General features: G+C 43.8%; 2 protein-coding genes and 1 non-coding gene across 3 annotated transcripts in view; 1 reads left to right on the top strand and 2 right to left on the bottom strand.

Moving 5' to 3' along the window:
* Positions 1-259: 259 nt before the first annotated feature.
* LOC102153289 (kinesin-like protein KIF28P) lies at positions 260-52924 on the top strand. Its single transcript, XM_038542787.1, has 23 exons — positions 260-326; positions 426-620; positions 10117-10320; positions 11914-11949; positions 18315-18539; positions 26194-26348; positions 30053-30164; positions 31677-31744; positions 33600-33709; positions 35154-35275; positions 36564-36654; positions 37606-37660; positions 38933-39056; positions 40116-40260; positions 43025-43143; positions 43600-43707; positions 47344-47618; positions 48774-48908; positions 49606-49772; positions 50014-50120; positions 50374-50521; positions 51005-51198; positions 52761-52924. The coding sequence occupies exons 1-23, from the start codon at positions 324-326 to the stop codon at positions 52812-52814; spliced, it is 2952 nt and encodes a 983-aa protein (XP_038398715.1). The 5' UTR covers positions 260-323; the 3' UTR covers positions 52815-52924.
* A 3921-nt stretch (positions 52925-56845) lies between these two features.
* On the bottom strand, positions 56846-56986 carry MIR8881 (microRNA mir-8881). The gene has a single exon (NR_128838.1). It is a non-coding gene; the product is annotated as a microRNA mir-8881 (primary transcript).
* Positions 56987-58910: 1924 nt separating this feature from the next.
* Positions 58911-60948, bottom strand: part of SCCPDH (saccharopine dehydrogenase (putative)) — a 37614-nt gene continuing 35576 nt past the window's right edge. The window contains exons 10-11 of the mRNA XM_038542786.1: positions 60506-60667; positions 58911-58983 (exon numbers count right to left, since the gene is read on the bottom strand). Of these exons, the coding sequence (XP_038398714.1) occupies positions 60536-60667 (132 nt within the window). The 3' untranslated portion in view covers positions 58911-58983; positions 60506-60535. The remainder of the gene's footprint in view (positions 58984-60505; positions 60668-60948) is intronic.

Raw genomic sequence — 60948 nt, 5'->3', positions numbered from 1 at the left:
GATGCAACTTTCTTAATAATTGTGGTATGTTTCCTTGAATAGATATTTTGTCATCGGTTGTCTGCCCTGAGGACCATTTCCAGTGTCTTGAAATGGCTGCTTTTCCATATCTTTTTTTCATGAATAATTGTCACCAGTTTCACTGGGGATAAAAAGGGGAAGCTCTTGGTTGCTATAGTTATTATTATTAGCATAGCTGGGTGTTAGGCTATTTTCAGAAAATTATTATCACTAGAGACAAGCCTTTCAGAAATTCTGAGGAAGTTTAAGAGCTGCTGCTTATCATAATAGCTGCTAAGAATAACAGAGAATAAAATGAATAAATGGTGAGTGCCTGGCTCAATTTCTTATGTATAAAGACTTGCAAAAACAATTCGAATGACAAAACTACAATGACTGACTGTGAATTTATAATTTGACTATAGAGAGAGAAGAATTCTGGGAGCAAATGTGTGATTTCCATGCATTCCAGGACTACCACCACCATACAAGACCCTAAGAATCCAGAACACAGGAAGACATTTACTTTTGACCTGGCATATTGGTCTCACGATGGATTTCAGAAGGATAAAGATGGCGTGTTTATTTCAGTTGATCCTAGCAGTCAATTTGCAAGCCAGGTAAATTGCTTTAAAGCACAACTTCAAAGGAAGGTGGTTGGGTTTTTTTGTTTTTTAATGAAATGTAACAGTAGAACAGTGTAATTTTTTTAATGCAAGCATGCTATGATATATAGTTCCATTTGAGAGTTTGATTTTAAATTTATTCCTTTTTCATGTTAAACATGAGGTCCAAAAGGACAGCTATTGTGTAAATAATTTTTAGAAACTCAAATCAATTGATTTCCCAATGTATTGACATAGTTTGAAAAAGAAGCGTCAGTTTAGTCAATTATATTTTGCCTGTTTGAAATAAGCAAAATTTGTGATGTGCTCAGCATTTGAGAAGTCTTGTTTTATTAAGTATTTATCATGTGCCATGTATTATTCCATCTTAAAGTTGCCCACAAATTGGTACAGAGTGACAGGCAAATAAGTTCATTCAGAAATGTTACATGTTCTGGGATAAGAATATGGGATACAATGGGGTACAAATGGAGAGGAGGTCATTTCAATCTGGACAAAGCTCACTGAGTTTCTTGGATCTGGGTGTGTGTATAGTTTTGATCAAATTTGAAAAAATTTCAACTATCATTTTTTTCAAACATCTTCCCTCACCACCAATCAATTGTGGGGAAATAATAATGTTTTATAGTGGATAGCTTTTGCATGTATTTTGTTAGATTTATTCTTAAAGTATTTCATTTTTTGGGGGGGTGGGCAAACAGATAACAAACTCCACACACTGAGTACAGAGCCCAATGTGAGGCTCTTTCCCACAACCCTGAGATCATGACTCAAGCCAAAATCAAGAGTCAGAGACTCAACTGACCGAGCCACCCAGGTGCCCTGATAGCCAAAATTATTTTGAAAGACCCTGAAACCTGAAGAACTTAAAACCCACTAGAGAGCTTCAGTAGTCAAGACAGAGTGGTATTGGCTAAAAGACAGAAATATAGATCAATGGAATAGAATAAAGTATTCAGAAATAGATCCTCATATATTGTCATTCTTTTTGTGATGGTGCTGTAATGGGTTGAATAGTGTTTCCCCAAAATCTGTATCTACTCAATACCTTAGAATGTAACCTTAAGTGGAAATAAGATATTGGCAGAAGTGATTAGGTAAGAATTAGGCCATACTAGATTAGAGTGGGCTCAAAATCTAATTTTGGGGGGCAGCCCGGGTGGCTCAGCAGTTTAGCACCTGCCTTCAACCCAGGGCCTGATCCTGGAGACCCAGGATCAAGTCCCGCATTGGGATCCCTGCATGGAGCCTGCTTCTCCCTCTGCCTCTCCCTGTGTCTCTCATGAATAAATAAATAAAATCTTTTTTAAAAAATCTAATTTTTGTAAGATGAGGGAAATCTGGACATACACACAGAGAGAATGCCATGTGATTATGAAGGTAGAGATTGGAATTATATGGTAATGAGCCAAGGAATGCCAAGGAATGCTGGGAGTCACCAGAAGCTGGGAATAGTTAAGGAAGGATTCTTCCCTAGATCCTTCAGACAGCATGGCCTTGCCAGCACCTTGATTTCGGACTTTCAGGCTTCGGAATCAAGAAAATAATTTTCTTTTGTTTTTAGTCACCCATTTTGTGGCAATTTGCTATGGCAACCCTAGCAAACTAATAGAGGTGACATTGTTCTTCAAAATTAAAGCCTTTCAACAAATGATATTAGACATCCATGTGGAAAAGTATGACCTTTCATCTTTTCCTCATACCATATAAAAATGGACTCAGAATGAAACATAGACCTAATAGAGCTAAAATTATAAAACCTCTAAAAGAAAGGAGAAAATTTCTGTGGTATCAGATTTGAAAGATATCTTAGGTAGGACACAAACCTTAAAAAAATATTTATGTTTTAAGTTCAATTGTAATAAAAGAAAATAATAAATTAGACTGGTGAAAAAACAAACTTTTGCTCTTTACAGCATCCCAACAATAGCATGAAAAGGCTAGCCACAAAGAAAGAAAATATTTATAAAACAGATAAATTACCAAAATATTTAATGAATTCTTACAACTTAATATTAAAAAAGAAAAACAAGTCAGGGGCACCTGGGTGGCTCAGTGGTTGAGTGTCTGTCTTAGGCTCAGGGTGTGATCCTGGGGTCCTAGATGGAGTCCCACATTGGGCTCCCCCCACAGGGAGCCTGCTTCTCCCTCTGTGTTTCTGCCTCTATCTCTCTATGTCTCTCACTAATAAATACTTTAAAAAAAAAAAAAAAAGAAAAGTGAATTTTTTTAAGGGAAAAGATTTGATCAGAGACTTCATTAAAGTATATGTGAGGGATCCCTGGGTGGCGCAGCGGTTTGGCGCCTGCCTTTGGCCCAGGGCGCGATCCTGGAGACCCGGGATCGAATCCCACGTCAGGCTCCCGGTGCATGGAGCTTGCTTCTCCCTCTGCCTGTGTCTCTGCCTCTCTCTCTCTCTCTCTGTGTGACTGTCATAAATAAATAAAAAAAATATTAAAAATAAAAAAAACACACATAAAGTATATGTGAAAAAACAATGAAAAAGTATCAGACTTTTTCAGTTAGGGAAATGCAAGTTAACACCAAAATGAAATACTACTACACGTCAATAAGGATGACAAAAATTAAAAATTGACAATATGAAGTATTACTATACACGTGGACCAATTGGAACTCTAATATAGTACTTAGGACATTGTAAAAATGTTGAGTTATCTTGGAAAATAAGCATGTTCTTCAAAAGTTATGCATACACTTAACCATATAATCCAGCAATTCTGAGAGAAACAAACATATGCCCTAACAAACAACCATCTGCAAGTGTCTTTCGCAACTTTATATATAATAGTCCCAAACTAGAAACTCACACTGAGAAAGAGGGGCAGAGGCACATTGGGGAAACAAGCCTCGGGTACAGAAACCCTCAGATAAGAAGGATATCACAGGTACAGAAGTTCTCCCCAATGATTGAAAGGATGGAGTTCCACAGTGGGCATCCCTAGCCCTGGAGACCTGAATGGCAAGAATGAGCCCCCATAACACCTGGCTTTGAAAATCAGCAGGCCTTAACTCTGGGAGAGCCTGAGGGTTATAAGAAACTGAGGCTCCCCTCTTAAAGATCCAGCACACCATAGAACACAATTTGAGACCCTGCACAGAAGCAGTAGTTTGAAAAGCACTATATGTGAAGGTTTATTGACTAGTTTTAGATGATGTGTTAGAGGGTCAGGGATCTGTAGGAATGTTATCCAACAGCCATCCCTAGACCACCTGGTTCTGCCAACCACGGGAGATTGTGCTACTGGGCCCTGCAGGACATCCTATACATAAAGCCACTATTTTCAAGACCAGGTGACATAACTGACTACGTAATAAACAAAAAGGAACACAAAGGGTAAGACAAATGGGGACATACATATATATGTTTCAAATGAAAGAATGAGATAAAACCTCAGGAAAAAACTGAAATACACCTGATAAAGAGCTCAACGTATTGTTCCTCAGATGCTCACCAAACTCAGGAGAATGGATGAACACAGGGAGAATGTCAAAAAAGAGAAAATATCTTTTAAAACCAATTATAGCTGAAGAGAAGAATACAATAGCAAATGAAAAAGATACTGGGAGGGATCAACAGCAGATCAGAGGATGCAGAAGATCCTTTCCACCACCCAGTTGAACAGCAATTATGAAAAAGAAAAAGAATTTTAAATATGAGCATAGGTTGTGAGACCTCTGGGACAACATTCAGCATACTAACATTTGCATTATTGGGATCCCAGAAAAAGAAGAGAGAGAGGAAGGGGCAAAAAAGTTATTTGAAGAAATAATAGCTAAAAACTTCCCTAACCCCTGGGAAGAAAACAGACATCCAGGTCTAGGAAGCATAGAGAGCCCCAAACAAGATGAACCCAAGGAGGCTCATACCAAGGCATTTAATAATTAAAATATAAAAAATTAATGATAATCTAAAGAAGAGCAAGAAGAAAGCAAAATGTTTTATACAAAGGAAACCCCAAAATGCTATCAGTTTATTTTTCAGCAGAAACTGCAAGCCAGAAGTGAGTGGCATGATGATGCCAGAAAGGAAAAACCCTACAACCAAGAATTTTATACCTGGCAAGATTATTATTTAGAACTGGAGAGAGAGTTTTCCAGACAAAAATTAAAAATGAAAAAGTTGATCAGCACTTAACCAGCCTTATAAGAAATGTTAAAAGGATTCTTTAAGTGGAAAAGAAAACACCATAAATAGAAGACATTAATAAAGGGAAAATTTTCACTGGCAAAGGCAAATATATAATAAATGTAGTAGATCAATTACTTATAATAAAACCAGTATAAAAGTTAAAAAATAAAAATAGGGCACCTGGTGGCTCAGTTGGTTAAGCACCTGCTTTCAGCTCAGGTCACAATTCCAGGGTCTTGGGATCAAGTCCTGTGTTGAGCTCCCTGCTCTGTGGAGGGGTCTGCTGCTACCTCTCCCTCTACCCCTCCCCCTGATTGTACTCTCTCTCTCTCTCTCTCTCAGATAAATAAATAAATAATCAATCTTTAAAAAGGTAAAAAAAAAACGTAGTAAAGTAATTTATATTTTAAGAAATGAGTTAAGGGAAACACAAAACTTAAAAAATGTGAAATATGGGGATGCCTGGGTGGCTCAGTGGTTGAGCGTCTACCTTTGGCTCAGGGCGTAAGTCCCCAAGTCCCATGATCAAATCCCACAACGGGCTTCCTGCATGGAGCCTACTTCTCCCTCTGCCTATGTCTCTGCCATTCTCTCTCTCTCTCTCTCTCTCTCTGTCTCTCTCTCTGTGTCTTTCATGAATAAATAAATAAAACTTTTTAAAAATATGAAATAGGATGTCATGTACATAAAACATGGAGAGGGAGTAAAATTGAGAGCTTTCAGAATGTGCTTAAACATAAGCAATCATCTCTTTAATATAGACTGCTATATACATCAAATATTACATGTCATTCTCATGTAACCACAAACCCAAATCCTATGATAGATACACAAAAAATAAAGAGAAAGGAATCCAAGCACAATGCTAAAGGAAGTTATCAAATCACAAGAAAAGAAGAACAAGAAAGGAACAGAGAATTAGAAAACAATGTCTGAATAACAAGAAGTACATACCAATCAATAATTAGTTTAAATGTAAATGGACTAAATACTCCAATCAAAAGACACATGGTGTAACTAGATGGGTGAAAAAAACAAGACCCATGTATATGCTGCCTACAAGGGACTCCACTGTAGATCCAAAGACACCTATAGATGGAAAGCACAAAGATGGAAAAAATATTCTAAGTGAATGGAAGTGGGGGGGAAATAAAGCTAGAGTAACAGTAGTTCTATCAAACAAAATAGACTTTATTTTTTCTTAAGATTTATTTATTTGAGAGAGAGAGAGAACATGCAAGCAGGGAAGGAGCAGAGGGAGAGAGAAAATCCTCAAGCAGACTCCCCACTGAGCACAGAGCCCTACTTGGTGTTCCATCCCAGCACTCTGAGATTATGACCTGAGCTGAAATCAAGAGTCAGATGCTCAACTGACTGAGCCACCCAGGCACCCCAGACAAAATAAACTTTAAAACAAATACTGTAAGAAGAGACAAAGAAGGCACTATATAATGATAAAGCAAACAGTCCAACAAGAGGATATAACAATTGTAAATCTCTATGCACCCAATATAGGAGCATCTAACTATATAAAGCCAATATTAAGAGACATAAAGGGAGAAACTGAAAGTAATGCAATTATAGAAGGGGACGTTAACACCCCAATTATGTCAGTAGACAGATCATTCAGACAGAAAATCAACAAGGAAAGTGTGGCTTTGAATGACACATAACAAGAGGGACTTAACAGCTATATTCAGAACATTTCATCCTAAAGAAGCAGAATACGCATTCTTCTCAAGCATACATGGGACCTTCTCCAGGATAGATTTCATGTTAGCCCACAAAACAAACCTCAAGAAACTTAAGAAATTTGAAATCATATCAAGCATCTTTTCTGACCACAATGGTATGAAACCAGAAATCAATTACAAGAATAAAACTGGAAAAAACATAAACAGGTGGATGCTAAACAACATGTTACTAAACAGCCAATGGACTAACATCAGAGAGGAAATAAAAAAATACATGGAGACAAATGAAAATGGAAACACAAAGGCTCAAAATCTTTGGGATGCGGCAAAAGCAGTTCTAAGAGGGAATATTATAGTGACACAGGCCTAAGTCAAGGAACAAGAAAAATATTAAATAAACAACCTAACCTTACTTCTAAAGGAACTAGAAAAAGAACAAAAGCCAAATTTAGTAGAAGGAAGGAAATAATAAAGGTCAGAGGCAAAATAAATGAAATAAAGACTTAAAAAATAAGTCTGCAACTAAGAGCTGGTTCTTTGAAAAGATAGACAAATTAATAGATCTTTAGCCAGACTCATCAGGAGGGAGAGAGCTCAAATATGTAAAATCAGAAAGACGGAAGTTACAACAGACATCAGAGAAATACAAAGAATTACAGGAGACTAGTACGAGAAATTGCAAGCCAACAAATTGGACAACCTATAAGAAATGAATATATCTGTAGAAACACAACCTTCCAGACTGAATCAGAAAGAAAAAATCGGAACAGACTGACCACTGGTAACAAAAGTGAATTGGTAATTAAAGAACTCCCAACAAGGAAAAGTACACAACCAAATGGCTTCCCAGGTGAATTCTACCAAATATTTAAAGAAGTGTTAATATCCATTCTTCTCAAATTATAAATACACAAAGATCAAAAGCACAGAGTATAGAGCCGGAAATAAACCCACGCTTAAATGGTCAGTTCATCTATGACAAAGGAGGCAAGACTATACAATAGGGGAAAACACAATCTCTTCAGTAAATGGCACTGAGAAACTGATAATTACATGAAAAAGAATGAAAGTGAACCATTTTCTTACACTATACAGAAAAATTAAGTTGAAATGGGTTACAGACCTAAAAGTGATAACTGAATCTATAGAAATCCTAAAAGAAAACATAGGCAGTAAACTCTGAGATAATGGTCTTAGCAATATTTTTATGGATTTGTGGCCTCAGACAAGGGAAACCAAGGCAAAAACAATTAGAACTACATCAAACTAAAAAGCTTTTGCATAGCAAAGGAAATAATCAAGAACATAGAAAGGCAACCTGCCTAGATCAGTGGAACAGAATAGGGAGCCCAGAAATAAACCTATGTGTATATGGTCAATAATCTATGACAAAGGAGCCACAAATAGGCAATGGGGAAAGGATCATGTTTTCAGTAAATGGTGTTGGGGAAACTGAACAACCACATGAAATGTGACAAATGAAACTGGACCCCAACCTCAACCACTCACAAAAATTAACGTGAAATGTATTAAAAACCTGAACATAATGGCTGAAACCATAGAAGTTCTAGAAACAAACAAAGGTGGTAAGCTTCCACATATCGGTCTCAATAATGATGTTTTGGATTTGACACCAAAACCAAAAGTAAATAAGTAGGACTACATAAAAACAAAAAACTTCTGCACATAAAGGAAATCATCAACAAAATGAAATGGAAACATATGAAATAGAGAATGTTTGCACATCATGTATCTCGTAAGGGGTTAATATCTAAAATAGATGAAGAACTCATACAAGTCAATAGCAAACAAACAAACAAAAGCAAAAAATCAAAAACCAAACCCAAGTGCAGCCTGGATGGCTCAGCGGTTTAGCCCTACCTTCAGCCCAAGGCGTGATCCTGGGGTCCTGGGATTGAGTCCCACATCAGACTCCCTGCTTGGAGCCTACTTCTCCCTCTGCATTTGTCTCTGCCTCTCTCTCTCTCTCTGTCATGAATAAATAAATAAAATCTTAAAAAAAAAAACCCAAAGCACACACACACACAAAAATCCAATGAGCCAATGGGCAGAGGAACTGAATAGGCAGTTTTTCCAAAGATATGCAAATAGCCAACAGGTATATGTAAAGGCACTCAACATCAGTCATCACCAGTGAAATGCAAACCAAAACCACAATGAGACATCCCCTCACACAAGTTAGAATGACTTTTATCAAAAAGACTAATTCTGGTGATCATTTCACAATATACAAATATCAAATCATTATGTTTTTCACCTGAACCTAATATAATATTATATGCCAATTACATTTCAATTTTTAAAAAAGATTTATCTATTTTAGAGAGACAGCTTGAGCATGCATGCATGAGTGGGGGGAGGGGCAGAGGGAGAGAATCTCAAGCAGACTCCCCACTGAGCATGGAGGTCCATGACCCGTGAGCTCATGACCTGAGCTGAAACCAAGAGCCAAAACTTTAACCAACTGAGCCATCCAGATGCCCCACATCCCAATTATTTAAAAGATAGTTTTAACACACAGCAAGAGGGAATTTTTCTGGGATTAGTATGGTCCCAATGTTTTCAGAAACTACTGGTCAAACTACATTTTTGGCCTAAAGCTCCCCTAACCCTTGTAAGTGTAATAATTTTTATTCCTTTCTTATGAGAAATGAACTGTATGAGAATATTGTTTACTGTCTGAAATCATACTATGTTAGTATGTGCATCTTTCCCAGGAGTAAAAATTATATAAATTATACAAATGTATCTATTACCAGGGCCGCTGGGTGACTTGATCAGTTAAGTGTCTGCCTTCAGCTCAGGTCATGATCTCAGGGTCCTGAGATTGAGCCCCATGACCCTGCTTCTCATTCTCCCTCTGCTGCTCCTCCTGCTTGTGCTCTCTCTCTCTTTCAAATAAGTAAATAAAATCTTTTTTAAAATGTTCACATTGCAACGGAGGGATCGTGTAAAGCTTACTTACTATTTTATTGGTATTAGGGATCAGAGAAGAATGTACTCAGATAAGAGAATATTGCTGGCTGTGGCCATGGCCCAGATTCTAAAACAGCCAGATGTGGATCCCTTCTTTCAAGCAGTTGTGGGCACAGGCATCTGTGTCTCCTACTTAAAAAGGCAGAGGTGGAGGTGAACATGTATGTGTGCCTGTTGTAGAAATGCTCCAGAACCATTGGGTCTTGTGGCTGGAAAAAAAACAAAACAAAACAGTTTACCAGCAGAGGACTACAACTACTGTGGGCATTTTGTGATGTTATTGCTTGGAGTCAAGAACAATGAGAAAGTAGAAGACGCTTTGACTGGTCTCTATCCCCTGGCACCTTGGAATTTTTGTCTAATTGCTGAATTTTAAGACCTAGCCAGGCTAGGTTTGAGCAAGGCTGCAAGGTATCCAGATTTGCTATTGGATACCAGCTACTTAAAGATCCATGCTGATCGTGGTGATTTGGTTTTCCAAATTGCCAAATCCCTTTTTGGTCTCCAACTTTATTCCATTGGTTTTAAGACAGCATCAGAGTTTTATATCAAATAGGTTGTATTGTATTAATTAAGCAATTCATCAAAACCAGAATATTTATTTGTGAAAACCCTGTGCTGAAGGTGGTGCCTGTGATCTTCTTTCCAGAAAGATATTTTCCACGATCTCGGTAGGGGAATTCTGGACAGCGCTTGGCAAGGTTATAATGCCACCCTCTTAGCCTATGGCCAGACTGGCTCTGGAAAAAGCTATTCCATGGTTGGGTTTGGTGCAAACAAGGGTATCATTCCAAATGTGTGTGAAGAGCTCTTTCAAGCAATTGAGAAGCGGGAGGGAAATCAAGAATACCAGGTATGTGATATCCTAAAATCCCTTCTTTAAGGAATTTCTTGTTTGGAAATTTCCAGCTCCAAATTATCAGCATCTCTCTTTCAGGATAATGTTAATTTTCCACACCAAAATCTCGGGATTGCAAAATCAAGTTGTAGCTAACTAGAATGTGAATATTTTTGTTCTATGGAGGCAAACCCAAGGAAATATTTTTAAAAGGTACTCTGAGTACCCTAGAAGCAGATGACTTAAAAGTTAATACAAGGGATTGTTGTTGAGGCTGATCCAACAAGACCCTCATTGATCCCCCCTCTTCTACCAAGGCTAAGGATGTGTCCTCATTTTTCTTTCTTTCTTTCTTTCTTTCTTTCTTTCTTTCTTTCTTTCTTTCTTTCTTTCTTTCTTTCTTTTTCTTTCTTTCTTTCCTTTTCTTTCTTTAAAAATTTTTTCAATAATAAATTTATTTTTTATTGGTGTTCAATTTGCCAACATACAGAATAACACCCAGTGCTCATCCTGTCAAGTGCCCCCCTCAGTGCTCATCACCCATTCACCCTCACCCCCGCCCTCCTCCCCTTCCACCACCCCTAGTTCGTTTCCCAGAGTTAGGAATCTCTCATCTTTCTTTCTTTCTTTCTTTCTTTCTTTCTTTCTTTCTTTCTTTCTTTCTTTCTTTCTTTCTTCTTTCTTTCTTCTTTCTTTTCTTTCTTTCTTTCTTTTTTTTCTTTCTTTTCTTTCTTTCTCTCTCTCTTTCTCTTTCTTTCTTCTCTCTCTCTCTCTCTCTCTCTCTCTCTCGTAGGCTCCATGCCCATGGAGCCCAGTGCAGGGCTCAAATCTGAGATCAAGACCTGAGCTGAGATCAAGAGTTGGATGCTTAACCTACTGAGTCACCCAGGTGCCCCATGACATCCTGTTTTTTCATGAATAGCATTCTATCTCTCTCTGAAGCTATGAACAGAGGACTTAAAAGAACATTTTCTTCTACCCCATACATTGTCTGCTTTTTTGGAGTTCCTTTTTTCTACTGTTTGTTTAATTTCTCATATTGGTGGCTTTCTTGTCTGCTAATCCTAGGCCATTTGTTTAAAACATGTAACACTCAAGCTTATTGGAAGCTCTTGGGACATGAGATGTGACTGGCAAAACCCACCACAGGGCGATGAATTGCATAAGCCCACCTTCTCATGGGTGGGGGTGGCAAATATCAGTATCTTAGGACCTTTCCCTATGCTACATCCATTCAGATTCCTCCAGTCTATGCTTATGGGATATCAGCTTGTCCAGAAATATTCCAAAAACACAGTAGGGTAAAGACCAGTCTTTTTTTTTTCTACATATGTTCATATTAGGGGTGAGCGATAAAGACTAATCTTTTTCTGTTGCCAATTGAGACCAAAATACACACACAGAGTTGCGTATGTTTTTAATTTACTTTAGGAACTTCCATCATATCATTAAAATTATGTGAGAATCATTTATTGCATGTGAAATAGAGCATCACCATATTTAACATTAACTTCTCCCTCTGTTGGAAATTTATGTTGCTCCTATATTACTTTTCTCCCCAGAGATGAGGTTCCAGAGAATATTTACTTTATGTTCTTTTCTACACAGGTTACATTCAGTATGCTGGAAATTTACAATGAACAGGTAACCGATTCTTTTTTTTTTTTAATTTTATGTATTTATTCATGAGAGACACAGAGAGAGTAGAGACACAGGCAGAGGGAGAAGCAGGCAGGCTCCCTATGGGGAGCCTGATGTGGAACTCGTTCCCAGGACCCCTGGGATCATGACCTGAGCCAAAGGCAGATGCTCAACCGCTGAGCCACCCAGGTGCCCCCCTGTAACAGTGATTCTAACCCTCTGACACATACATCTAAGGGACTCTGCAGCTTATTAACCACCAGGGCTACCCCCGACCCACCTATAGATAGAGTCAAAACTCTGTAGCCTGGCATTGACTACAGCCCTAATCTGTCTCTCCGGCTCCCTTCCTTGTTTTTTATTTTTATTTATTTTATTTTATTTTATTTTATTTTATTTTATTTTATTTTATTTTATTTTATTTTATTTATTTATTTATTTTCCTTGTCCCTTTATCTCCATACTATCCTTCAGCCCCAGAAACTCCTTCCTTTCCAGAACATGTCATTCTTTCCCACATCTACCCTTCTCTGCCCTTGCAAGGGCAGCTCCAGGGTCAGCTACCCTATCCATCTTGAGGCAGTTGACCTTGGTCTGCCAGTAGAGTAGAGGAGGTGGCCAACTTTATTTTTAAAGGGCCAGATGGTTTCTTTCTTTTTTAAAGATTTTATTTTATTTATTCATTCATGAGAGATACAGAGAGAGAGGCAGAGACATAGGCAGAGAGAGAAGCAGGCTCTCCGTGGGGAGCCTGATGTGGGACTTGATCCTACAACCCCGGGATCACACCCTGAGCAGAAGACAGATGCTTAACCACTGAGCCACCCAGGCATCCCATGGCCAGATGGTTTCTGCTGCAACTATTCACTTCTGCCCTCATGGCACAAATGATGCATGAGTGATGGATGTGGTGGTGCACCAGTGAAACTCTACTAGGACACTGAAACTTCAATTTCACATCATTTTTGACGTGGGACCAGGGGGTTAGGGACAGTGTAGGTATCTAAGGAATTGGTGCCTGTTAGAAATAAGGCCTTCAGGACCTTGGAGGGCTGGCTGGCTATTGTCAAGGTTGCTTTTGGTCTCTAATGAAACATCACCAGTAAGGTGGCCATGGTTCCCTGGGGATTGCCACACTCTGCATGCCTCAGGGTTTATCAGTGGGTTTCAAGTTGTCAGGAAATTTAATTTCAGCTGCATTTCTCTTCCCTTATTCTTCTTATCCATTTTCCCATGTCACAAAATATTCTTCTTTTTGATTTTTTGCAGTCATTTAAAAATGTGGAGAATGTTCTTATGTCAAGGATCATACAAAAACAGGGGGCTGCCTGAACTGAGCACTCATGCCACAATTTGCCTGTCCTTGTGAACACATTTCTATAGGAAATACCCTCTCAATACTCAACACACTTGTAGGTTTAGAATAGGTGCTCCCGAATATTCACTGAGTGTATGAATTAACAAAGGTATCTAAAACCGTGAATTTCTTATAAGAGACATATCCTGAAAGTTTTTGTGTAAACCCAAACACTATCCAAACCCTTGCACTTAATCATTCCTCTTTTTTAAAAAAGATTTTATTTATTTATTTATTCATGAGAGACACACAGAGAGAGGCAGAGATATAGGCAGAGGGAGAAGCAGGCTCCCTACAGGGAGCCCGATGCAGGACTGGATCCCAGGACCCAAGCATCACAACCTGAGCCAAAGGCAGACGCTCAACCAGTGAGCCACCCAGGCATTCTGTGCTTAATCATTCTTAAATAAATATTATTAAAGGAATAAATCTGTCAGTGTTTTTCTCTTTATATCAAGGAAATAAAATATCCATTTTGAAAAAAATATCCATTTTGTTTCTTACGTTCTTTCATGTGTCATTTATTACCATTGTAGGTTGATAGTAAATTCAAATTTTTTAAGTTTTTATTTAAATTCCAATTAGTTACCATATAGTGTTATATTAGCTTCAGGTGTATAATATAGTGATTTAACCCTTCCCTACATCACCCAGTGCTCATTACAACAGGTGCACTCCTTAATCCCTCTTTCCTCCATCCCCCCACCCACCTCCCCTCTGGTGACCAGCAGAGTGTTCCTAGAGTTAAGAGTCTGTTTTCTTGATTTCTCTCTTTATTTTTGCTTTGCTCTTTTGTTTGTTTCTTAAGTTCAACATATGAGTGAAATCGTATGGTATTTGTCTTTCTCTGAATGGCTTATTTCGCTTGGCATAATACTTTCTAGCTCTATCCACACCATTGCAAATGGCAAGTAAATGCCATTTTATGACTGAGTAATATTCCATTGTGTATACATACTACATCCTCTTTACCCATTCATCAGTTGATGGAAACTTGCACTGCTTCCCTAATTTGGCTGTTGCAGATAATACTGCAATAAACATCAGGGTGCATGTATCCCTTTGAATTAGTGTTGTCATATTCTTTGGGTGAATATCCCATAGTGTGATTGCTGGATCATAGGGTAGCTCTATTTTTAACTTTTGAGGAACCTCCCTACTGTTCTCCAGAGTGGCTGCACCAGTTTGCCTTCCCACCAACAGGTTCAGAGGGCTCCCCTTCCTCCACATCCTCATCAACACTTGTTATTTTTTGTGTTTTGGATGTTAGCCATTCTGACAGGTGTGAGGCAGTATCTCATTGTGGTTTTGATTTGCATTTCGCTGATGATGAGTGAAGTTGAGCATCTTTCCATGTGTCTGTTGGCTATCTGCATGTCTTCTTTGGAGAAATGTCTTTTCATGTCTTCTGTCCCTTTAAAAATTGGATTATTTGTTTTTGAGTTGTTGAGTTTTATAAGTTCTTTATATATTTTGGATACTAACCCTCCGATATGTCATTTGTAAATATCTTCTCCCATTCTGTAGGTTGCTTTTAAATTTTGTTTCCTTTGACATACAGAAGCTTTTTATTTTGATGAAGTCCCAGTCATTTATTTTTGCTTTTGTTTCCCTTGCCTCGGGAGACATATCTAGAAAGAAGTTGCTATGGCCTGTGTCAAAGAGGTTATTGCCTGTGTTCTCCTCTAGGATTTTGATGGCTTCCTTTATCACACTTATTTCTTTAATCCATCTTGAATTTATTTTTGAGTATCATGTAAGAAAGTGGTCCAGTTTCATTCTTCTGCATGCTGCTGTCCAATGTTCCCAACACTAATTGTTGAAGAGACTGTCTTTTTCCGACTGGATATTCTTTCCTGCTTTGTTGAAGATTAATTGACCATATAGTTGTGAGTTCCAAATGAGTTCTTATGCTAAGGTCACTGATTAAGTTTCTATTTCTTTCAAGTTGCTAAAGGTCAGAAGACAATATGGCTCCTTTATCTCATACCAATAACTTTACAAGGACAATTTAATTTCCTTTGTTACCAAGTTCTGGTGGACATCTCAATGTGGTCCTCCTACTCATATCTGTTTATGATGATACTCTGTCTGAACTCTGTTTCTTCATCTCTAAAATAAGAACATCTGACATTCTAAGAAACTTTCCATTTCTCATATTCCTTGAGTCTCTGGTATTTTCTCAGTAAGTATTTCAACAGTCAACTGAAGTGTAGTTTATCAGGTATTTATAATGTTTTAGACATCATACCAGACTCTGAGAATGGGTTAATCCCAAGACTTAATTCCTACCATGGAGGAGTCTTGTGGGCACTACAACACCCTCTCCAGACAGTGATGTATTACATGTGTGGCATGAATGGTGAAGAGCAAGGGAGAGAAGGGAATCCATGACTACCTGGAATGTTGGGCCACATTGGTCAATGCTGGACTTAGACTGGACCTCAAGAAATATATATGAGTTTGGTGAGGCAGCAAGAGGGCTGGAGGCACACCTAGGGGCACTTTGGGCAGGATTCATTTTGACCAGTCCAAAAGTACAGGAAAGTGCATGGCATTTAAAGCAATAGTCAGTATGCTGTGTAGCCAGAGTTGTATACATGGCAGGGATGTCAGGAGATGAAGCTCAAGATAAGTTCTACCAAAAAGTAACAGACCTTTGTCCTGGAGGCAGTGGAGAATCAGTGGAGGGTTTTACAGGGAAATCAGATAATCAGATTGGGATTCTAGAAGAGTTCTCTAGCAGCAGAGTGAAGTTGGATTTGAAGGTGTACCAAATAGAGGCAGAGTTAGGGGATTCTCAGCAAAGCCCTAGTGAGTGAAGAAAGTCTTGTGACAGTCACAAATTTTGATCTCCAGGCACAACCTGGAGGGTCCTGGCACCAGGATCCAACCTTGTCTCTGGGCCCCCACACTTCTACTCTATCCCAATAAATCTACTTAGCTTTTTTCTGATAAGCCATATCCAGTCCCATCTTCAGCCTTAGGTGCCCCCTCCCACACTCTCTACATTAGAGGAAAGGCTTCCTATTTATGTCAAAAGTTGTCTCTGTTTTGATGTCTCCTTATCTCTGGCACCGTCTGTCCACTGTCTTAGTTTGGCTTGACCGAGTTTCAATCTGTGATCTTGCCTTGGCTCTAGGATGTAAGGCCATAGAATACCAGAGCTGGGGGAAGTCTCAGAGATAATTGAATCCATCCCCTCCTATTATGAGCACTGGAAAAGTAAGAGATTTTCCAAAGCACTCCCAGGTTAGAGGCAGAACCAGGACTAAGAATCCAGGTTTTCAGGTTCCCAGTCTAGATATCTCTGCACCATATAACACCAACCGCCCCTCTGGGGTCTATGACTCTACAGAATCCCACAGTAGGATCTACTTGGCCTTATCAGAAGTAGCTTTTCTTGGGTGAGAGGCAACATGGGCTTTCACCCAAAGCCAAGGTCTAGGTGGGACATCTCACAAATCTCTGATAATGAGATCCAAAGAATCACCCATATTCTCTTGTTAGGTTTGACTATAGCAAATACTGTTTGGATTTAATCAGTTTCCCTTGGAAGTAGAGTTCAAAATGGTGGCATTTATGGGAGCATGATCTCATCTAGGCAGATCATGCCTTCTGCTTATATTAGGTACTTAGAATGTTACTATCTAATATTTATTTTTATTTTCATTTATCACTGTTTTCAGTAAAATAAGACTTCATTTATAATGAAGTTATAATTTGTTATAACTTGTTGAATTTGTTATAATTTGTTGAATTTGTTATAATTCAGAGAGGGGCTAGGATAATGTATTTTTATAATATCCACAAAGGAATTGGTAATCAAATAAAACGGTTAGCAAGATTCCTAGGCAAATGTTTATGTCAAGAAGAGAATAAGGGGGCAGCCCGGGTGGCTCGGCGGTTTAGTGCTGCCTTTGGCCTGGGGCGTGATCCTGGAGACCCGGGATCGAGTCCCATGTTGGGCTCCCTGCATGGAGCCTGCTTCTCCCTCTGCCTGTGTCTCTGTCTCTCTCTCCTCTGTGTATTCTCATGAATGAATAAATAAAGTATTTTTTTAAAAAAGAAGAGAATAAGGGTTTCAAGCACAAATGTTTTAGAAGCACCTTTTGAAAGCCAGACACCTATACATACCTATTCCAATATTTTATCATGCTGCAGAAGCAGCTCTGCAGCATCCTACATGCAACATACTAAACATTATTTGTTAGCCTAGCTCTGGTTACACTGTCCTGTCAAAAATCATTCACTGAGTGCCTCTTCTATGTCAGGAACTATGTCAGGATTCACTAGTAAAAAGCCCTGGTCCCACCCAAAGGGAGTTCACAGGCTGATTAGAGTGCTCCAGATACTAGAAAATACTAGAACTGAATTTTTTAAAATTATGCTTACATCACTAATTACAACAGGTTTCCCTCTTGTCATTCCCCTATTTCTTTTTTTAAAGATTTTATTTATTTATTTATTTATTTATTTATTTATTTATTTATTTGAGAAAAACAGAGAGAGCATGAGCAGGGAGAGGGGCAGAGGGAGAGGAAGAGGCAGACTTCCCGCTGAGCAGGGAACCCATCGTGGGGCTCCATCCCAGGACCCTGGGATCATGACCTGAGCCACCCAAGTGCCCTTCCCTCATTTATTACCTAAATTATGGGCTTGTCTAATACCTACAGATAATTAACATTTATTCATTCATCTAATAAGTTTTTATTGAGCATTTAACATATTCTAGGTAGAGGGATCCCTGGGTGGCGCAGAGGTTTGGCGCCTGCCTTTGGCCCGGGGCGTGATCCTGGAGACCCGGGATCGAATCCCACATCGGGCTCCCGTTGCATGGAGCCTGCTTCTCCCTCTGCCTGTGTCTCTGCGCCTCTCTCTCTCTCTCTGTGACTATCATAAATAAATAAAAATTAAAAAAAAAAACATATTCTAGGTAGAGATCTAACAGTGAAATAAAAAGAAATCCCTGCCTTTCTGAAGTTTACATTATTTATTCTTTTTTCCATAGATAAGAGACTTGCTATCTAAAACCAAGAAACCTGAGAGACTAAAAGTGAGAGAAGATCAACAGCTGGGCTTTTATGTGGACGGCCTGAAGTCAGTGCCCTGTGAGAACTATGCACAGATTGAAAGGCTGATGGAACAAGGGACAAAGATAAGGACTACAGCATCGACCAACATGAATGCCAGCAGCAGTCGGTCTCATATGGTCATTACCATTCAGTTCAAGCAGGTGAGACTCAAGGGAAGGCCACTGTCTCAGTTTCCCACCAAGCATGGTCCATGGGAAGGGTTCCCAGTGGCATGATGAGTTGGTGAATACTATGGAATCCTTTCAGATTTGACCTACAGGTTAAGGTGGCTACTTCCAACCATGGGCTATGGAGTCAGAAACAGGAGAAAGTGAGGTACTTGCTCTTTTCCTACCTCCCCACATCCCTGCTCCACCCAGGCTCCCCAGGATGATGATGATCAGCTTTCAGATCCACGAGCCTAGAGAACCACCAGATACTGAACTACCTTTCTGATACTTGGAAGTAGCAAGATAAAGTCTTTGAAACTAGCTAATCCATATAACTCTCCATTAACTAGATTTTTTCACAAAACTGAGCACATTTTTCTCCTCCATACTTCTTGGTAGATATCAGTAAACTAGTAAACTATAGATCATCACCAGTTTGATTCAGAAAAAGGTATTTACAAAGCCTGAGTAAATAGTACAGTTAACTATGATTTCACCATCGGGCAGCCCTGGTGGTGCAGCGATTTTGCGCCACCTGCAGCCGAGGGCGTGATCTGGAGACCCTGGATGGAGTCCCATGTTGAGCTCTCTGCATGGAGCCTGCTTGTGTCTCTGCCTCTCTTTCTCCCTGCATCTCTATGAATAAATAAATAAAATCTTAAAAAAAACTATGATTTCACCATCTCTGTTCCCAAAGCCACAGCCCTAGTAATAGGTAAAATGGTAATAAATGAAGATTACCCTGCTCTAACCAGGAATAATGGGAAAACACTGAACTCTACCTGACTCTTTGTTTACCAGCTTTGGAACTTTGGGAAATAACTTATTCATCCTTAGTCTCAGCATCCTAGTCTGTAAAATAAGACAAATGGCAATCCTGCAAGAATGCCAGGAAGCTTAGAGAAGAACCTACATTTTAAAGAACTTTGGAGGATGACTGAGAAGATGGCAGAGAGGGCTCTGAGCTCACCTCCTTCCACCGACACACAGAGGCAACAATTACACATGATCCAACTCATTCTGGAGACTGAAAGAACAGCTCTTCCACAACTAAAGACAGAAAAGAGTAGGAGGGGCAGAGAGCTAGCTGGAAATCAAACCACAGGCACAGTGACCCTCAAAGCCTGAAGGATATCACAGGTACCAAGGTATTTCTTGAGTAAGGATATCAAGCTTTACATCAGGCACCCCCTGCCCTGGAGACTGTGCACCAGGAAGACAAGCCCTACCACGTCGGGCTTTGAAAATTAGTCGACTCAACTCTGGGAGAGATGAAGAGCTATAAGAAACTGAGAGTCCCTCAAAGGGTCAACATACTACATGCTCCTACATACACTATGAGACCCAGGAGAAAAGCAGTAGTTTAAAAAGTGCCTAGGTTATACATGAAGAAGATTTATTGACTAATTTTAGGGCATGTGCCAGAGGATCAGAGATCTATAGGAACTTTCTCAAGGAATAAGAGTGCTGGCAGGTGCTATTTTTCTTGATCTCCTTCAGCCTTACCAGTCAGTCCTTGCAGGAGCCAGTTCTGACACTTTACATCCATCTTTTTAACACTGTTTGCCCTGCCTTAGTGTTTCTCTGTGGATAAACCCACCCACCCCTAGAAGCACCCCTCCAAAGAGACTCCTGTCCCAAGGAGGAGAGGAGCCAGTCTTGACCACCAGCACACCTGTAGCAGCTACAGTCAGGTCTCTCAGCAAGCTGTTCTGGGAGCCAGCTCTACCCACCACTATACCTGCAATGGTCATAGCAGTTACACAGGAGGTGCACACAGCTCACACAACAGACATCCCTGAAGTGCCTGGTTGTGCTGACTGGGTGGGGGGGTTGTGTTGCTGGACCCACATAATGCCTTCTACACAAGGCCACTACTGTCAGGACCAGGAGACATAGTTAACCTACTTAGTACATAGAAACAAAGAGTCAGACAAAATGAGGAGACAAAAAAATACATTCCAAACAAAAAAATGAGACAAAACATCAGAAAAAGAACTAAATAAAATGGAGATTAGTAATCTGCTTGATAAAGAGTTCAAATGATAGGGTGCTCTGCAGACTAGAGAGAAGAGTGGATGAGCTCAGTGAGGATTCCAACAAAGAGAAATATAAAAAGAACCAATCATAGCTGAGTAGTTCAATAACTGAAATGAAAAATCAGACACTAGGAGGAATCAACAGCAGATTGGAGGACACAGAACAACAGATCAGCAATCTGGAAAACAGGGTGGTGGAAAGTACCCAGCTGAAGAGCAATTTAAAAAAACAAGAATTTTAAAATGAGCATAGGTTGTGAGACTTTTGGGTCAACATCCAACATAATAACATTTGCATTCTTTGGGTCCCAGAAAGAGAAGAGAGAGAGAAAGGCGTAAAAAACTTTTTTTGAAGAAATAATAGCTAAAAACTTCCCTAACCCTTGGGAAGAAAACAGACATCCAGGTCCAGGAATCACAGAGAGCCCCAAACAAAAAGAACTCAAGGAGGTCTACACCAAGACACTTAATAATTAAAATGTCAAAAATTAATAATAAGGGATCCCTGGGTGGCACAGTGGTTTGGCGCCTGCCTTTGGCCCAGGGCGCGATCCTGGAGACCCGGGATCGAATCCCACGTCGGGCTCCCTGCATGGAGCCTGCTTCTCCCTCTGCCTGTGTCTCTGCCTCTCTCTCTCTCTCTCTCTGTGTGACTATCATAAATAAATAAATAAAAATTAAAAAAAATTAATAATAAAAGGAACATCTAAAGGGCAGCGAAAGAAAAGCAAATAGGATTAGAAGAGACTACCAGAAAAGATTATACACCAACAAATTGGACAATCTTGAAGAAATAGATAAACTCCTGGAAACAATCTTCCAAGTCTGAATCAGGAAGAAATAGAAAATCTGATCAGAATAATTACTAGTAACAAAAGTGAATTCATAATCAAAGAACTCCCAACAAACAAAAGTACAGGACCAGATAGCTTCACAGATGAATTGTACCAAACATTTATTTTATTTATTTTTTTAAAGATTTATTTATTTATTTTAGAGAGAGAGAGATTGAGATTGAGAGAGAGAGAGAGAGAGAGAGAGAGCTCATGTGTGAGAATGAACATGATTGGGAAGGGGGGAGAGGGAGAGAATCTCAAGCATACTGTCTACTGAGCATGGAGCCTGATATGGGGCTTCAACTCACAACTGTGAGATCATGACCTGAATGGAAATGGAGAATCAAACACTCAACCAACTGAGCCACGCAGGTGTCCCTCTACCAAACATTTAAAGAAGTGTTAATATCCTTTCAAACTATTCCAAAATATGGGAGAGGAAAGAAAACTTCCAAATTCACATTATGAGACTAGAAATATGCTGATGAAAAAAGAAAATTACAGATCAATATCCCTGATGAATATAGATGCAAAAATCTTCAAGAAACCAAATTCAGCAATACATTAAAAGTATCCTCCCCTATATATCAATTGGGATTTATTGCAGGGATGTAAAGAGGGGTCAATATTTGCAAATCAATCAAATGTGATGCACCACATTAACAAAATGAAGGATAAAAAGTCATATCATTATCCTAACAGATGCAGATAAAAGCATTTGACAAAACATGTGTTCACGGTGAAAACTCTCAACAAAGTAGATTTAAGGGGAACATCTCAATGTGTCTAAAAAAATCCACATGTGCCAAACTCACAGCCAGCATCATACTCGATAGTGAAAAACTAACAGCTTTTCCTCCAAGATGAGGAAAAAGGCAAGGATGTGCATTCTTGCCACTTTTATCCAACACAATACTGGAAGTCCTAACCAAAGCAATGAGGTGATCAGACATGGAAAAGGCATCCAAATAAGTGAAGAAGAAGTAAAAATTTCATTATTTGCAGTAAAATGATACTATACACAGAATACTCTAAAGACTACCAAAAAAAAAAAAACTATTAGAACTAATAAATGAAATCAGTAAAGTTTCAGGATATAAAATTAATACACAATAATCTGTATATTTCTATTTCTATGCATTAATAATGAACTAGCAGAAAGAGAAATTAAGAAAATAATTCCATTTACAATTCTTTTAGAAAGAATAAAATACACAGGAATAAATTTAACCAAGGTAGTAAAAGAAATATCCTCTGAAAACCATGACATTGATAAAAGAAACTGAAGAAGAAACAAATAAATGGAGAGACATTCCATGCTCATAGGTTGGAAGAACAAATATTGTTAAAATGTCTATAGTACCCAAGGTGAGCCACAGATTCAATGCAACCCCCATCAAAATATCAATAGTACTTTTTTTTGTAAAACAAATAATCCTAGAATTTGTATGGAACCACAAAAGACTCCAAATAGCCAAGGCAACCTTGAGAAAGAGGAATAAAACTGGAGGAATTGTAATCCCAGATTTCAAACTATACTACAAAGCTATAGTAAACAAGTATGGTACTGGCACAGAAACAGACATGTAGATGAATGGAACAGAATAGAGAGCCCAGAAGTAAACCCATGCTTTTATGGTCAATTAATCTACAACAAAGGAAATAATATACAATGGGAGAAAAGACAGTCTCTTCAATAAATGGTGTTGGGAAAGCTGGCCAGCTATGTGCAAAATAATGAAACTAGAACACTTTTTAACACCATACACAACAATAAATGCAAAATTGATTAAAGATCTAAAAGTGATAACCGAATCTATGTTTTAAAAAAAAGAAAACATAGGCAGTAAATACTCAGATAACAGTCTTAGCAATATTTTTCTGGATCTATCTCCTCAGACAAGGGAAGCAAAACCAAAAATAAATAGTTGGGACTACATCAAAATAAAAAGCTTTTGCACAGCAAAGGACCCCATCCACATAATGGAAAGGCAGCCTACAGAATGGGAGAAGATATTTGCAAATGACATATCCAGTAAGGGGTTAGTATCCAAGATACATAAAGAATTTATGAACATCAAAAAAAAAAAAAAAGAAAAGGAAAAAGAATTTATGAACATCAAAAAAACAAAATAAAAAACAATTTGACTTAAAAATTGGACAAAGAATCTGAATGGACATTGTCCCAAAGAAGACATACAGACACATGAAAAGATGCCCAACATCACTCATCATCAGGGAAATGCAAATCAAAATCATAAGATACCACCTCCCACCTGTCAGAGTGGCTAAAATCCAAACACAAGAAATAACGAGTGTTGGCTAGGATGTAGAGAAAGGGAAATCCTTGTGCACTGTTGATGGGAATGAAAATTGGTGCAGCCACCATGGAAAACAGTGTGGAGGCTCTTCAAAAAATTAAAAATAGAAATACCATGATGATCCAGTAATTCCACTGCTGAATTACTTACTCAAATGATAGATAGAAAATGATAACACTAAATCAAAAAGATATATGCACCTCTATTTATTTACCATAGCCAAGATATAGAAACAACCTAAGTGGAGCACCTGAGTAGCTCAGTCCATTTAACATCTGCCTTTGGCTCAAGCTGTGATCCCAGGGTCCTGGGATCAAGTCCCACATCAGGCTCCCTGCTCTGTGGGGAGCCAGCTTCTCTTTCTGTCTCAGCCACTCCACCTCTCTCTCTCTCTCATAAATAAATAAAATCTAAAAAAGAAAGAAAGAAGAAAAAAGAAACAATCTAAGTGTCCAATAATACCATATGGTATATATACCCAATGAAATATTACTTAGCTTTAAAAAAGAATGAAATATTGCCTTTCAGTACAATATGGAAGGGCCTATAGGGTATTATGCTAAGTGAAATAAATCAAAGAAAGAAAAATACCACATTACTTCACTTGTATGTGGAATCTTAAAACATAAGACAAAGAACAAACTCACACAAATAGAAACAGACTCATAGATACAGAGAACTGGTGGTTGCCAGTAGGGAGAGTTTGGAAAGATGGGTGAAACAGGTGAAGGCAAGTAAGATGTACAAACCTTTAGTTAACAAAATAAGTCACAGGGATGAAAAGTACAGCATAGGGAATACAGTCAGTAATATTGTAATGACATTGTATGGTGACAGATGATAACTCCACTCATCATGGTGAGCATTTTGTAAATTATATAATTGCCAAATCACTATGTTGCACACCTGAAACTAATGTAATGTTTTATGTAAACTGCCCTTTGATTAAAAGTAAAAATATAAGGGCACCCAGGTGGCCCAGTTAGTTAAGCACCTGATTGTTGGTTTCAGCTCAGGACATGATTTCAGGGTCATGAGATTGAGCCCCATGTGCAGCTCCACACTCGTGGATAGTCTGCTTAAGATTCTCTCTCTCTCTCTCTCTCTCTCTCTCTCTCCCTCTTACCCTCCCTTTGCTTGTTCACTCTCTCTGCCCCCTCAACCCTGCTTGTATATGCACGTGTGCTCTCCCATAAATAATAAATAAATAAATAAATAAATAAATAAATAAATAAATAAATAAATAAATGATTTAAGTAAAAAAATAAAGAATTTATTAACTTTAAGTACTACTCAGATGATTTTACAATGTTAGTAACACTCATAAAACTTGTATATGGTTTGCCTTGCTATTTTTATAACTTAATGTTTTAGAGGCAAGGGAAGAATTCCACTGGAAAAATGTGTGTAGAGATCTAGTGTCACACTCTGCTTCCTGCTATCAGTAATAATATTAATACCTGTTACTGTATGCCAACCATGGTTGGAACCATGACTTCTCTTATCTGTTACCCTCCTAACACTCCAATAATATGCTATGATCCCTGTTTTCCAACCGAAATAGTTGAAATTCTACAAAGAATTATGGTTATGTAACCAGTGAGGGGGTCTGTCACATTCTAAAATCCACATTCTTTTCCCTTCCCTGCATGACCACACTGTCCTGAACAGTTACTTATTTTGCAGATTTCCCAGTATTTTCTATTAAAATGTTTGATCACAGAAATACTAGAGAATTAATTGGTATCTAATATACCACTGGAAATAGCTTTGCAAAATTGAGAAGGAGCAACTAAGACATTTGGGCCTGGCAATGTATTATTGTGAAATGTCATTGTAAAGAAGATGGCCTTTTTTTATGTATATATAGAGAGAGGGAGAGAGAGAGAGAGAGAGAGAGAGAAAAGAGAGTGAGCAGGGGGAGGGAGGCAGTACAGAAGTAGAGAGAGAGAATCTTAAGCTGGCTCCATGCCCAGCACATAGTCTGACAAGGGACTTGATCTCACGATCCTGAGATCATGACCTGAACCAAAATCAAGAGTTGGACACTTGGGGCATCTGGGTGGTTCAGTCAGTTAAGTGCCTGCCTTTGGCTCAGGTTGTGATCCCAGGGTCCTGGTCCTAGGGTCCTGGGATTGAGCCCCACATCCGGCTCTGTGCTCAGCAGGGAGCCTGCTTCTCCCTCTCCCTCTGCCTGCCACTCTGCCTACTTGTGCTCTCTCTCTGTCAAATAAATAAATACTATCTTTTAAAAAAAGAAGAAGAGTCAGATACCTAACTGACTGAGCCACCTAGGCACCCCCAAGGTAGCCTTTTAATTTGTAAGTTTTATTATATATTTTTGAATGTAAAGTACAATTAGAAAAAATATTTTAAAGTGTGAACTGGATTAACTTTATAGGTAGCCTACTACCACTCTAATAACATGATTTATGGCACTTTTCTACAGGTTTTCCTAGACAGAGACCTCACCAAGCAATCCAGTATTAATTTAGTGGATTTAGCAGGAAGTGAAAGACAAAAATCTTCAGGATCTGAAGGAGATAGACTGAGGGAAGGATCACGAGTTAACTTAAGTTTAACCAATTTAGGAATTGTTATCAGGTAAATAATTGGTGCATGGGTATTTATTTCCACCATAAAAATAATTTCAGAAATACAAAATCAGATTGATCATAAACCCTTGGTTCAAGACCCACTGTCATCATTGGTTCATGCCTGGTCCTCCTATATGTTTTAAACTTACTAGTTTTTAATAAAACTAAAAACACTAGTAAAGTCACCACCCAACCCAAGAAACAGTTGGTATTTCTCTGCTATGCTTCCCTTGGAGGCAACCACCATCTTGAATTTTGCTTATCGTCCCTCTGTCCCTCACTTCCTTTCTTCTCTTACCCTTGCTTTATCACTTGTGAATATTATTAGTTAGTGGCATTCATTTTTGAAAATGTACAAAAAGGGTAAATATTATACTGTCTTTTGGATCTTGTTCTTTTTTAAGTGATCAAAGTATAAATTACGTGAAGTACACAAATCTTAAATGTTCAGCTCAGTGAATTTTTATATGCATATATCTATGTAATTACTACCCAGTTCAAGATAACAAAACATTTCCAAAATCCAGAAAGCTCCCTCGTACCCTCCTCCTAGCTTTTATTCCCACCAAAAGAAATTGATCTTTGCCACTAATAATTGATTTTGCCTAACTATATTGATTTTCATCTAAATGTGACCATTTATAAAGAGGTCACTATCTTTTGCATTTGGCTTCATTCACTAAGGACTGTGTCTGTGAGACTAAACCGTGTTTCTTATGTAGTGTATTAGTTCTTTCTCATTGCTGTATAAGATTCCATTGTAGGAATTTACCACAATTCATTTATCCATTTATTTATTTATTTATTTATTTATTTATTTATTTATTTATTTATGGGAGACACAGAGAGAGAGGCAGAGACACAGGCAGAGGGAGAAGCAGGCCCCATGCACAGACCCCGACGTGGGACTTGATCCCGAGTCCCCAGGATCACACCCTGGCGGGAAGGTGGTGCTAAACCGCTGAGCCACCCAGGCTGCCCCTCCATTCTCTTATTGATGGACATTTCATTTGTATCCAGGTTTTGACTATTATGAATAGTGTTACTATGAACACTCTTGTATATATTGATTTTTAGGTGTCCTTTACATATTTTTTATTAGTCTTTCTCAGGTATGTAGTAATATCTTCTCCCAAAAGGTAGCTTGTTTTTTCACTTTAAGGTGTTTACTGATGAGCAGAAATCATGATAATGATTTTTGTTTTGCATTTTTTATGGCTTGTTTAAGAAAAGTAGAATCCAAAAGCTGTCTCCTCACTGAGGGGGGCACTTGACAGGATGAGCACTGGGTGTTACGCTATATGTTGGCATACAGAACTCCAATTAAAAAATATATACAAAAAAAAAAAAAAGCTGTCTCCCTACATTTTGCTTAATTTCTTATCCATCCGGAGTTGACTTCGGTGTGTAGTGTAAGGTAGGCATCATTTTCCTTATTTTTTTTCCTTACAGATTACCACTTTTTCCAGTTAGACTTGTTGAATAGTGCCTCCGTTCCCCAGCGGATTTTCTATGCTACCTCTGTCATAGACCAAAATCCAATATATTTTATTATTTAGCTTTTTAATCTGTTCAACTGGTCAAAGTCTAGTTAGTAATAAAGGCTTTATCCTCTTCCTGAATAATACAAGGATTTCCATCCTATATTTGTGATTGTTGATGTGTATGTTAATTCTATTCTTCTCTAATCCTAAAAGACATTATTATTTCTATTTTACACAATTTTCATTTTTTAATTTATTTGCTCCTTCTTAAACCTCAGAGTTGCTAAAATCGGTCTCCTCTTGGTGGAAGTAGATTCTGTAGAATTTCCTTCAGTGATCACCTGCTGATGGCAATTTCTGTTTTTTGGTTGAAATTTTTTTATTTCACCTCATTCTCAGAAGGCAGTTTGGCTGGGTTTAAAGTTATAGATGTGCAGTATTTTCTTCAGCTCATTAAGGTTACAGTCTCCTGCTTTCTCCTGGTGGTTTAATTGCTATTTTCTTGAAGATAGTTTATCTTGCCCTCCTCCAGCTGCTTTTAAGCTCTTTTGTTTTTAAACTTTATTTATTCATGAGAGACACAGAGAGGCAGAGACATAGGTAGAGGGAGAAGCAGGCTCCCTGTAGGGAGCCTGATGTGGAACTCAATCCCAGAACTCTGGGATCACTCCCTGAGCTGAAGGTAGGCACTCAACTCCTGAGCCACCCAGGCATCCCCTAAGCTCTTTTGTTTTGATGTTCTCCAGTTTCATTATGTTGCATTTGAGTGTGAATTTATTAATTCTGCTTGGAATTCCCTGTCCTCCATAGTTCTATATATATAGATTAAAGATTTTTATCAGTATTGGGAAATTCTCACCCATTACATCTCATATACTGTCTGTGCCCATTTTCCCTCTTCTTTTCTGGAATTTCAACTAGACCATTTAAATCTTCTCACACTATCCTCCGTGACTCAACCTTCCTTGCTTGCTTCCCATCTCCGTGTCTCCAGGCTGCAATCTTGTTGATCTCTTTTGAACCATCTAGTTCACTAATTCCAGGGTTGGGTTTTTTCTTTTTTTTTTAAGATTTTATTTATTTATTCGAGAGAGAGGCAGAGACAACAGAGGGAGAAGCAGGCTCCGTGCAGGGAGCCTGACGCGGGACTCGATCCCAGGACTCCAGGATCATGCCATGAGCCAAAGGCAGGCACCAAACTGCTGAGCCACCCAGGGATCACTCACTAATTCCAATTATAAGTGTCTAACTTGCTGTTAAACCTGTCCATTGTGGGGATCCCTGGGTGTCGCAGTGGTTTGGCGCCTGCCTTTGGCCCAGGGGGCGATCCTGGAGTCCCCAGATCGAGTCCCACGTCGGGCTCCCGGCAAGGAGCCTGCTTCTCCCTCCTCCTGTGTCTCTGCCTCTCTCTCTCTCTCTCTCTCTCTCTATGTGTCTATAATAAATAAATAAATAAATAAATAAATAAATAAATAAATAAATAAATAAATAAATCTTAAAAATAAAAACCTGTCCATTGTATTTTTCATTTCAATTACTGTATTTCTTTCTAGAAGATCATTTTGTTTCTTTTACAAATCTGCTAAAATAACTTTATAGATTTCTTGTCACTGTTGGTAATTATAATTTCCCACAGATGGGATTGCTTCCCTCTTCCTTCCCACTTTCATCAGTCTCTCATCAATGACAACACCACTGTCTTTGCAGTGGCTGGAGTGGGGTGGGGACTGACACAGTTATTCATGCTTTCTCTGGTGTGTTGTCATACAGGGTCCTAAGTTTATGTGCTCTTCTGAAGGCAGTGTGAGAGAAAAGCAAGAAGAGGACTTCAACCCAGTCTCCATTCTGGCCTTTACGCTGCTAGCTGGCCACCCTCTTCTTTCCAGAAACTCCTCTAATACACAGATTTACAGTAGCCTGCAGGCTCTTTGGGTCTCCTCACAAAGTTTAGTGTGTTCCTTCTTCAGATCAGCTTCCCACTATCTGTCATGGTCTCTTTCCAGGGCTGAGTTCAGAGACTGAGCCAGTGGCTCATGTGGTTAGCTGTCTTGCTTTGGCATCTTTGTACAGAAGGTGTCTCAATTGGTTAATATTCTTTAGAGCCATGTCTTAGGTTTATGGGGCCAAAGAGGGGATGGGGGTGTTTCTGGCTTATTCCCAGGGAGGCAAATTTCTTCTCAACATATATTTTTTTAATCTCTTGTTTTGTATTTTCTTTTTCATTCAGTGCTCTAGCTGATGCAGCCATGGGGAAGAAAGTCTTGCACATTCCCTACAGAGATTCTGTTCTGACCAAACTGCTGCAGCCAGCTCTGGGCGGCAACAGCAGAACTACTTTGGTAAAGTGACTTTCTTACAACATGTGAGACTGATTCCGCTGTTGCTGCTGTTGTCATTGTTATTATTGTTATGCTTGGTGTACTACAGTGCCGCATTTTACATTTAGCAGCACATTCCTACATGTCTCGTGACTCCTGGAACTCTTTCTCCTACGATGTTCAAATATTGCTCATTTTAATAATTTAATTATTCTTTTCTGCAGTTTTTAGGTTCTCAACAAGGAACATATGTTACTATTATTATCAGAAAAAAACATACAGCTTTTCAAATAACACTGATAATGTTGTACTATTCTAAATCAGTGGTCATTTCACGGCAAGACTAGAAATCAGTTTGACTATGTGTGAGTCATGAGGCAGGTATTTAATTACAGAGGAGATGAACTGTGTCATCTTAGCAAAGACTTGAGACTTACTATTGAATGTTTGCCAAGTGGGTCCAATGTAGAATGTGTTAAAATTCTCGGCTCTTCACTGCAGGTGTGAGAAGGAACAAAACCAGGTAAACTCGTCCTGCCTCCAATCTGCTGTCCCCATTGGGAGAGAAATGCTCACTTCAGGGCTTGTTCTATGCACTGTCTCCCAAATTCACAGCATAAGATGTCCTTACTTTCTATCACTGAATCTTGCCTAAGCCTTTACAAATATTTTCAATTTTTTCTGGTTGTCTGTCAGGGCCTGTGGGTCTCAGTGGGACATCCCCCAAGAACCTGGAAAAAAAGTGCCCATAAGATGCTCAGAATGTTAGACTACAAAGTCAAGTAACGGGTCTGAGCAGGTCTGTGCAAATGCCTGAAGAGGGCCGGACTTCCAGGTCTGCAGGATAAGGTCCCAACTCGGGCACTACAACACTTTGACAGAAAAAGATGTAGTTGAGAAGAGGTTGGGGGTGACTCAAAAGAGAATCTGAAAAGCCAACATCCAAGCACTAGATCCTCTGTGGCTCCAATCCCATTTCCAGTACAATTATCCTAACACCTCCTGTGCTTTATTTCTAAAGACAAGATGCTAACAGTATTCCCTTGAAAATGTTGCTGTTCAAAGGACAAAAACGAATGAGCCTTAAAAGCCACAGGGCTAAACCAAGGGGAAGGGTTATTCCCCGGGCCCTCGTGCTCTGGATTGTGATCTCCAGTTCCATAGATTACGCACTGCCACTAGGGCAGCTGTGTTCCCTCTAGTGCACCTCAGCTTGCTTTCTCATTTGAATTCTGGAACAATTAACCCTGTCAGGGTTGGTTCCAGGCTCAGGTCTTCCCATGGTCCTGTGGGTGACCTCAAGCATGTGATTTTTCTTTGAGCCTCAGGGTGTGTGTGTGTGTATGTGTGTGTGTGTATGGGGAGGAGGGGAGGAGTATAGGCTGTAAAGGTGTGTTGTATGTGTTTTCAGAGTTGAAAATCTTGAACGATACTGTAAATCACAAGATACTCTATGAACGTCAGCTGTATAATATCTACAACAATAAACCCCTATAAAATCACACAACCCAGAAGGAATGTTTTTCTTTACAGATAGCAGCCATAAGTCCTGCTGACATCTGCTATGAAGAAACGTTGTCCACGTTAAGATATGCTGAAAGGTACGGTTATGAATATTTACTATCCCTAGTGGCTCTCAGTTGTAAACATGTCAGCTTCTTCCAGGACTCTTGTACCCAATGGGTTGGTGGTTGGGGAAGAGGTCCAGGAGAAGGCTGAACAGAATGATTTCTGGGGACGTGGTGCCCTCCTGGCCTATCACTCGGTCATTCCAGCTCTGCATGGGAGAGGCACCATGGACTCAGATCAATGAAGGAGAATTGATCCCAATCCTGATGTGATTGGCATCAGTCTCCCTGTGTTTCCAAATAGCATGGCCTTTCACATATCTCTCCCTTTGTTACACGGCCCACGGGTATTGTGTAGTAGCAGGCAAGGGACTTTTATGCTAATGATAGGAGAAGGTGAGTATGTGCGAGGCGACTCCCGGGCTGGCACCCACCCTCCAGCTCTGCAGGTGCGGCTTTCCCTGAGCTCATTCTCACTTCTCCAGGCCTCCACACAGACAGATTATACTCTTCAGAGTAGGCTTGACAGTCACTGGTATCTCTCTTCCCAGGGAGGGTCCACCCTCACCAGGTTCCTTCTATCCAATGGGGCCAGGGAAGCAAGTCCACACACTTAGTCCTGGCAGGAGGCAGGCATCTGGATCCTGCTTCTCCTGACCCTTTTGAAAAAGATGAGGGTCCAAGGCAAGGGAACTTCTAAGCAGGGCAGAAGCCACACGCCACCACCACTCCTCCCTCCCTTTCACACAGCAGACACTGAGAATCCACCACAGAGACTCATCTGTCAGGTTCAGATGGGAGCTTGGAATTCTCAGGCCCGCGTTCCAGGAAGCTGGAGCTGCAAGTGAAATGAAACTCCTTCGCCTGCTGTAATGTGTCACTCGTCAGCCTATGGGCTTGCATGTCAGTCAGGATCTGGCCCTACCAGCCATGTAAACTCAGGCAAGACACTCTCCCTCCCCAACCCTTGGCCACATCCCATATCGAGAGAGGCGACTTCTCATCAGAGTTAAGGTGAAGAACACAGGAGATCAGCACAAACTGCCTGACACATGGTGGATGCTCAAAACCACAGCTGTTTCTGTGCTACTAAGTAGTGACTACTTCCCTCTGGCCCCGACTCAGGGAGGGAGCTCTTGCATTTCAGGGACACATACTAGCGTCTTCCTACACTGTACAGCCTCAAGATGTGTTACACCAGCAGATGTCTGGCAGCATCTGGACCACAAGATCAGATCTTTAGGTCAATTTTATCTCTCTGCTTATCAGATACAAATCTGTGGCCAGGAGATTTCATGTGAGAGACTACGTGATGCACATGAAGGAGCACACAGAGTCCTGGGCTCTGATCCCAAATCTGCCACAGGCTGTATGACGTGGGAGCAAGGCTTGGAAACCCTCTCTTCCTCAGGGAAAGGAGGAAGGTGGTCAGAGATAGTAAACAACAACACAGGGTTCCCTGTTAAATTCTGATTTCAGAGGCAGAGCAAGTCAGTAATGTGTGTGAACGTGAGTTCGTCCCATGCAATATTTGGGGGTGTCCCACATCTCCTGCGGGGTACTAGAGGCAGTGTAAGAGTTAACCATCAAGACCCTGCTCACTTGAGGCACATGCAGAGCAGCAAGGGGCACCTCCAGGGCTGGGTTAGAACCATGCGTTCAGGGCCCAGGACACATCAGTGTGGGGCTGTGGGTCCAGAGGAGCTGCTCATGTTTATCTGAGCCATGGATGCCCCTTAAGTCCCTTTTGGCCTTAATGGTTCACTGGAACCCGACATAGTGGAGCCTGAAATCACCCCAGCTGAAAGGCTCCCACTCTGCGGGTTTCTGGCCAGTGCTCTGCAAGGGGTCCAGGGCCTGATCATGTGTTCCTCTTTGAACATGGAAGGGCTAAAAAGATCCAGAACAAAGCTGTGGTCAACACCTCAATGCTGATGAGAGAGGCAGAGGCGGAGAACAACAAAGTTCTGCTTGCACGCGGAAATTCCAGAATGGCAGGTAAACTGAGTCTGGAGTCAGTGCCTGGACCAGGCCAGCAGTGGGATGGAGGGAAGGATCAACTGCAGGCTCAGCCTGGGGCTTGAGGGGAAAACACCTGCTTAAAGTCACTGGAGCCTTAGTCCAGCCCAGGGCAGCCTCTGGGAACATTTGGGCCCTGGCCTTGGGGAAAAACACTTTATTTTGGAGGCAAATGCAGATTCACGTGCTGTTGTAATAATGGCCCTGCTCTTTCTAGAAGGTCACTTTAGTCTCATTTTTATTGCCATTTTTATCCCGAAGCCATTGTTTCTGCCAAGACTACTCTTGAGGATCTTCCCGGAATTGCATGGTGGCTGTCTGACATTTGTTCTACTGATGGCCTGATGCAGTTCAATGATGTTTGCATCTCCAGAAGCCTTAGTGGCCCACCCCTACCTGCATGGTAGCGTCACCTGGTGAGCATCACCAGGCCCATTAAACCACAAGGCCAGCAGTAGAGCTCAAGGTGTCCCACTGTGCTTTGAATTAAGGCCTCAGATTTCCGGGGGCAGCACGGAGGCATATATAAATATGCTTATTAATCACTTAAAATGGGATGGACCCTCCCCCCCAAAAAAAAGGCAAATTATAAAACTGGGGAAATAAAATTGGTGAAAGTGTTTAGCATGAAAACAGCAATATCAGATGGTCCAAACCCTTGGTGTTTAATGCTTGTTAAGGGAGTATGAGCTCCAGCCACCATGCACCCTGGCACCCAGCCCTGCCAGCAGGGCTCCCTTGCTCCGGAGCAGCTCGAAGGTAGCGGCAGCCGTTTCTGACTCCAGCACTTCTGTGCACATGCATGCACGCGCACACCGGGCTGCCTGGGGGCAGGGCGGGTGGTGCTCCACCTGGCATATGTCCAGACTCCCACGTCCTGACACACAGAGACTTCCCAGCAAAGCGCTTCCTACATTAGAGGCAGTGCCTACGGCTGCTACACGCCTGATTCTGCTTAGTCCCAAATCTTTGCGTCATCATGAACTGGACGTGCCAGATAATGACCTGAACATAGCATCAAATGCCCACTGTTCATAAGCACAGACACAAAATATGCAGGAAGCCACCTGAGTCTGATTCCCCCTGAGTGCCCTGGCCTTACAGGAATTCCCTGTAAAAATGGTCTATGGGGGAGGACGTGCCTCCCCCCAGTCACATGCCTACGCAAATGAAAAATAGAATATTGAGCTTCCTGCGTCTTCCAATACAAGGCCTTCTTGCTCTAGGACCCTATGAACTAAGATGATAGCACTCTTTGTAGAAATGGCCAAGGGATTTCTTCTTCACAGGTAAGCACAGCACAATTTCCCACTCTGCTCAGTCCCCAGTTTGGGCTGAGGAAGGAGTCAAGTCTTATTATAGTTATTCTGCTCCTCACCCTTGATACTGCAGACCCGTCGCTTAAGTACCTCCCCCCTTTCAGAGCTGCCGGCCTGCCTCCTGGCAGATCAGAGCCTCGGACAGCAGACCGGCCAGGTGACCTGGGCACACCAGCTGGAGCAGGCTCGGGAGGAGTGGCAGCAGCAGTACCTGGCCATTGCCCAGGTGAGCTTCACTGCCTCCACCTGCAGAGGCCGACACCTGGCGGGAGCCTCACCCCGTTCCCAGACACACACGGCTGCCTGGACTGCTTTTTCCAGTGAATGTGTGTAGTATGTGAGATGTGGCGTGTAATATGTGACAAATGACTCCCATCACTGCTGTTGACAGGGACGAGAAGGAAGGAAGCCAAGAGGGTTGATGAGTAAGGCTGAAGGTAGATCCAAGGCTGTTGATAATTACAGTTTGGGGAGAATTTGAGGACTGTCTTCTGGGGACCGTGTGGTGTGCCCCTGAACCATGGTATCTCCTTGGCATTTGCTGCCGGGATCGGATTGTGTGAATCGGATCGATGTGAATTTCGTAGGTGGGTTAGGGAGATACCCTCTTGGCCCCCATCCACAGCCCACTCCCGCCATGACCCGACCCCCTGCAGCCACAGGTTCTGCACAAACTTCAAGTCATGGGCCAGACTCAGAGCACTTTGGGAGCAGTGGCAGAGGTCCAGGCTGGCTCCTGAAAGGCTTATGAAGCCTGGAATGGAGGTGAGCCTCAGACTGGGGGAGTGCAGTGGGGTCAGGTCTGCAGCCCCAGGAGGCTAGGTTGAGTTAGGGCCCAAAGATTCTAGAAGTGTAGACAGTAACAACGGAAAAGATTCTTACCCTCCTTACCCTTTAGCGGAATTTCAAGATTTAAAGGCTTTCCATGTGCATGCTCAGTGTAGTCTAGTTCTAATTGACTGCGAATCCTCTATAAGCCCAATACTAATCAATACTGTACTCAGGGAGGAGACGCAGTCAGGTGACCAGGAGAGAGTACTACATGCCACATTTTGTCCTCTGTGCCTGATTACCAGTGAGCTCACCAGCAGGATGTGGGAAGCATGAGATGTAGGGTAGCAGGTTTAGTGGAGGCCCAAGGCAGAACGAGCCAGATTAGGCACCTCCCTGGGGCATCGGGATGACTGGGGATATGGGGACCTGCAGAAAATAGTGGGGTAGAATTCAGGGTAGAAGGGGATGAGACAGGGCAGCCAGGAAGGGGGAGCAGAGTCAGGGAAACCAGCTACGCTGGGCAGCATTCCTATCCCAGTGAACTCAGGCCCCAACGGCCGACCTGCCAAGGCTCTCACCTCTGCAGAGCCCCTGCCCTACCCGGCCTTCCTCATCCAGGTTCGCCTCTCTGGGCGATTTGACAGGATGCATAGACAAAGGGCTTTGGCACAAAGTGGACAGGACAGGAACACTGCTGTCCCGAACCCACGGGCCCTGGGACCTCTCCGTGTCTCCTCCAGGAGCGGCAGATGATGGAGACCTTCCCACACCTTCTCAACGTCAACGAGGACCCGCAGCTCACGGGAGTCCTCAAGTACTTCATTCAGGCTGGTACTCCCCCGTCTTGACTCACTCGGCACCTGCTCCTGTGTCTTGCTTTCAGGAGCACATTTCTCTTTTGAATCTCTCTTTTCATGGTAAATATATGTAATGTAGAGGTCAGCACGCTGATGATTTTTCAGTATGTAGTTCAGGGGCATTAGAATAATCACCTCGATCCAACTCCAGAACCTGTCCCCTCCCAAACCGGAACTCTGTCCACATTCAGCAACAACTCCACGTGCCCCTACGCCAGCCCCTGGCAACCGCCAACTATTCTAGATACTCCGTATAATTGGAATCATGCGGTATCTGTCCTTCCGTGACTAGCATGATTCAGCCGGGATAATGCCCTCAAGGTTCACTGATGTAGCAGGTTATACAGATCTCCTCCCTTCCTTTTTAAGGCCGAATCATATTCCATTATATGTATAGACCACATTTTTTAATCTATTCAAATTTTGGAAAATAGCCTCAATATTGTAGCAACAGCTGACTTTCCGCATGCGAGTGCTATACAGGCCCCCAACGGGAGAAGGCTCATGCGGGATGGAGGTGGGGCCCGGGAGCTGGGCAGCCCCCAGGAGGGCCGGAGGGTGCTCTGGGCCATGTCCAGGGTATCAGTGACAGGACAGAAACAGCTTCACAGACTAGGACCTTGTCCGGGCCAGGCTTCCACGCATCTCCCAAGGCCCCGGCTCAACAGTTTCTCCCTCCAGGATTCCCACTGATCAGGTAGAATTTGAAAAAAGTCAAGAATCCCACAAAAAGGGCAGAAAGTAAAATAATCACCCCTAAGGCAGGGTGATGTCCAAGCACTTGTGACTAAAAAGTCCAGGTGGCAAAATCCCTGCACCCCATCATCCTCAAGACGAAATGGCACGGCCTGAACATGAGACACGTTCCCTTGTCAAGGTCAAATTCTGACAATTTTGAAAATAAATTATCTTCATTCTTTTCAAGGCTCCTGTGATGCTGGTCGGGCTGCTTCAAATGCCATCCCTCTTCTAGGTTTGGGGTAAGTGTGCGTACGCCATTTGTGTCCCGCGTGCGAGAGCCATGACCTCAGCTCACACGGCCTGGTCTGCGAAGCTCCACATTTGTCTGGTCACTGCCCAGTCAGGCCACAGACCCTGCTGGATGACCCAGAACCAAAGAGTCCCAGCCTGTCCCCAGAGCCCCATGTCAGTGCTGGGCGGGAGGAGGCCCCTGTAAGTCCTTGTAGGCTCTCACCGCAGACCTCCTCCTCCAGACATCACCTTGTCTCCTTGGTCTCATGTGGGGCCAGAGGGGAAGGCCATGTGCTAGACGCTGTTTGATAATTCTGTACAAGGGGACAAAGCAGACGAGGCCAGGGAGTGAAAAGGGAGCCAGCCACAAGTGGCCTGCGTCTTCTGGGGTCTTAACCACCAAAGCAATGGCATCCTCAGATCTCTGTGCTCAGAGCCCTCACCAGCTGGACCAAGAGGAAGCCCAGCCTCTGAAGTGATACCCTCTGCAAGGGGAGGCCCCGAGGTGCCCTGTGGTGGTCCCCATGAACCCTGACTGTCCTGTACATCTATGGCCTCCCTACTGCTCCTTCCCATTCCAGAGTTTCCTGGCTGCCCACGGATTCCCAGCCAGGAGGCCCAGGTGGCTCTTACAGAGGCCTGACTGACCCGTCCCCCTGACATACCTCAGCCCTCCTGAGCCAACATGCAGGGAGAAGAGAGGAGGAGGCCTGTGCTGACCCTGCCCCACCAGCTTCCAGCTCCCTTCTCCTGACTCATCCTGGGGATCCCTCTCATCTCCCTTTCCAGACCACTCCCTGTGGGCACCCTACACAGATCTGTACATGGCTGAACTCCAGATGAGTTGAGGTTAAAACCTTTCCCACAGCATCCCTGAGCCCCAAGCAAACAGGGATATGCATGGACACATGTCTCAGCACCCAGAACAGTCCATGACAACCAAGGAGTCTAGGAACATTCTAGAACAGTTAAGCTGGTCATTCAGGCACACAGATAATGTCCAGGGGGCAGCCACTCTGACACCTCTGACATCTATCCCCAGATCCTTAGCATATAAAGTCTGGATTCGTATTATAAGACCTAGAAACGGATCTAAACTTCTCTGTGGTGTGTACGTTATTATTAATCACATGCCCCAGCATCCCTCCTGAGACATCTTTGCTTTGTTTCCGTTTCCCCACCACTCGCTCCTGCTGGCCTGGGAGTTTCTGAAGGACCACTGGAACTGTTCGCTAACTGTTCATTATCTTGGCTACTTAGACAAACTCTTGTCTTCTTAGAATTTCAGATAAACATGCTTCCTTCACAAATCTGGACGGGAAAGTGACAGTCACTCCACACAGCAAATGCAACGTTGTTGTCAATGGGGTGCCCATCACGACCACGACAAAGCTGCAGCATCTGGTAGCATTTCCTGCCTGAAATTCCCTAAGTCCTACCCAAGAGCTGGGAGAGGGGGTTCTCAGGAGGTACCCCCAACATCTGCGCTGTGGCGAGGGCTGGGCAGGGCTGGGTGCTAACCACCCCGTTTCCTTCTGGAACAGTGTCATGATGGACATGGTCACAGCCTGGGGCTGGGAGACCTGATAGTAGCACACTATGTGTTCTTGGGCAGGTCACTTCACTTCTCTGGACTTCATCTCTGGACCTCACCAAGACCCTTTCCAGCTCTAACACTTTATGAGAAACAAAACTACAGCCCCTTGCAGACACCGGGCTCTCCATCTCCTCCCCACACCCCAGCCAGAGCCCCCAGCACCAAAGGGGCCCCCCTCAGCCTCCCTGTGGCCCAATCCCCTCTTCAACCCATTCCCCACACCGTAGCCACAGGGAGCCTATTGGACAAGCTGCTGGGATTAGACCACACCCTTCTGGAAATTCTCAGTGACCAACCTGTTAGGACACCCGTGTGAGCTGCCCCTCTCTCCACTGCTTCCAACCTCACTGCTCCGCATGAACGTTGCACTGACCTCCTGATTGTTGGGAACATTCCAGGCTCTGTCTGGCAGCAGACTTCTCAGCGTTGCTAAAACTCCCCACCCCTGAAGTCTTAGCTTAAATAGTGCACCTTGGGAGAGGACCACTCTGGTCCTCAGTGCAAATCAGGCCCCCTCCTCCCTTCTGCAGAAGTGCCCCCTTTCATTCAAGCATCTCTCTCGGGCTATTACACCGTTGGTCTGTAAAGTCCTAGATGGGAGGGCCCAGGTCTGTTTGGTCCCCACTGGGGTTCCCAGTGTCCCATGCAGTCGGAGCTCAGTGTGGGATGCAGAGGAAACAGATGAAAGCACGCACACAAAAGCAAGATGCCAACCTCTTCCTCCCCGTTCACAAGTCTCTTCCCTGTCCGGGGAACTCATGGAGGTCTTGTGATTTATCCCAGCTGGTGGGCCTGGGGCCTTGGCTTCCCCTGGGGCAGGCTGACCCCACAGCGCCCTTCCCCTGAGTCACCCGTCTCCTCCCTAGGACCGCGTTATCTTGGGATCCAGCAGCGCCTACCTCTACATTGGGTTTCCTTCAGAGCGAGGCAGCGAAGACTTGAACAGGTTTGACTATGACTTTTTCCAGCTGGAGAGAGCAGCTGTGGAGGGAGTGAGCATGGACAAGCTTGGTGAGCAGCCCAGGGCCCTGCCTTTCCGGCATCTTCTGCACGCTGGTCCGCTGATCCGAAAGCAACTGCTTTCACTGTGTGCTCTCCCACTTCACTTAAGGAAATAATCTTTTAAAAGTGCAACATTTAGGAAGTTAACATGATTTCCATGTAAATGAAGAATGAGGGCATGTCAAAGATTAAATTCATTAATCTGTTACTTTAATAAACAGTAGAGAAGAGAGTGGTAATCCAGTTGACTCTTGAACAACACGAGTTTGAACTGCTCTGATCCACTTACATGTGGACTTTTTTTTACATGTAGATTTTTTGTTAAATAAATGCAGCATAGCTCTGAAAATGTATTTTCTCTTATGACTTTCTTCTCTGTAGCATACCTTATTGTAAGAACACAGTATATAATACATAGAACAGACAAAATGTGTGTTAATCAACTGTTTACTGGTGAGTCTTCAGGACAACAATAGGCTGTTAGTGGGTAAATTTGGGGGGACTCAAAAGTTAAGTGGATTTTTGACTCTACGGGGGTTTGGAGCTCTAACCCCCATGGTGTTCAAGATTCGACTATATAACCAATGAGAGAAGAATACTCAAATAAGGCTCTGAGTTAGACAAAGCTGATTAATGGCCTTCGGGGTGATAATCTTCTACTGGACAAAAGTCCTTGTAATTTGCCAATCTTCTACAAATTCCATCTCACAGCTCAGAGTACAGGCTCCAGTCAACAGTTTAGTGAGTGTATGCTGGTCCACCCCCCAGGGGATCAGAATCCCTACACAAGGCTCTGCTAGGACATTTAAAGGACAGTCATCCCTTTTGCCTTATTTCCATGTTTGGGAGGTTTTTTGAGACAGCTTCCCCTGTGCTGCACAGTCACCGAGTGGCTCTCTCAGACACGGGGCCCCCTGCGTCGTGGCCAGCAATCCCACAGTGGCCAGTCAGCTGGTCTTCACCTGCCTGGACACACTCCACCCTTGTTCCCTGGAGCCTCTTGCCGTGACAGGGAAGCATTTTGTGCACAGTTCTCAATTTTGTGTTTTTTTTTTTAATAATAAATTTATTTTTTATTGGTGTTCAATTTGCCAACATACAGAATAACACCCAGTGCTCATCCTGTCAAGTGCCCCCCTAGTTCTCAATTTTGAAGCAATTTCTTGAGATGCACAGCAAAGTTTCAAGAGCAGTACATAGGATTTTCATACACACTTAAGTTCCTGTTTCAACATTTAGTACACTTGCTTTATTATATATCTGCATATGTGTGTGTATATAAGTATGGGTATATATCATCTTTAAATATATTTTTTTTCTGAATCATTTGAGAATAAGTTGCAGTATGGATTTTATGCATATTTAACTAATTGTTAATATCAATAGCATCCTTTATAATAAAAACAAATTCAAGCCCAACATCCAAGTAAGGACCACATATGTCTCTTTGGTCTCCTTAAACCTGGAATGATCACCAGTCTTTGCCTTTCATAACCTTTCATGACCTTGGCATTCTTAAAGTGTAAAGGCCAGTTGTTTTGTTCAACTTTCTTTATTTTGTCTTTTTGGTGGCTGTCAGATTTGTCTCCTGTACAGTTACTAATTCCATCTTTTGATCAATAAATACTTTATGAGGAGAGTCTTTTGATATGTGGATACCCTACTTACACTTTGCCATAGTTTCATCCACTAGTTTTTTCATCCTTTCATTTTTGCTTGGATTAATTATGCTGGGGATTTTGCCAAATGGTGCATCTCTGGCTCTACCATTTCTTCTACATTTATTTGGGAAAAGAAATCTACTGTAAGGAAGAAATAATCTCTCCTGTTTGTTTATTCACTTATTTATGTCAATACTCATAGAATCCAATTTTACACAGTAGGTTTGAATCTGTTGCTTTCGGGGTTGACTTTGACCTGCACACTGTCCCAGATATGGCCAGAAAGAGCCTCTTCAAGCTGATTTTCATGTCTTTCTGGCTCATCCCCATAGGTCTTTGAATACCAGCTTACTTTTTGGTATAAGAACACATTCTAGGTTCCATTCTAGGTTCATTTGCAGACTCTCACTCCCAGCTCTGCAGTCGGGCATTTCTCAAGCATCCTGACTCCTTTTGGTCGAGAACAGCATTTATAAGTCAAGATCTGGAGCTAGGTGTGCAGACCACGGTATTGATATATTGATACATCTCTATGGACAGACAGACGCACATATGCCACGCACATATGTATAGCTTTGTCAATATCCACAAAACCATGAGTTCACAGTGATACCTCCAATTCCAGCTCAATGCCCCAGGGATTAGTCTAGTTTTCCCTTGGTGGGGAAACCTTATAATATTTATGTCCCATTTTTCTCCATCTATCCTCTGGATTCCATACCCTGTCACCTTCTTTTTTTAAAAGACTTTATTTATTTATTTGAGAGATGGAGTGAAAGAGAGAGAAAGAGAGAGTGAATGAGCATGAATAGGGGGAGGAGTAGAGGGAGGCAGAGGGACGGAGGGAGCAGCAGACCTTTGGTGAGCAGGGAGCCCCACTTGGGGCTCAATCCCACCCTGAGATCATGTTCTGTGGTGAAGGCAGAGGCTCACCGACTGAGCCACCGAGGTGCTCCTGGTTTTTTATTTTGTTTTAATTACATGCTTGTAATTTTAAAATGCAAACATTTGATGGACAGCTAAACAAATGAGCAAGCGTATGAATTCCCTTGTGGCTGGTCAGTATCCCAGGACAGGTGGCCGATGCTCATGGGCTCTCTGCGTCTTCCCAGGGGCCGTGAGCCACGGGGATGGAATGGCAGACCCCAGCGTGCTGGCTGTGTTCCAGGACTATGTCAAACTGATGCCACTGGTGGCAGAAGCGAATCAAATGGGCGAAGAGCTGGAGAAGGTGGGAGCCAGGAGACAGTACGGCCGGGTCCAGAAAGGGCCTTGGGGAACAGGGTCCACGGACCCTCACACCACTCCCCCCAGCCAGCTTCGTGATGTGGATGGGGACAGGGGACCTGGGGAGGTCGGGACCCAAGGCCCCCACTGGGAGCCATGACAGACCCCAGGTCAACACCCAGGCCTCACCAGTCCCAGCGCCACCTCTGGCCTCCACGGCCACCCAGGACCCCGGACCAGGACTTGCTTGCACACACCCCATCCCAGATCATCCTTCGGAGCAACTTTTCTGGGCCCAGCACCCCAAGGCCCTCTATGCCTGAGTGGGGGTCGGCCCCCTGGTGCCCTGGGGTGCCAATCCTCAGGACACCCGGGGAGCATCAGAGAAAGAGGGGGACATGGCGGGGATGGTGTGACTGATACCACAGGGTGACCTGGTGCAACGTGCTTCTCTTACCAGGGACTCAGAATGGAACTGAAGGTGAAGAATCTAGCATCATCCGACTCCAGAGGTTACGACCTAAAGAAAGAGGTCATGGTGAAGGTGACAAACCAGAGGACTCAGGAGGTGAGCGCACCTTTGGGGACAGACAGAGCTTCTGCGGTGCTCTCCCAGAGATAGGGTTGGTGCAGCCCTGACAGCCTGCCGATGCTCAGTGAAGGGACACGGTGTGTTCCAAGTGGGGCTGGGACCCTGGGGACACAAGACCCCTTCATCTGTGTCCTCCTGGGCCTCTCCCCACACAGCACCGAGCCCCAGGATCCTTCCCCACCACCTGCGCTGACCATTCCTGTCTGTTTTTAACATGACTTGAAGGCTTGAGTCCAAAAGGGAGCCTGAGAGTTTATCCAGCAGACGGTGGTATCTGTGACAGAGAGACAGAGAGACAGACAGTGAGACAGAGAGACAAAGAGAGACAGAGAGACCTGCCAATGTGGAGCAATGAGAAGATCTGCGCTCTTGTTAAGATTCCAGAAAATGGGGCAGCCCAGGTGGCTCAGTGGTTTAGTGCCACCTTCAGCCCAGGGCGTGACCCTGGAGACCTGGGATCAAGTCCCACGTCGGACTCCCTGCATGGAGCCTGCTTATGTCTCTGCCTCTCCCTGTGTGTCTCTCATGAATAAATAAAATCTATAAAAAAAAAAAAAAGAAGAAGAAGTAGAAGATTCCAGAAAAGGCCTTTGTCGATCCATAACCACGTTGACCCATTCCCAGGCTCACTGTCAGGAACATCCCCTTGGGAATCTAAAACCCCTTTCTTTTCCCAACAGGAAAGACTGGGGCTCTCTTCTGGCATCCCCCCCCATATTTTTGCCTTCGGAGCCACACTCAGCCCTCTGGCCCCGACCTGAAGCTCACTCCTTAGCCTGTCCTCTGAGAGCCCCTACTTCTCAGGTGGCCTCGGGGTGTGCTGCTGCCTCCCCAGTCCACAGCTGAAGGGGACCGCATGTCCCTGGGTGATCTGCTCTACCGAGTGACACAGCAACACTTGTCTGAGCATCACACTTCTGCTCATTCCCCCAAAGTCACCAACATCTTCTTAAAATTGTGAAAGAACTAGAACTAGATGGAAGAACTAGAAATGGCAAGGTCCACACTCAGCCTCGGTGCATTGGCTTTCTGCCTGGTGCTGGGACCCCAAGGTCATGGCTCAAGTTTAACTGGTCCCTAGGCTGCAAGGCCTCAGGAGCAACCCTGAGTGAGGCCAGTTGGGGGCCCCAACTTCTGAGACAGTTTCCTGTTCCTTTCTGTGTCTTTCCCTGGCCAGTCCCTTCATGTCACACAGCCTGGGGGCCTCAAACAACAGCTCTGTACTTGTCACAGCTCCGGAGGCTGGCAGCCTGAGTCCACCAGGTAGATGTGTCTGGTGAGGGCTGGCTGTGCGGGCCACAGTGGACACCTTCTCACTGAGTCCTCACGTGACCTTAGGGGCCTCAGAAGGGCACTAACTCCATTCCGGGGCCTCCACCCACATGACCCACTCACCTCCCATAGGCCCTGCCTCCTCCACCATCGCACTGGGGGACAGAACACTCAGCCCAGAGCAACGGGCCTGATGCCAGCTCACCATACACCCCAGTGCAGCTGTCAGGGCTCTCGGGGTGAGACCCCCACCCTGGGAGTCAACCTGGACATCTGTGCCATGTCCCATGAGGCCTTCAGACAAGCTGAAGCCTCAAGGTGTCTGTGATTGTGACATTGTGTTTGTGTTTTCTGGAAGATTCCATGAGGACAGACAACTTTGGTGATCCCATGTTCCACATGCCTCTCTGGAGCCATGCACTCCCGCCCTGAGTTTGGCTTAGCAGTTTCCTACTGTCTTGCCAGACCTTGTTTTAAGGAGATCTTTAATTTTTAAAAACTGTTTTCCATGTGATTCTGTGTTTCCCTATTGACTGTTTATCATGGTTTAAGGGGACTTAGATTTTATTCAGCCTTTTCTGAGATCAGCAGGAAGGTTCCCTCAACCACACAGGCTGCCACGGCCAGTGTTTTCACTTCTGATGGTTAAGCAAGTCCTGTGGGACAGCTTGGCCTGCTCCTGAGCAAACCGCGCCGGGCTCTCCTACAAGGGACTCTGCGCTGATTTTACAGTGATTCCGTTCCTATTTCTCATTTCTCCTCAGAGGTAAATCTTACTGATCTGTCATCTTCGAGGCTGTCCATTTTTCCCTTTTAAAAGTTTCAGTGACCTTTCCCCAGAAGAAGCTTCCCTGGGAGCTGCTCGCCGTGCTGGCCGTAACCGGCCCATTCTGGGAACACTGGCGTGGTCTGAGGGCCTGCCAGCAGCCTGGGGCAGGGCGGCAGCGCGTGTAGACACACTCAGCACCTTTTTGGTGGTTGGTCTTGCAAACGTTGACTGCAGACTGTGTAGACCGTGAATGTCACCGGGAGAGGATGGGACCCACAGGCTGCTTCGTGTGACCATCATCACACGTCACTGACAATTTGGGAGCCAGCCAGGTCCCTGGGAGGACAGGGAGCTTTTCTACACTGGAAATGCCACCCATACTGACTTTTCAGGAGCATCTGTGCAAAAGCTTCTAGCCAGGGAGTCTGTGCCTGGCCCTGCAGGCCCCCCTGGGGTGAAGGGTCAGTACAGGGGCCCCTGCCTGTCTCTGCCTGGGGGAGGGGGGGTCAGCACAGGCCCCCCACCGGCCCGCAGAGCCCGGCTGCCCTGTCCCGGGGCCCGCGTCCGCTCTCTGTGGGGAAGGATGCATGGGGCTGATGATCTGGCTGCCCACAATCCTGGCCCCATGGCCTAAAGGTCTTTGAAAGGCCCACTCCCTCGCCAGCCGTAGCATTGCCACAGCCAGGCTCGCGTGGACTCTCAGAGGACCGTGCTGCACTTCGCTGTCCTGGAGGCAGAAAAGGGAAGAAAGAAGTCTTTTTAGTCTGGAGGATGTTCCTTTTTCTGAGGACACAGAACACTCACAGAGAGAATGACGTATCTGTTGGTTTCTGGTGTCGTTTGAGGCTGTTCAGAGAAGGAGTTACTCATTCTACATGGTAACCACTTCGGATATGACGTTTATGGTCTAGAACTTTCCATCTCACTTGTATTCTCCTCCCCACACACACAGCTTATGCTTCTGTTCTCTAGCTCAGCAGCCTCAGGGAGGGGACAGCCCGTGGCAGGCTCTGGGGGGCAGGGGGGCAAGGGGTGGGGGGAGCTCACATGTCCATCACCTCACAGCTCTGCCGCCTACAGGCCCAGCCCAGGCCTCCCTGCACCAAAAGCAAGGGCCCCACAGAACCATTTCGCTTTCCGGAGGCTTGAGGGCCCATCTGCTTCCCAGGCTCTTTCCCCGCTTTCCCGGGCTCACGGCCATCACACGCCATCTCCCAAGTCAGCCACCGGGCATCTCCCGGACGGGCTTTGGCCACTGTCTCCCCGACCTCGTCCGCCGCCTCCTCTTCCTCGTGATTACTCTGGGCCCCGGGGTTAACCTCAGCAAACCTCCCTGCTTCATCAGCTCATTAGCAAACGAGGCGGCCGCCACCTCAGTGCGTGCCAGGTGCCGCAGAGCGGGCGGCCGACACGGCGGGCTGGTGCCGTGGACCGCGGGCCTCGCCTGCGCTGCCGAGGGCCCCCTGGGCCGCCGTGGCCGTGTGCCCGGGTGCTGCGCCAGGCGGCGGGCCAAGAGCGAATGTGGACGGAGACGGGGGTCAGACCCTGCTGACCCGCCTTTGTGTTTCCAGGTGTGGATTTGGTCAAAAGCCAAGTTTATCAACAGGAAGTTCCTGATGGAGGAACTGTACCAGCGCTTTCTAGAAGGGGAGGACAGCCACGTGGCCCAGGAAGACGACCCTTTCTGGGACCCCGTCGAGGCGGTGCACCTGGGCTCGGCTCACGTCTGGCTCCAGCCGCTGGCCCACTGCATGAAACTCGAGGAGCAGGTGGAGTTCCTGAGCTGCGACGGGACGGAGGAGGCCACGCTGCACGTCCACGTGACGCCCTGCTCCCCGGCGGGACAGTGGGTGTCCCCTTCTCCTCTGGCCTGGTCCGGGGCTCATAGGGTGCCTGAGTTCCCCCGGAGGAGGTGGTCAGCTGGTCATTCAGTAACCATTTGGCTTCATCAAATGATTTTTGCCACGGCGACCAAGCCGGCCAACCTGGAATCTTCCAGAGCCTTGTGAAGAGGCCCTGGAGCCAGAAGCAGAAAGCTCATTTCCCAGTTCATCCTTTCTCCATCCTGGGTATAGGCTTCGGTCATTTTTTTGGTTCCTTTTCTGAAGTAAGACACTGAGGTGCCTTTGTTCCAGACCCGGCCTCATTCTCTGTGCTTATCTGACCTTCTGTGGGGACGGGCTTTGCTTTATCTCTGCAGTGTTGCCTCTCAACCTCCTTCCAGGGAGCCTCTTCTGTTTCTCTTTTCAGGCCGTAGGCAGTTCGGGCAGTTTCCACAAAAGCCCAAATCTCTTAGCAATACGAAGCGAAGAGGCAGGTGGCAGGGGCTCTGGTCTGGAGGCTCAGTTCCCTCAGGCGCCCACGGATGCCATTTTGTCTTTCTGAAGAAGCAACAGGCACAGGAAGGGGGCAAGGGGACTGCGAGGTCCTGAGCCCCAGGGACCAAGCTGACCATTGACCCGCCATCTTGGTGGGAATTCCACGAAGCCTTCTGATCACTGGGCCACCTCGGGCTTCTGGGCTGTGAGTGGTTGATCTCTCGCTGCCACTTAATCAGGTGGCATCCTGGTTTGTAGGCTTTGTGGGAGCTTGATGTGAGGTTGGTGTGAGATGGCCGCTGTTGGAAAGTGCTCCAAATTGGTTTGCGAACTTGTAGACCTGGAGTTGACTCTGGACTGTGAAGAGGTCGCCAAGGAAGTTGGCGGCCAGCTGGCTCTCCCTGGGTGACAGCCCCTCTCTCCCACTGGGCACCTACCTGGGTCTCCAATGCTAGCCCATTTATTATACAAAGTGGTTATATCATTCTCTCCTTCTCGAGAGGGTTATGAGCTCCTTGAATGTTTCTTGAATGAATGAATTCTGCAGCTGGTAACACCCCCTGTCTTTCCTTCAGGGAGGGTGGCCACCTCTTGAGGAGGTTTCAATAACCGCCTATGACAACACAATGCTAACTCCCTCAGGCCCAGGCTAACCCAGGGCCCATGTTCTCCTCTGTTTGCAGAGCGTGCAGTGAGGAGGATGTGGTTATTGACACTGCGGAGTTGCTGGGCAAGAGGATGGATTTCCAGATTGGCCTTGTGCGGTGCCTTGGCATCAAGTGGCTCAAGGAAGGCGCGGAGCGGGGCGTTCAGATGGGGTACCAGCCTGCCCCACTGAGCTGTGTGCACGCACCCACCCCCTGGGCCCTGGTGGGAGGAAGTCTTTCCTCAACTATCAAAAACGAGCCTATTATGAAATTTTCTTAATTTTCCCTCCTTGCTCAACCCCGAAATGAGTATTTCCCCTTCTGTTTAACGGAGGTCCCACATCCCTGTGGGTTGCTGGGCTGTAAGCCGTGTGTGCTGATCTTAGAAGAGTGGTTGATGCAGTAATCAGAAAGTTTAATGACCTGATGGAATATTCAGTAAAGCTTATTATCTAAATGGAATAGGTTTTTCTGAGTTTGAAACAAAGGGACTGTATCACAGTATGGCAAAAGCACCGGATAGGCTTAATTGGGCTAAAGAGATTTGAAGACTAAATCGATAAAAGGAAGCTTTGAAGGCCAGAAGTCAAACCACCACCTCACGTGGAAAATTGACAGTTTTAGATTATGGAAGTAGAAAGTATCTATCAAAGCCCATCTCCTTTTTGTTAGACATGTAATACTGTCCACATAGTGATGCTACTTGTGGGCCGTGGCTGAGATGCTGGGGCGGTGCTCACGAGAAGCAATTACAGGTCATCCTGCATCAACAGACCAACGCCGGCCATCCTTCTCTGGCTCATCTGATCCTTTTCCTCATAAATGTGTCCCTTCTGGTTTTAAATCGTGTTTTATGTCCTTTTCTCAGTTACAGAATGTATGATCTTTCAAGCACTTTCTATACCAAGCCTGTGTGGAAAATTGTGAATCCCCAAATAGAAGAAACAGTCCAATTTACAGCCTTAAATGCATCTCAGGACTTTCTGAATTATTTACAAACAAATGCTCTCATTGTCGATTTATGGGGTCTTCAAGGTACCGTGGTTACTTCCCCTTTTGTACAATGCACTCCACTTGGCTAGCATGTCACGGTATCTAGGGCTGCTGAGGGAGGGAGGAAGTGGGAGGGGTCGGGGGTCCTAACAGCCATGAGCCATCTTCCCAGGTCCCTGGGCTCTTGTCCACAGGTGACTATAGGGTTTACATCTCTTCACACCACAATGGGGCCAGATAGTGATGAGGTTCTTTCCTTGATGATGTCTCCCTCACATTGCAGAAGGCTGCGCCCAACTGAGCTGCTCTCAGCCAGACCTCATGGTCACAAGTGAAGGCCATGTCATGGTGGACACCAAGAAAATTTCTGCATTGGTGGATACAGGCCAGGTGTGCACATTTATATAGCCTTCAAATAGACATGGCAAAGGACCAAGAAATCCCAGGTGATAGCCGCTTAGGGATCATTGATGTGCCTTCCCTAAACAAGCGTTTTCTTGATTTTCTCCCGTGTTCCTGGAGGAGCTTACACCCTGCTCACCTCCCCACCCCCCATCTAGTTGTCTCCCAGTAGTAAAAATTGCCAGTCCCAAAGGGTATGCAAATAATCCAGCAAAAGGCTAAACGGACATGTGTTTTGTAGACCACTTCAGATCAGACTTCAGAACTTTATATGAAGTTGCTCAAGTTAGAACAGGAGACGGAACAGCTCCGGAACGTGAACAGAGCCTTGAGAGAGGAGAATGTGCTTCTCAGACAAGCACTTGAGAAAGTTGGTTCTCCCCAACAAGGTGAGAGGCAGCCCACGTCTTGGTGGTTTACTTTTTCTTTAAACTCCTACATCTGAGATGTGTGTCTGTATTTCTGAGAAACTTCCTTTTTAATGAGTTGATCTAGATCTCGTTTCATAAAAAAAAAAAAAAAAAAAAATCAGGGGCACCTGGATGGCTCAGTGGTTGAGTGTCTGCCTTCAGCTCAGGGCATGATCCCGGGGTCTAGGGATCGAGTCCCGCATCAGTCTCTCCGCAGGGAGCCTGCTTCTCCCTCCGCCTGTGTCTCTGCCTCTCTCTGTGTGTCTCTCATGAATAAATAAATAAAATCTTAAAAAAAAAAATGGAGACTTTTTTTCTCCCCCTTCTGCCTGGTAAGATTTCTTTTGGAGGCATCTCAATGGGTGCTTGATAAATGCTGATGTAGAATACCGCCAAAATAAACACATAGATGCTTGGAGGAGCAGAGGATTAAATACATATTATCTTTTCTCACTACCGCAGCACATGAGCCTTCAGATGCCCTGAAGGTAACTCAGAGGACAGCACACCTGTTGGCAGCCAGAGCCGAGAATGACAGGCCGGCTCCGCCTGCAGCCAGCTCCGACAGGGAGTTAGCCAATGCTCTCAAGGTCTTCTACCAAAGCATGAACACGGCAAGAGGACGGTTTCTCAGACTGAGACATTATAAACCTCCTGTAAGTAATCAAAATCTTGCAAGCAAAAGGAATCTCTCTCCATTAAACTTAGGCATTTGAGGGACCTGCATCTCTTGAGCTTGGGGAAGTGTGTGTGTTTCAGCAAAAGAGCGGGCGGAGGCCTGAGCCATGTGTCCCCTGCTCTTGCGCATCCGTCTTTGCTTTTGCTTTTTTAGTCAAATAACCATCTGGCTGGTTCCCGATATGGCCATTCATTTACTTTGTGATTTACAGAGTATCCCAGAAATGCAAAATTGGTTTATTGTTATAAACCAAGTAAGATACTTCAGATTCAGAAAACGTGTGTGATAAAATTCAGCATCTATTTTTTTTAAATATTTTATTTGAGAGAAAGAGATCACAAGTGAGGGGAAGGGCAGAGAGAGAAGCATACTCCTCGCTGAGCAGGAAGTCCGACACGGGACCAGATCCCAACACCCGGGGATCATGACGTGAGCCGAAGGCAGACACCAACTAAACCACCCAGGCACACCAAAATTCAGCATCTTACCATGATAAAGACTCTTAGCATATTAGGAATACAATGTGCATTCCTTACTTTGATAAAGGCAATCTTAAACTCAGAGTAAGCACGATGCTTCATGGCAAATCACCGAATGCTTTTCCTTTCCGTCAGGAAAAAGTGAGAGATGCCAGCAAATTTTATTCCTGTTTGCCATTGTCCTTGAGGCTCTAGCCAGTTCAGCAAGGCAAAAAATACAAAGTATAAAGATTGAAAAGGGGAGAAACATCCCAGTAGCAATAGCACATATTTATACAGTATTTATTGAACGCTTTACCGTTACTAACTCAATTCTACAACAACCCGATGCAGTAGGAACTATTAGCCTTATCTTGCAGTTCATGGCCTAAGGCACAAGGGGGGTAAGTAACCTGTGTGAGGACACATGCCTGGTTAAGCAGCAGGCCCAACCTCCAAACCCAGCAAGGTCACTCCACAGTCTATACCACTCCATGCTGCCTCTGTTTTTATTCCCAGAGGACATGTTAATGCAAATTAAAAATTCAGAAGAATCTATAAAAGAATCACAAAGTTGCTGAAAAATCAGCACTTAAAAATTAACTGTATTTGAATATAACAGTATCAAATAGAACTGCTTCGTATAAAAGATGCCATTTATATCAAATAAAGTACTTAGGCCTACAACTACCATAAAACTATGGACTTCTATGGAGGGAATTTAAAAACTTGCCTGAGGGATGTTGAAGAAGATATAAATAAAGAGCAACCCATGCCATGTCTCCCTGGTTTGGAAGATTAGCTCTTATAAATCTTGTCAAGTCTCTCTGAGATTCAGTGTAATCCCAAAGAAATGTAATGGGATTTTGTTTTTCCCCTTTTCAATCTTTATACTTTGTATTTCTTGCCTTGCTGAACTGGCTAGAGCCTCATGGACAATGGCAAACAGAAATAAAATTTGCTGGCATCTCTCACTTTTCCCTGATGGTCTGAAGCAACAGAAACAAGCTCATGCTCTGCTGGAAAGAGTGGAAGTTGGAACCACCACTTGAAACATTTTTTTGCCATTTACCTAATAAAGGTAGAAGATGTGCCTACTCCTGAAGCCTGCACCCTCCTCCAGAGAGTCAGCTGATTCTGCAGAGGATTCAGCCCTTCACGCCCTGAAGCAGAGGTTGTCAAAGTGTGGTCCCCGGCCAGCAGCCTCAGAATCATCAGTGGTTTTAGAAATACAAACCCTCCTAAACCAGACCTGTGGTGTGAGGCCCATTAATCTGTCCCCTAACAAGCCCCCCAGGTGGACTCTGCCTTAAATTGAAGTTTGAGAACCACCTTGTTAGGGATTCAATGTATATAATGGATTCATTTCTCTCCTATGTGTCTAGAATAGCCCTTGTTATATACCATTCTTGAAAGAATTGAGAAATAGTCACTCAGATAATTTCCTGTCCTGTGGTTCAATGAGGAAGGGGCTGAAAAACTGCAGAAACCCATGCCTATATATGCAGTGGCTGCTGCTCTTAACACCCTCTTTAGTACCCCAAACTGGAAATGTCCCAGTGCACACCCACCCCCATACTGTTGTGCCCAAGATCGCGAATCTGAGAAACCACTGAGGAGCCGACACCGATGAAAACACACGAGGGTTTATTTACAAGCTCGAGCTTGGGTCCAAGTATACCCGACACAGCGGAGCAGGGACTTGGACCCCAAGACTAAGAGGCGTAGCAGCTTTACAGGGGCCAGTGGCCAATGAAGTACACAGAAAGTTGCATAGTCATGTCGGTCCACACGCAGGTGGCCACTTGAATTACATTTTACCCTATAGTATCCATTTGAACTGGCCTATTAATTTGGTCAGTTTTGGCGGGCATAAGGCAGAGTTACATTGTTATGAGCCGATTTCCGATTAGGGCGTGCCCAGCGGCTTGACTAGGGTGGGGCAGCGCCTTAAGCAATAAGCAGGTCATGTGGGGGGTCATACAGGAGGTTGCGGGTGCAGCACAAAATGGAGTTAGTCCTGCTCTGCTTGTCCAGGGGTAGGGGATTTTTGTTAAATTTCCTGGGTCCCACAATACTGAGGAACACCATAGTGCTGTGAAAACGAACCCTAGCCACGTGCAACACGGTGAGTCTCAGCACGGACCGTGCTGACTTGCAAGTCACAGCAGATACCATCCAATGGGACTCCATAAATGGTCAAGAAACAGGCAGGAGACTGTCTAGGGCTGCATTCCAGGTGGCAAGGCAATGATTATCCCATGAGTCAGGCCTCCCCGCGGGGGGAGAGAGAGAAGGAGTGACCACGAGGGGCTGGAGACGCAGAGCTCTTTCTGGAGGTGTATTCACTCTAACACATTACAAGTACTGGTTTGTGTGTTTATGTCACAACAAAAGAAAAACTGGTTAGGCGAAAGACACTATAAACAAAGCTCAAAATAAGCCACAGCCTGTTTGTATTATTTATCATCAATACTACGTCAAAGAGTAGTATTTAGAATATATAAGCAATGCTTTTAAGAGAAAGACATAGAAAACAAATTGGGAAAAAAAGGACCAGGGTACCTGAGTGGCCATTTGGTTAGTGATGCAGATACGCCAGGCCCCGCAGGGAGGGACAGGCTGGGTGCTGGCCGTCACCCTCGAAACTTGCTCCCCTGGGGCAGGGGGCACAGCAGTCCCCCTGCCCTACCCATGGAGTATCCCCACCCAACCCAGTCCGTGCCAGACCTCAGAACTTCAACAGTGGGGGGGAATGTAGGTCATCCCAAGCCAAAAAGCCCACATTTGCTCCTGTGTCTCCCTGACAGCAACCTGCACACTTTTCACTCCACTGATGGGAGGCGATGGGCGCTTTCTCCCTTTGCTTTATTTTCAGGAAGATGACAGGATGCTCCGACCGTTTGTATACCAACAGTCACAGAGGCTGAGGGATGTTGGGGAGCTGCTCGATCGCAGCTTGCAGAGACTGAGAAGCGATGTTGCTCGTATAGCAAAGGAGAAGAGAGCGTGCCTGCTGCATCCCCAGCAGCATCGATGGGCCAAGGGGTCGCCCCAGGTTTGCGAGGAGCGCACATAGCTCTGAGCTTGATGAACTTGGCCACCAGCCGAGCCGTGCGTACCACGCACCCAGCCCATTCCTCACATTGTTTCTGTTCTGCAATTTGGTTTAAAGTCTTGTGAAAATGAATTCACATCCGGAGTGAAGGTGAGCCTGGAAGTGGGAGGCCAGCCCTCCGGGCGTTGAGACCTGTCTGTCTGGGGCTAAATATCTAATCGGTCACTCCCCACCTGCAGTTTGAGGCAAATGCCTTCCCCTTGCTAACCCCCCATTCATTATTATAGGGACATGAGAATAGTACCAAGTACAGATGGTGAGTGAATATAAACCTTAGAACAGAGCCTGGCACTGAAGTCACTGACAAGCATTGATATTCAACAGTTTGAAAGTTCAAATAAAGCTGTTTTGAAAAATTTGCTGTCAGACCTAGAGACAAATGGTTATTTTACCCCTCATTTTGTATCCTTGTTCCACAAATTGGATCTTTTACCTCTACTTCCTCTGCTTTCCTAAGCTTATCTGGAAACCATGGGGGGCGGGGGAGCAGCGGCAGTGGGGCCTGTGCGGTGCGGGCCACGTGGCAGAGGCGGAGGCTGCCAGTGCAATCTGCTGGCAATTGGGCTTGGGTGATCCAGGTTCCAGGGAGAACGGATGGGTCTCTGCTGAGGGCAGACGGGCACTGGGTGCTCGGGGGAAAGGCTGTGGGGAGCCTGCCAGTGACGGCAGGGGCCCCACGAGCACATCTGTGAGCTGGGCTCTAGACTACGTAGCTCATTCATGACAATTCTCTGAGTCTGGCACAATCATCTCCCCCATTTTGAGGCTTTAAACATTAAATAAACAAGGCCTGTCCAGGCATCTGTGAGCGAGCATTGGGCTGACTGAAGGTGCCATTCCTGATGGTAACAGCTGCTGCAGAACGGCCCCAGGCAGAGGCATAAGAACCCAGGAAGGAGGAAAAAGAGGTAACAACCCCAATCCTTGTTCCCTGGAGTATGAAGTTAGGGAGATCAAGCAGGAAAAACCTGAAACTCTGCTGGCAGGACAGTCTAGCAATGGCTTCCAAAAGGAGTCTCCCTAGGAAGGCGGGAATCTGGGCTGGTCATTTCTGCAAAATAACAGGACCCAAGGCTTCTCAGAGAGGCTTCGGTTCTATCTGCAGCTCAGGTTCAGGACTAGTGTACATGCAACTAAAGAATAACTCGAAAGCTTACAGCCTACAGGTGGAGCTCCATGCGGTGATGGCAACAGGAACCAGGGTCTGGAAAGCCTGTCAGTGAGGCAAAGCAGCTGTGAGGTCACAGGAAGACGGGAAGGCTTCTTCTACCTCCTGGGCTGAGCCTCAAAGTTCTTTAACCATCTGCAGAAATAACTGCAGAAGTAATATACTTTCTGCAAAAAAGCAGCTTGAGGAGCCCTGGGGGTTAAAAAGAAATCTGGATGAGACACACCTGTATCTCAAGCTGGAGGAAGGTCACACAGGTTCTATGTACATCAGTGTCCATGTCAGAGCCGGACACAACACACGCCACCAAGCTGGGAAGAACACAACCGGCAGCCTCACCCAGAGGCTCCCAGTGCACATCTGAACCACAGATTCCTCAGCTCCAACCTGCAGACCTCCCGCCCGCAAGCTGCGGGGGCCACTGGGGAGCCCACTGTCGTGTCAGGATTCTGTCCCGGGGCTGGTCATGGCCTCTGTTGCTCCTGAACACCTTCCTGATTTTAGAGAGGATAAAAACTTTTCTACCAGCCCACCAATTAGGACCCAACCCAGGCCAGGGCAGAGGATAGAGGGTACACCATAAATCTCCCTCTTCAAGTTAGACAGCCTCTGCTGATAGCCTCAGGCAGCACAGGAGGCTCCCTCCAGACAAATCATGTTCTTATCTGTGCCACGCTTCTCAATGCAGAGTAGAAATTTCATAGAGGCAGTGGCTGCGTCCTCTTTATGTAGCAAATGGCACAGAACACTATGTATGTGTTTATCATATGCTTATTACAAAGGAAAAAGTCCTTTGCCTTATTTTAGGGCTTCAGGGGAAAACCTAGTTAAAATACAAAAAATAAATTAAAGAAATTCACTTCTGGTCAGGCAATGAAAAGAACAGAAACTTACCAGCTCTATCTTTGAAACCAATCACAGGTACAGAACCAGAGAAAACAAATGACAGGCCCAGTTATGAGCAGTACACAGGTCAGACCCCTACCTCAAATACCTAGGGCAGGTCCAAACACAAAGCCATTGTTCAACTGACAATCCTTTATTATTCAACTTAGGTAACAGTCAAAAAATCAGTGTAGATGGGTGGAAAACTAAGCTAAAATAAAAATTAAAAATGTAGTTTCACTTGGCAAAGGCCCAAACAGTATGTAGAGAAATTCATCTGAAGGTAAGATCCTGTTCAACATCTAGGCAAGGGGAGCAGCAGTCCTGCCTCCATGAACACCAGCCTGCGGGCCTTGTCTGCAGCCTGTCGGCAGCACGGAGAGAGGCACCCACCCCACCTCTGGTCTGTCAGTTCACTTAGAGGAACTGAGCATGAATTCTCCAATGAAAAAGTCAATATTAGTTCTCTCACAGCAATAAAATCACAAAGCCAGCTAAGATTTGAAATTTAGGGTAAGTGAGCACAATTTCCTGCTTTTAATGTGTATATATTTTAGATTTGACAATCTTTTTTACATACAGACAGGATATAGAAGAATTTCAAATTTTACATTAAAAAAAAGCCGTTAATTCATGCATTCTATGCCTTCAGTTAATTCTTTAAATGTTTAGACTTCAGAGCTGCTAATGACACTAAATTCAATGCCACGTTGGTTGAGTCTGTCAATCAACTTTGTTCTGCAGAAGGCTGCTCCAGGTGTGAAGACCCCGCCCCTGTAAGACAAGAACAAGATAAAAACAGTGCACAAAGCCATCTCTGGCCCTCTTCTGTTGTAGTGTCATTAGCTGGAGGCCTAGCCATCGAGCCATCAGCACTCATGAAAACCTTCACTCCACCATAAACTAGTTTGGGTTCCATTCTTAAACTCAGCCAAATGAGCAAGGCGCCATAACTCAGGAAGAAACCAGCAGCCCAGCAAACTATCTCGATGGGTTCCACTTCTAGTGAGACTGCCCCCATGATACTGCTGTGTGTTTGAGGGGACACAAGGGTCATTGATGCTGCTGTTGATAAAGTCAGTGCTCAGACTTGAGAGGATAAAAAAGGACCTGGGTGAAATCATCTTTGGCAACAGATTATTATAAGAGCATAAAGAAGACTTAAACTGGATGAAAAAGAAGTTTCTTTAAACAGAATGACTAAAAAAAATTTAAAAATAAACAGAATGACTGACATTTTATAAAATGCTAAATGCTTTCAAATGGTACAGTTGACTCTTGAACAACATGGGATTGAACTGCGTGGGTCCACTTACATGTGATTTTTTACCATACAGCACTATAAATGTATTTTCTCTCACGATTTTAACATTTTCTTCTTCCTAGTTTACTTTGTTACAAGATTATAGTATATAATATATATGTCAACAACATATGTGGGTTTTTGATTATGTAGGGGGTCAACTGTAGAATTATTTGAAAAACTTTAATTAGGATTCACTTGATACCATTTTTATGTTTATTAACTTCATACTGTTCTAGATCCTATCTATATTTATTTGTTCCTAAGCCTGCAGGTCCAAGACTCATTTGTAAAGTTGGCCTACTTTTACAGTAGCGGCTACATGCTCCAGTAACAGAGTCTACTTGATAAACATCTAGCCAAGACGCCATGAATCAATTCACACTTGCTCTCTGGGCTCCCCACTGCCAGCAGGGCATCATCAGGACTGACCAGAGGCTCCAGATAATACCGTTTGACAACACAGACCTTTTCTGAGCAGCTGACTCCAGCCCTGAGCTATTTTTATGAGGAACTAAAGTCAACCTACCTAAGTCTCAAATCTCTGTTGTCTCCTCTTGTTTATCTCTGTGCTGTCCTCGGAGGCCAGTAAGAAACTGTCCCTCTTACAAGTTTAATTTACCTGTATCTTTGGATCAAAGGTACTGTAAATGCTTATGTGTAGACCCAATGCCTGAAAACTGAATCAAAATAAGCTAAAATATGACGTAGATAAAAACAAGGAAAACCACAAGGAAAATAGACTCACGTGTTAGGAAGATCAGAGGTATCGTTTAGAAGTGTCATGGCTGCCTGGACCATGGCTATGGGGGTAGCCACGTAGCCAGCCTCTGCAGAACATAGTTGATCAAAGAAAACTCTTAATGAAGTAGGCATTCAACAACACTCAAAAATCAAATGTAGATTTTATCTCTAACTCTAGGTATACAGAATTGTCTTAATAAATACTCTGTCCACTTAAAACTAATAATTAACTAGTACTTTACTAAGTTAGGATGTGTTAGTAAGTGCTTTAATTTTATTATCCTCACTTAATTTTCCTAACAATTACATGAAGTTAGTCCTATTTTTATCCCCACTTTCCAGATGAAGACAATTGAGGCACAGGCTGGAAGCCAGGCACACACGGGGAGTGGCACTGCCTCTGACAACGTCCAAAGCCAATGATCCTCACTTGTTTCTCCAGTAACACACCAGGCTCCACTTAAAAAAAAAAGGTTCCATTTCTTTAAAAGAACTGAGTAACTTTAAACGAAGTCTAACTTTAAGAAGAAGTAGCTTTAAATGAAGTCTATAAACAAGTGGAACTTTAGCGTTTACAATTCTGCCAAATAATACAAATACAGTGAAATTATCTTAAAAAGCCTGGCAGGGAGTTCGAAAAGAAGGGAAGGCACAAAGATACCTTTGCCATCTGGCTTGACTAAAACTGCAAAGCAGACACTCTCTCATCTCTCAGAGGTGATGGTAACTAAACTGATAATTATACTAGAATTCACAAGTAGGGCTGTCTCTCTAGGATTCTATGAAATGTACGCCAAAAGTTCTTGAACTTTTTTTGGGTGACAGATCCTTTCAACCACCCATCAAAAGCTTTACCCTCCCCAGAAAAATGCGCATGGGCACAGACATTTTACAAACAATGTTAGGGTGTTTACAGACTCCAAAGAAACCTTGGCCCACAGCTTTATAACTACACTGCTTTAAAGTGACTATTGAGGGACACCCAGGTGGTTCAGTCAGTGAAGTGTCTGCCTTCAGCTTGGGTCATGATCCTGGGGTCCTGGGATCGAGCCCCACATTGGGCTCCCTGCACAGCGGAGCGTCTGTTTCTCCCTTTCCCTCTGCTCTCTCCCCTCCCCACTGCTTGTGCTCTCTCTCTCACAAATAAATAAAATATTTTTTTTAAATTTTATTTATTTATTTATTATAGTCACACAGAGAGAGAGAGAGAGGCAGAGACACAGGCAGAGGGAGAAGCAGGCTCCATGCACCGGGAGCCCGATGTGGGATTCGATCCCGGGTCTCCAGGATCGCGCCCTGGGCCAAAGGCAGGTGCTAAACCGCTGCGCCACCCAGGGATCCCCTCAAATAAATAAAATCTTAAAAAAAAAAAGTGATCCATGAGTATGAGAATAAATAGCAATCAGCCTTTTCTTACTCATGTTAAAATATGCCACAGAATTATGAAATCATACTAAAAAAAACAGGAGGATTATGCTAATAAAATTAAATTATAACAATTTCAATCCTTCCCTTAACAGAATAATTTATATTATTAAATAATTTGTGCAAATTTATTTCTAAAATTATTAAGCTTTAAGGAAAAAACATCGTAATACTGCTTTATACCTTAAGACAATGTAAAACTCCCCAGGATTCTTAAGTCCTATGTGAAATACCTGGTCCTTTCACCTGAGTACAAATTCTCATATTTGGTTTGTTCTTCTCCGGACCAAAGCCTTGACTGTATCCTTGACCAAAGAATGTCATTGTAAACGAGGCGGCATCCATCTGAGAAAAAAGCAAGCAAAAGCTTTACTTAATAAATATGTCATTTCCTCCCCGAACACAGTAAAACCTACTATGCTATCTCAATAGGAGACATTTTCAATAGATGAAAACATTAACATTCTGCCAGAATGCTCTATCATCCTTTAAGCACGAGGCAAAAATCAATTATTTGAAGACGCAAGTTTTGATGAAGGGGAGGAAGGTGGTGAGGAAGAGGGATGTGGTGTAGACGGTTCTTAGCCTGGGGACTACGTGAGGACAGCACCACAAGAACAAAGTTT

This window comes from Canis lupus, chromosome 7, assembly GCF_011100685.1.
Source record: "Canis lupus familiaris isolate Mischka breed German Shepherd chromosome 7, alternate assembly UU_Cfam_GSD_1.0, whole genome shotgun sequence".
In the NCBI taxonomy this organism is placed as follows: Eukaryota; Metazoa; Chordata; class Mammalia; order Carnivora; family Canidae; genus Canis; species Canis lupus.
This window is presented reverse-complemented; position numbering and strand designations above follow the sequence as displayed.

Coding starts and splice junctions, on each gene's coding strand:
- LOC102153289 (XM_038542787.1), top strand. Junction 30,165..31,676: donor GCAACAGCAGAACTACTTTG/GTAAAGTGACTT, acceptor TTTTCTTTACAG/ATAGCAGCCATAAGTCCTGC. Junction 50,121..50,373: donor CATTGGTGGATACAGGCCAG/GTGTGCACATTT, acceptor TGTGTTTTGTAG/ACCACTTCAGATCAGACTTC.